At 43.2% G+C, this 67,654-nt stretch overlaps 7 protein-coding genes across 18 annotated transcripts in view; 3 read left to right on the top strand and 4 right to left on the bottom strand.

Moving 5' to 3' along the window:
• Positions 1 to 7,000, bottom strand: part of LOC107391141 (periphilin-1) — a 10,055-nt gene extending 3,055 nt beyond the window's left edge. Inside the window, exons 1-6 of one of the 6 annotated variants that reach the window (XM_015968247.3) lie at positions 6,875 to 7,000; positions 6,703 to 6,788; positions 5,896 to 5,937; positions 5,691 to 5,794; positions 5,365 to 5,585; positions 3,627 to 3,685 (exon numbers count right to left, since the gene is read on the bottom strand). In XM_015968247.3, coding sequence (XP_015823733.3) covers positions 3,627 to 3,685; positions 5,365 to 5,585; positions 5,691 to 5,794; positions 5,896 to 5,937; positions 6,703 to 6,741 — 465 coding nt within the window. In that variant the 5' untranslated portion in view covers positions 6,742 to 6,788; positions 6,875 to 7,000. Of the gene's footprint in view, positions 1 to 3,626; positions 3,686 to 5,364; positions 5,586 to 5,690; positions 5,795 to 5,895; positions 5,938 to 6,702 lie in introns of all 6 variants that reach the window. The other 5 variants (XM_015968252.3, XM_015968248.3, XM_015968246.3 and 2 more) reach the window with 5 other exon arrangements.
• A 5,749-nt stretch (positions 7,001 to 12,749) lies between these two features.
• LOC107391144 (receptor-type tyrosine-protein phosphatase eta) lies at positions 12,750 to 18,732 on the top strand. Of its 4 annotated transcripts, XM_015968255.3 has the most exons (11): positions 12,750 to 12,863; positions 13,135 to 13,237; positions 13,585 to 13,684; positions 13,775 to 13,865; positions 13,956 to 14,032; positions 14,121 to 14,255; positions 17,217 to 17,339; positions 17,412 to 17,569; positions 17,651 to 17,786; positions 18,320 to 18,381; positions 18,465 to 18,732. In XM_015968255.3, the coding sequence occupies exons 2-11, from the start codon at positions 13,233 to 13,235 to the stop codon at positions 18,679 to 18,681; spliced, it is 1,104 nt and encodes a 367-aa protein (XP_015823741.1). In that variant the 5' UTR covers positions 12,750 to 12,863; positions 13,135 to 13,232; the 3' UTR covers positions 18,682 to 18,732. The 4 variants fall into 4 exon arrangements, with proteins under 4 accessions (XP_015823741.1, XP_070401140.1, XP_015823744.1 ...); XM_070545039.1 differs by lacking the exon at positions 12,750 to 12,863 and having other exon boundaries at positions 13,103 to 13,237; XM_015968258.3 differs by lacking the exon at positions 12,750 to 12,863 and having other exon boundaries at positions 13,103 to 13,237; positions 18,249 to 18,381; positions 18,465 to 18,664.
• Positions 18,733 to 19,238: 506 nt separating this feature from the next.
• On the bottom strand, positions 19,239 to 27,480 carry LOC107391145 (transcriptional regulator QRICH1). Of its 3 annotated transcripts, none has more exons than XM_015968259.3 (12): positions 27,300 to 27,480; positions 26,395 to 26,684; positions 26,011 to 26,106; positions 25,768 to 25,908; positions 24,910 to 25,695; positions 24,653 to 24,827; positions 24,383 to 24,537; positions 24,086 to 24,200; positions 23,567 to 23,675; positions 23,335 to 23,483; positions 22,693 to 22,783; positions 19,239 to 20,213 (listed from the first exon to the last, which is right to left on the bottom strand). In XM_015968259.3, the coding sequence occupies exons 2-12, from the start codon at positions 26,647 to 26,649 to the stop codon at positions 20,027 to 20,029; spliced, it is 2,259 nt and encodes a 752-aa protein (XP_015823745.1). In that variant the 5' UTR covers positions 26,650 to 26,684; positions 27,300 to 27,480; the 3' UTR covers positions 19,239 to 20,026. The 3 variants fall into 3 exon arrangements, with proteins under 3 accessions (XP_015823745.1, XP_015823746.1, XP_054602028.1); XM_015968260.3 differs by having other exon boundaries at positions 24,922 to 25,695; XM_054746053.2 differs by having other exon boundaries at positions 20,098 to 20,213; positions 22,669 to 22,783.
• An 893-nt stretch (positions 27,481 to 28,373) lies between these two features.
• Positions 28,374 to 37,130, bottom strand: qars1 (glutaminyl-tRNA synthetase 1). The gene is made up of 23 exons (XM_015968261.3): positions 36,937 to 37,130; positions 36,551 to 36,701; positions 36,339 to 36,448; positions 36,183 to 36,258; positions 36,036 to 36,100; positions 35,896 to 35,949; positions 35,635 to 35,698; positions 35,489 to 35,563; positions 34,859 to 34,944; positions 34,700 to 34,786; positions 34,523 to 34,622; positions 34,372 to 34,450; positions 34,067 to 34,306; positions 33,890 to 33,982; positions 33,667 to 33,804; positions 33,246 to 33,333; positions 33,028 to 33,174; positions 32,350 to 32,451; positions 32,174 to 32,266; positions 29,384 to 29,511; positions 29,241 to 29,307; positions 29,011 to 29,136; positions 28,374 to 28,888 (listed from the first exon to the last, which is right to left on the bottom strand). Exons 1-23 carry the CDS (start codon positions 37,045 to 37,047, stop codon positions 28,838 to 28,840), a joined length of 2,331 nt encoding a protein of 776 aa, XP_015823747.3. The 5' UTR covers positions 37,048 to 37,130; the 3' UTR covers positions 28,374 to 28,837.
• Positions 37,131 to 37,412: 282 nt separating this feature from the next.
• On the top strand, positions 37,413 to 40,347 carry ogg1 (8-oxoguanine DNA glycosylase). The gene is made up of 7 exons (XM_015968262.3): positions 37,413 to 37,764; positions 37,848 to 38,194; positions 38,273 to 38,452; positions 39,271 to 39,449; positions 39,556 to 39,703; positions 39,783 to 39,832; positions 39,905 to 40,347. The coding sequence occupies exons 1-7, from the start codon at positions 37,643 to 37,645 to the stop codon at positions 40,151 to 40,153; spliced, it is 1,275 nt and encodes a 424-aa protein (XP_015823748.3). The 5' UTR covers positions 37,413 to 37,642; the 3' UTR covers positions 40,154 to 40,347.
• Positions 40,348 to 46,563: 6,216 nt separating this feature from the next.
• Positions 46,564 to 64,331, top strand: LOC107391149 (proline-rich transmembrane protein 3). Of its 2 annotated transcripts, XM_054746067.2 has the most exons (5): positions 46,781 to 53,078; positions 53,220 to 53,292; positions 54,678 to 55,525; positions 55,605 to 55,892; positions 59,153 to 64,331. In XM_054746067.2, exons 3-5 carry the CDS (start codon positions 54,712 to 54,714, stop codon positions 61,147 to 61,149), a joined length of 3,099 nt encoding a protein of 1,032 aa, XP_054602042.2. In that variant the 5' UTR covers positions 46,781 to 53,078; positions 53,220 to 53,292; positions 54,678 to 54,711; the 3' UTR covers positions 61,150 to 64,331. The 2 variants fall into 2 exon arrangements, with proteins under 2 accessions (XP_015823749.3, XP_054602042.2); XM_015968263.3 differs by lacking the exons at positions 46,781 to 53,078; positions 53,220 to 53,292 and adding an exon at positions 46,564 to 46,774.
• LOC107391151 (cytosolic sulfotransferase 2) overlaps positions 61,407 to 67,654 on the bottom strand; it is a 10,869-nt gene continuing 4,621 nt past the window's right edge. The window contains exons 2-8 of the mRNA XM_054746069.2: positions 65,777 to 65,915; positions 65,547 to 65,675; positions 65,372 to 65,472; positions 65,000 to 65,126; positions 64,816 to 64,913; positions 64,571 to 64,745; positions 61,407 to 64,494 (exon numbers count right to left, since the gene is read on the bottom strand). Coding sequence (XP_054602044.2) covers positions 64,382 to 64,494; positions 64,571 to 64,745; positions 64,816 to 64,913; positions 65,000 to 65,126; positions 65,372 to 65,472; positions 65,547 to 65,675; positions 65,777 to 65,915 — 882 coding nt within the window. The 3' untranslated portion in view covers positions 61,407 to 64,381. The remainder of the gene's footprint in view (positions 64,495 to 64,570; positions 64,746 to 64,815; positions 64,914 to 64,999; positions 65,127 to 65,371; positions 65,473 to 65,546; positions 65,676 to 65,776; positions 65,916 to 67,654) is intronic.

Here is a 67,654-nt window from a genome sequence, read left to right as displayed (position 1 = left end):
ACCAACAAAGGCATCAGGTGATCAGACTCAGACAATAATCAGCATGAGTGGCCAAATCGGTGATCAAACAAACTTATATTTTCTCAGTCTATTTCCACCCTGTACCTATAAATATCCAATATTCTTTCTGATCCATGAATTCACCATGGCAATGTCATGTTCCCAAGCCGAGGTGAGTCACGCCCTCTCCAAACTAACCGTTATTGAGCTGATTTCCCACAAGTGAGGAGCGGAGGGGGCTGCAGCTGCATAAGATTCCCAATCAGGAACTCAGGTATACAAGGAGGATGGAGACACCTCACTACGCCGGATGATTGCTCCAGTTTAGGTAGCCCCAGCCACTCGTACTTGTTATTCGCTTTTGACTCGCTTTTAGATTACTCGGATTTTTGAACTCGGACTATATTTGGATTACGCTTTTTGGATTACCCTCACGTCTGGTGTTGTTGCCTCCTTTCAGAATCTCCACACACCTGCCTCGCCCTTGCCGTTTGAACTCTGGATTCATACACCACATCCCATCCTCCTCCGTTGTTCCTGTCTGGTCCCTCTCTGCTACCTCACCCATCCCGGATCGCTCACCCTCTGCCCAGCGCTCACCTCGGCTTCCCCGCCTCCCTCGTTCACCCCAAGCGCTACATGGACAAGAGCTGTACCGCTCACTCCCCACAGGACTTCCCTGTGCTATTTTTGTTCCCGTTTTCCAATAAAGAACTTTTCTTTTACTCTACCAGCTCGTCGAGTTTGATTCTACACGTCTTGGGTTAGACACTTACCTCGAGTCATGACAGGCAAAGCACTAATTCACACTAGCAGCAACATATTGTCATATATAATGGCATCTCTAAAAAAAACACCTCCACAATAAAGCATCCGACTCTCGATTACTGATGGCCTAGATGGAATCTAAACCGTTACTGAAGCTAAATTGACTGTCTAGCAACGCTCTACTGGAACCTCGCAGCCCTGGCCAGTATTGTGGCACTAACAACCACACCACTTTCAAACTAGGGCTGAAGCATTCTGGAAAGTAATCTAATCGCGATTTTTTTTTCTTCACTATTGCAATTGCAATTTAATTCATGATTATTTTCTCAATGGGCTTTTCTCATATTTTTCAAATAACTTAAGCAAAAAAATTATGTAGCCTGTACAGAATATAAACAAGTTTATTTATCTATATATCATACCGTAAATCCTCTAATACAGGGCCGGGCCTGTATTTGACTCAAGCTCATCAAGCTCCAGGCCTTTATTGGAAGGAGGACCTGAATTAGAGGCAGGCCTCAATTTCTATTTGAGCAAAATGAACTAATGGTTCGCTGGAGTTTTCGACAATTAAAATTGCGCCCACATTTTCAAAGTTAAACACATTTCTTTTAACAACGGTAGTTTCTGCTTCAGCCCTCTCCCCCCTCCCCCTGCGCAGCGGCCGCAAACTCACTGATGCGCCTGCAGCCTCTCGAAGTTCCTGCTGCTCTAAACATTAAGATAATTATTTTATTTTCTGTTCCTCACTTCTGATTACCTTCAGTGGTGTTTGTTGCAACCACCAGGTACAAAAACTAACTTGTTTTTGTTTGACTATTTTTCTGTCCTGCCTGTTTATTATATTCCTCGCAATCCTAAAGAGAAACTGCTACCTGGGTTCATATATATTCACCTTATGAGTTACCTTTGAACTGCAGTTCTAAAAGATCTGCCGACCGCAAAAACAGCGGAGTGCTCGCCGGCCACATCAGTTAGGTGCGTCACAAAGGACAAAACAGGTGATGCGCCCCGCTCCACAGCAGCGAAACGCATCAGGCACAAATAAAAGAATAAAAGACAGAAAACATAAAAGGAAATGAGCCGACATGAACGATCGCGTGTTAAATTAGTTTTTGAGGTGGCGACACCTGATTTGATAATGTTACTGTGGCCGTGCTCAGGACGCAGATGTCTGGAGCACGTCAACAATCAGAGCTTTGCATGCGCAAGCTGGTTAGGGTTAGGATGGGGGTGAGGGGAATGTTAAATTGCAAGAGGGTAAACGTCACAATTTGGTTAAATGTCCGTTTTACGGCGGGTGTCAGTGCCGACGCTCTGGCACAGCACGTTGCCCCCCCCCCCCCCCCCCCCCCCCCCCCCCCGAGCAAAGGAGCTTGTCACCTGCTGACAGCAGGCTGCTGTCTTTTCCGTGGACTGCATCTTGCTGGTCATTATCACGTGACAGCGACTAGTCGATGACAGGCATAAAAAGTCACCATAAAGCGGTGAAGTCGACTAGTGACTAGTTCATACAACCTCTGCTACTGCAGCAGCACCAGTGTTCTGCAGCATAATCAGCACATTCTCTTTGAACTTGATATCAAATTTTCGCCTCCTCTTCGTCTCCGCACGGTAAAAGTTACCCTCGCGGTCTACCACTGGCAAATCAAAAGTGAGAAGGATGACACAACCGCCCCCCTGTGGTACTTGCTTGTTACCACATTCCACCCGGCCACAATAAAAAACCAGCCATTATTCACCTCCGCCGACTCCGACACCGGCCAAAATATGATAACCGGCAGTTAATTAAATACAGGCTAATATTAGAGGATTCACGGTATCTACAATTTTATTGTCTACATAACCATAAACACTCACAAGTAAAGACACAATTTTGTATTTGATGGTGCAATGCTTTGCAGCCAGGAGCACATCCCTTGAAGGAGCATCAGCAACACCTATGAAAATGTATTTGCAGGAAACAAGGGGGTCTCGTTTATCGAAGTATTTTGTGTTTCGAGTTTTTGACATCTATCCATGCAGAGCTTCCATAGTTCAGTTACATCCATAGCTGCTAGCCAAAACTCAGTGGAGTTAAAAGTCTCTTACTGTTTTCTGGCGTTACTAAAATATTTGTCTGTACTTATTTGATTGATGGCAGTTTTAAGCTTTTAATTAGACTCCAAATGTAATCGTTTGGCATGTTCCTAATTCACAATTTGTAAGAATGTTATCAGCAATATTAGCATTAGCATCCCTATGGGTTTTTCCATGTATATTAACATTGTGCTGCCAGTCAAATCGCAGGCTTTTCGATTAAAAAATCGCCTTTTGTCACATTGCAATTTAATTGCATATGCAATTAATCGTTCAGCCCTAGTAAGTCACTTAAATCACCTTTCTTCCCCATCCTGAAGCTCGGGCTGAACTGCAGCAGATAGTCTTGACCATGTCTACATTCCTAACTGCACTGAGTTGCCACCATGTGATTGGCTGATTAGTAATATGTGTTAGCGAGCTGGACAGGTGTACCCAATAAAGTGGCCAGTGTGTGTGTGTGTGTGTGTGTGTGTATATATATATATATATATATATATATATATATATATATATATATATATATATATATATATATATATATATACACACACACACACATTCTAACAGACTTCTAGATACGTTTCCATTCAATTTTTGTCGATCTGGCACCAGTAATCTTCCCTGATATTGTGATCTTTTTACTGGGAAGTGATATCTTAAAGTTTTCTGCTGTTAAAAAGAATGACTCAGTTACCATTGTGTCATCACACTGACACTAATACTAAAAGGTTGTATTTTAATTTTCCTCATGAAATAAGTGCAGATCGTGAACTTACGGTGAATTGAATGTCCGTGTCTCTAATGGAACTGGACCTGGGTGGGACAGCTCTGGACGCTGGAAGACAAACAGAACATTGGGTCACCACAGCAGACCAGTGTGTGCTCTATTGTATACCAACTTACTGACCCATATCAGAAAGTCTTTATTCTCAGGTATCATGGGTCATTTACTTTTGCTACAGTCTGAGGTCAACACAAGTTGTGTCACATTTGCCTCCTGAGCAGTTTCAGACTGCAGCGCTCCCATGCAAAAGCTATATCTCTGTTATGGTTCGTTATGTGCTGCGGTAAGTCTCTCCCTCTCTTCATCTTTCACACTCTCATATACACACAAATCAGCGATGAGTCACCATCATCGCACCATCACTCAGGCACACAAAAAACCTGTTCCACTCTCACACATACACAAACACACACCTCCACAGTGCTGCAGTGTGCGCACAAATAAAAGTGATGTGTGCAAGGATGGAGATGGAGATTTTTCAGCCACACACACACACACACACACACACACACAGCAGAATAAAATCGGATACAAAGACTTCTAGTAAAAATCAGAGTCACAACTATGAAAACAAAGCCGATTTCTGCTGTGTACTTGTGAACTGTTCCCACTGAAAGATGATGAAGAAAATCCTAATTATAAACCCACCTACAGCTAATAATATCACAGTTCTGTTGAGGACACACGCTGGCAGGACAGCAAACAGCTGACTGAAGACACAATCCTTACGTTGTGTGCTGGAAAAGCTTACTCATGATGAACATTGTGTAACAGCAGCTTGTTGCTGCAAGATGGAAACTACCTACCAACCAACAGGCACCACCATAAGCAACTGCCCTCCAAATGTTTGTGAAGCAAACACGAGTGTTAAAGCCTGGACTTGACTGTACCACCACCTAGTGGTGACTGAGCTAAATGCAACAGAGCAACATAAATCCGATGGGTTTCTAGTGTCTTTTTACGGCTTTTACTTGGATTTGTGTCCTTTTTTTTATTCTTTTACATAAAATAGCTGAGCTGTGCTTAAAAATTGGTCTCCCAAAAGGTTTTGTGGCGAAACATATAGTCTTACACATTATATCCACATACAAACAAGTGGTTAATTTATGAGGGATTATGTAACAATATTAATGTGAAAACCCCAGAAAAATGCAGGACTTGAACTGTGTTTGTTGCTGCAAAATAAAGATAAACATAAACAGTTATTTAACTTTTTTTATATTTTAGGTATTTTTAATTATAAGGGTTTTAAGCCTGTGTGTATCTGCACGCCCGGCACAATAATTACAGTGTGTTTGTCTCGTTACAAAGGATTAGAATAACAGGAATTGTGCTGTCTGGATTAGCTGACCTTCGGTTTTCCTCCATAGTCTTACGATGCTAAACGGCAAAACGGGATTATTAGTTTGGGAGATAAAAGCAAACATTATGTATACATTCACTGTAATGAAGTCAATAACACACATTTTTATTTTTCTGTAAAACTCTGAAACCAGCCTCATGTGGAAAATTCATGATGACATGAGACCAATCACATAAAACTTCCAAAGTGGAAAACATCATAAAAGTCAAACTTATATTTCATCAGAGATCTGAGTTCAAATGTTAGTGAAGGTCACATGATCACATTTTATTTCAAGTAATTGTTTTTTCTCCTAATCTTACCTCCAGCATAATAAACCACATAAAAAATTATAACATTATGAATATTTAAATTTGTTTAAACTCACCGTTTGGTTTAGAGGGCGAACTTCCTTCACTGCTCTCTCTCTGCGCTGACCGCTCCCTTTCTCTCTCTTCCTCCTTCTGCCTCCCCTTCTCCTTCGGGGTAATGTGGTGAGTTTTAATTGGGAGGTAATTTCTACGAGGGATGTGAGTTTGGGGCTTCGGCTGCTGGTGCCTCTGGCTGCTGAATCCAGCTCTGTGGATGAAATGATCATCTCTTGGAAACCTGCATCACCATCATCATGAAAATGGAAGACATTTAGGTCACTTCACCTAAATATAAATGAGTGAAAACAGAATTATAGCCAAATTATTAACCCGTCAATCTAACCGAGGCTTGTAGGCTTGTCCTACAGACTTTGGTTTATGAGATCTGGACAACCAGGCCCTGGGCCTAGATGGACTTCGCACTCTTCTGATAGCCCTATGGTCCACCTGTAAAAACAAATAAAACACTTCACACATTAAAAAAAAAGCGGGATAAATCTCTAACACCGCTAAAATAAAAAGTCCTTTTAGGTAATGACAGGATGTACCTTTTTGGTAAACATGCTGCTATCAGTGGGCCTCTTGTCAACCTGTCAGGCAGCGTTTTACGATATTATTAAAGCTGAAACAACTGGGTCACATATTACAACATTCTACAGCTTTCTGCTTTAGTCAAGGTACTTAGTTATCAGCCTTGCATTTCAGGTAAATAAACAAGGTAAATAACCATTTAAACATAAGGGAATCAACATACTTGCAGATGAAAGAATTACACTTTAAAGGGACTTTACGGAGTTTTGAATTTTTATGCTGGTGATTGCCCCCTCAGGCCAAAAGCGGAAAAATGTGCGCAACTTTAAATTGACAAAGGACCTTGCTTACGCACATTTTGGACATGGAGAGCACCTGCTGTGTTGCTGCTGAGAAGGATAAAATTATGAAATCCTGCAGCATTATCACTTGTACTGTACAAGTGATAATGCTGCAGGATTTCATGTTATCCTTCTCAGCAGCAGCACTGCAGGTGCTGCTCTCCATAGTCAATTTAAAGTTGCGCACATTTTTCTGCTAAGTTCTCTTTCATAAATCCCAAAGTTTGCGTGGAAAGTTGCTTACGCAGTTTTCCGACCCCGTTTTGTGCGTAAGCAAGCTTGATAAATGAGGCCCCAAGGGGGTAAGTGAAAAATAATTATGTTTGTGTGTAGTTAGATAAAAGTCGATTTTAATGACGAGATTATCGTTTGTTGCTCAAATGACCGACAGTAAAAGCAGGTTTGGTTAAGTTTGCTACACTTTTATGGTGTGCACGTGACACACTCAGGCAATGACTTAAGTTTAATTTGTGTCATATTTACATTGACTTCCTGGCTTTCTGCTGCTCGTATGTGGTCCATATCTGCCCGTTGCTGAATCTTTATAAGTCCTTTTACTTTTGCTCCAACTCAACAGAACAGGAAGAAAAGCCTCGCGTTAATCCCGTCCATCCATCTGTAAAGTGAAACTACCTTTTCCTCACGCGCACCTCACCTGGCGTTCGATACGCGTCAGCTCACGAGCTGCTGGAAAGCTTTATTTTCTAGTTATGTACTTGTTGTTACTAGTGGCTAAAAGTGTAAAGCATCATCCGGGGTTTACCACGCAGCAAAATAACCCGACGTGCCTCACTTCCTATTCCTCCATCTGCCCAATCAGGTTCCAGCTGCATTGATAATAAACGAAAGGAGAGTTTCCCCACAGGTGTGCACTGTGACCAATGCTGTCGCACCTGATCCTGTCTTTATTATTATTGTTTAATAATAATAATAATAATAATAATAATAATTATTATTATTATTATTATTATTATTATTATTATTATTATTTTGAACATTTAGAATTTGAGTTTTAAAAGCACCCTATTTCCTGAAGGTTGCTTAACTGTAGTGTGTTGTTTTTTATCGCGGTAGCACATTCGTGTGTCATGACGTAGAAAAGGATTATTAAAAACAAATTAGCTTCTAGTGTAATCTATAAAAATTAAATGTCTAGTTCTATTCTTTGAAAGAATAAACTACATGATAAAAAAATCAAAATGTGGGGGTTTAAATTTAGCTCTTTAGGCTACTCAAAACCTAGTATTATTAGTACTGATGATGTCATACACATACAAAGACCTGGGCCTTTTATAAAACTGGGGTTTGTGTATCAATAAATGCCTAACATTCATTGATCCTGTTGACTTTTATTATATTTCAAACTAAAATTAGATTCAGAAAAAATGTATCCCATCAGGGATGCACAATATATCAGCATCAATATCTGTATCAGCCCAAAAATTTCATATGGCTGCATCACTACTGTCTTTACCAAATCTTGAAAATAAAACGATGTGAGACATCACAAGATCTCAGGCAATCTATAAGTGCACCAAGTGTAAATGACGCAGCTACTGTATGTAAAACTAACTGGTCATGGCCATTATGAGGTGGTTTATTTCTTAAAGGAGACAGATTGTGATAATTTACAACTTGGAGAGAACGGTTAGGCACAATATGATAAAATATTATCATCGACACTGTTGAGATGTCATTTTATCTTAATTATGAGATGTTTTTCTCAGTCTGTTTCAGTGAAGCTCCGCCCATGCCCGCTCGGGAGTCTGAAGCACGCCTGCAACAGCGTCATAGGCAAACCAACTGCTGTATTGGAGTTGGTAGTGCAGTAGTTAAAGCATCTGCATGTCATCTTGTTTTGCCATGCCCTGATCCCAGAAGTCGGCAGTAATTATTTTAGCCACTTAAAACAGATTTCATTTTGTTAAATATTTTACTCTAACCACTAGGCTGTTCCAAAACATTAGTCACCTAAGACACACCCTGTGCTGGCCATTATATGGATCATTGTGGATGTCACACCCTGTCCTGTTTCCCTGTTTGGTTCAGCCTTGTGTCTCGTTAATTACTCCCACCTGCCTCTCGTTTTCCCAATCACCTAAGCTCCCAGTCCTCCTGTATTTAAACCCCTTCTGTTCTGTGTCTTGTGTCGGTTCATTGTTTTGTTGTCCTGCGTGTTCATTATTAAATCCTTGTTTTAAATATACCTGACTGCCTGCCTGCCTGCCTGCCTCCTTCCTCACCTGCGTTTGGATCCTGCCTCCGCTCCACTCACCAGCACACGTGTGACAGAATGAACCGACCCAAACCCGGAGAAGGATCCAGCAGGGAGGTTATTCCCTGGGAGTTCCTGCTGCAGTTTCTCTCCGCGGACCGTCGGCCGGCGTCTTCTCCTCCTTCTGCTTCGCCTCGCTGAAGACGCCTTCGCCGACCCTCGGCCGCCGCGTTCCTCCCTGTCCTCCCGGAACTGGAGGCGAGTTTGGACCGGGAGCCGCTGCCAGATCGCTCCAGTTTCGTGGGCACGAGCCTGGCGGTCTGTTCCCCCGGAGTTTGTCCGCGGCGTGGAGAAGAACGCCGAGCTCCACCGCAGCCCTGTGTCCCGGGACGGAGCTGCGGACTCGCCGCTGCCCCTGCCCGACGCAGCGCTTTGGACCCGCCCCCGGCCAGGTCAGCAGTCCCGTCACCGGTCCGATCGGCACCCCCGTCGTCTGCAGGTGGAGGAGCAGCACCCGCAGCCCAGCTAATAGAGCTTCAGGCGGAGCTTGGCCGGATCCGCAAGCTCGTCAGCCTCAAGGAGGCCCACCTGGACACTCTAGCTTCCTCGTCTCAGAGCCAGAAGAGCAAGCCCGAGGTCCACCCAGCAGAGCTCGCCGGTCTCCGGGCTGAGCTGGCACGGCTCCATCAGACCCTCAGTTTTAATCAGCTCCAGCTGGATGGTGTGTCCTCCCTGCTCACACAGTTTTCAGCACCACCGGTTCTCTCACGTCCAGTTCCAGCAGTGGTCCCAGAGGTCGCACCGCATCCAGTCCAGCTTGTCCAGGCAGCTCCTCCCGCAGCGGCTCTGCCTCCGGCTCAGAAGCTGACGGAACCGGCCCAGAAGCTGATGGTAACGGCCCAGAAGCTGACAGATCTGGCCCAGAAGCAGACTGTACCGGCCCATAAGCTGACGGATCGGGCCCAGAAGCAGAGGGTACCGGCCCGGAAGCAGACGGTACCGGATCCGGTCCAAAAGTCGGTGGTCCAAAAGTCGGCGGTCCAGAAGTCGAGGGTCCAGAAGTCGAAGGACCAGAAGCCGACTCCCCCGGACCAGAAGCCGACTCCCCCAGACCAGAAGCTGACACCCCCGGACCAGAAGCAGATGGTTCCGGTTCCGGTCCAAAAGTCGGCGTTCCAAAAGTCGACGGTCCAGAAGTCGACGGACCAGAAGCCGACTCCCCCGGACCAGAAGCCGACTCCCCCGGGCCAGAAGCCGACTCCCCCGGACCAGAAGCAGATGCCCCCAGACCAGAAGCAGACGCCCCCCGGACCAGAAGCAGACGGTTCCTTTTCCGGTCCAGAGGCCGGCGGTCCAGAGGTCGACGGTCCAGAAATCGAAGGACCAGAAGTCGATGCCCCTGGACCAGAAGTCGATGGTGGTCGACGCCCGGTCCTGTCCCGTGGTCGACACCCCCTCCAGTTCTGAAGTCAACACCTCCTCGTGTTCTGAAGTCGACACCCCCTCGTGTTCTGAAGTCGACACCCCCTCGTGTTCTGAAGTCGACACCTCCTCGTGTTCTGAAGTCGACGTCTCTTCTGAAGTCTCCTCTGGAGTTGACGTCTCCTCTGAAGTCGACGTGTCTGAAGTCGTTGTCTCCTCTGAAGTCGTTGTCTCCTCTGAAGTCGTCTCTGAAGTCGTCGTCTCTGAAGTCGTTGTCTCCTCTGAATTCGTCGTCTCCTCTGAAGTCGTCTCGTCTGAAGTCGCCTTATCCACTCTAGAGGTCGACGCTCTCTCCACTCTAGAGGTCAACACTCTCTCCACTCTAGAGGTCGACGCTCTCTCCACTCTAGAGGTCGACGCTCTCTCCACTCTAGAGGTCGACGCTCTCTCCACTCTAGAGGTCGACGCTGTCTCCACTCTAGAGGTCGCGCTCTCTCCACTCTAGGGGTCGACGCTCTCTCCACTCTAGGGGTCGACGCTCTCTCCACTCTAGGGGTCGACGCTCTCTCCACTCCAGAGGTCAACGCTCCCTCTGGTCCGACGTCCCCACCGTCTCCGGTTCCATTGGTGGTTCTGAAGGTCCCTCCGTTCCAGCCCGTCCAAGGGACTATGTCCCCGGCCCAGCCTGCAAAGCTCCTCTGCCGCAGGCGCCGGCCTCCAAGGGCCCGTCGCCTCCTCATCTGCCACAGGCGCCAGCCCCCAAGGGCCCGTCGCCTCCTCTTCTGCCGCAGGCGCCGGTCCCCAAGAGCCCGTCGTCTCCTCCTCTGTCCCAGGCGCAGGCCCCCGGACTCTGCTGGTCCCTGCCGCCTCTCCATCGGTTCCTCTGGGCCCTCCCTCCGTGTCCCCCTCCTCCCGCCCTGCTCCTTGTTCCTGTGGGCGTCTGGGATCTGCCCTTTTTGGGGGGAGGGTACTGTCACACCCTGTCCTGTTTCCCTGTTTGGTTCAGCCTTGTGTCTCGTTAATTACTCCCACCTGCCTCTCGTTTTCCCAATCACCTTAGCTCCCGGTCCTCCTGTATTTAAACACCCTTCTGTTCTGTGTCTTGTGTCGGTTCATTGTTTCGTTGTCCTGCATGTTCATTATTAAATCCTTGTTTTAAATATACCTGACTGCCTGCCTGCCTCCTTCCTCACCTGCATTTGGATCCTGTCTCCGCTCCACTCACCAGCACACGTGTGACAGTGGACACATCTGTCTGTCTGTCTATCTGTCTGTCTATCACAAAGAACTTTTTCTGAGGTAATTACAGAGCGATACACCTTCCTGGATCACTTAACAGTCGCCTCTGAGATGATTCATTTCCCATCATCCGAGGTGACAAGTGCTTCTTTGGCACCCACCTTGGAGCTCTTAAACGCACGCAGATGGGATGTGGCGCTGCAGCTATAGACCACTCAGCAGAGAACTCCACTCCTGTAATCATTCTTTTGAAATCTTATGAGTTCAATTCAATTCAAGTTTATTTATATAGCACCAAATCACGACAAGAGTTGTCTCAAGGCACTTCACATAATAAACATTCCAATACAGTCATGCCCTCAGAAGCCATTTTCTCTCCTGTAACAACAACATTTGTGGTTTTATTACAGTTTTTCTCCGTTGGTTTGGCTCATTTCTTGAAACAGAAATTACATTCTCAAAATAACATGGACAAATGTTCACAACAGAATGGCATTTCTCATTCATTTTATCAAATGGCAAATGCCTTAGTACATGTCTCAATTGTCTCAGTGCATCTTTGCAAATGATTAAGTACATGTAGCCCACAGTTATACAGTTAGCCCACATTTAGCACATTTTCCAAATGAATAGATCTTGTAGATCTAAACTGATTAGTTGATTCTCAGTCTAATGATCATTCTCTCCAAAACATGTCAGCATGATTTCACTGTATAAGTTCTCACCTGCACAACTGTCTGTTCAATTGTCAGAATTGCTCAAACATGATACCATGAATACCAAATATGAATTTCTTTGAATATTTGATACATTGATGACAGTCATTGACAGTCAGGTGAAACTAGATTAACGAACGGGGAGTGTCACACACACAGGTGTTTTCCATCATCGTGTGCTGCCAAACACAGAAATATAGAGCTTGACCAGCGCCAGTCCGATCTCTGAACATGGATAGACAAGGCCAAGCAAATGGACAAGGGGAAGTTCTTCCTCAAGGAAGAGGAGGAAGAAAGTGTACAATTTCTTTTTACACATGTATGAAACTTTCTTTGCGTGTGAATAAAAAATGGTTATGATTTCTTTGGTAGTGTGAGTGCAATCTGTGATGTCAAACCTTGGAGGCTACTCTTTTCGGTTGTATATTGTTGGTCCTCTGCCATAGTGACAAAACATCTAAACATTTTGTATGGCAGTACTCACACAATGCCAAAGGGCCGATGCATTTTTGGGGACACTGACTGTTCAGATTAGAAAGGAATGTAGTTTTGACACATGAGTGGACTGTTTTAGGAGAGATATGAGCTTTTGCAGGTAAACCATGTTGTTGTGATCAACCATCCAGGTTTATTTAGACAAAAGCACCAAGAATGATGAGAATGTCCGAACTGTGTCGAGAAATGAGCCAAACCAATGGAGAAAAACTGTAGAGAAGCTTTTTGGCTGCATCGTATTTACATTGTCCTCCAAGAGTGGCTGTTTGAAGAATCAGCACACACCTGCGTTGACTTCCTAGAACTCAGAACATTTTGTTATAAAGCAAAACATGAGTCAGTGTGACCAGAGTACTTAAGCTCATCATGTGGTTACATCCCTCCCCCTGAAGTTTCTCCACCCACCGTCTCCGCCCATCCTTGTTCTTTGTACCTGGGAACAGCACGGGGAGTCCTATAAATCCATGGCAGCTTTTAAGATGACAGCCCACTCCTGACATCTTACTCCTCAACCCATGGCGGACTAAAGATCACCCATCCAAGGCCTCTTATTTGAGGTAAACCTGAAACATATCCAACACCAAAGCTGGTCTGTCTTGTTGACGTTAGCGAACCTGTCCAAACGGGTTCTGTAGCTTGTTAGGTCAGTATGTGGTTCGAATTGTTCTCTGTCAGTGTTGGCCTTTGTTTCTTGTGAAAACCTTTTTACTAAAGAGACAGCAAGAGGAGTGTCACCTTTTTGATACACAACAGCTGTTCTATCAGACAAGATGATATAGATTTTTCACCATGATAAGGAAAGAGGTTAATAACTCCAGAACTTGTCAGTTCTCACTCTTTAGTTTTAACGTAACACAGAGGATTTGTCTTACAAACGGCAAATAACACCAGCTTTTTCAACTCCATGACCGTCTACAATAACAGACATGAGGTAAGGATGATAAATGAGATTATTTCAAGTTTTTTCCAAATGTTCTGTCAATTAAAGAAATTCAGAATAACCTTCTGCCTGCTTTATACGCCTGGTATTCAATCCTACACTTATTAGAATTCTTTAAAACTAACATATAAGTACTTATAGTCCTGCTTTGCTTTCTACTATAAACCTGGAGCTCTTGAGGGACTTTTATGCAAAAAGGAACTCGTAGTTAAAGATTGTCACCTGCTCATTGTTTTGTGTGTGAGATTATTTTTATTTCACTAATGATTTCCAACTCTTGCGCTTCCAGTTGTTAAGATGAATGTTATAATGAGAATCAATGTGTTATTATTATACAGGATGGAAACTTTCTCCAGAGCGCAGCTTCTTCAGGAGTTGAACTGGCAGTGCAACAAACTGGCTGCTAAAGACAACAGAGGATTTAAACAGGAGTTTGAGGTGAATCCTTTGAGGATAAACGGAACTTGAATCCGTTTTATGATCATGGAAATTGTTCTCATGAGAATTTTTGTCGCTGACATTTTTCAGGAGATGAACGATGTTGGGAAAGACTTCCCTGTGAGGGCAGGACGTTTGGAAGCCAACAGGGACAAAAACAGATACCCTTTAGTTTTGCCGTGTAAGTTTCACACTTTTTGTGTTTCATCTGTTGACAAATGAAGGTGGTTTGATGCTTCAGGCTCTAATTTATTTCCCTATCTGATTATAGATGATCACAGTCGGGTGAGGCTGTCTATCCAAAACCTAAATCCAAATTCTGACTACATTAATGCAAATTTTGTGCCTGTAAGAAATCTCACCTGCCGTCTTATTCATATTATTTATATGACTCCAATGTGGTGCTTGAGGTTTGTCTATGTTTGTGTGGACTCAGGGAGGAGGATCAGAAAGAGACTTCATCTGCACCCAGGGTCCTTTGTTCAACACCATAAATGACTTCTGGAGGATGGTGTGGGAGCAAAATGTCAGGATAATCGTCATGGTGACATCTTTGAGATACAAGAACACAGTAAGAGGCTTTACATGGTCAAGGATGGATTTTGGGACCCTATTGTTGCTCGTAACCACTCTTTGGTCTGCTCGACTTTAAAAACTGATAAGATTAGATTTCCACAGAGAAGAAGTTTTAGTAGGAATCCAAAACAACACTGGGGGCTTTGGTCCGTCAGGGAAGGAGGCTAGGTCTGATGAAGTCCTCAGTTACTGCATCACTTCAGAAATAAATACTGTTGTTGCTTGGCTCAGTCCACCCTCAGTCCTCCTTCCCATAAAACTGTACCTGTGTTAACAAGATGTGGTGAGGTTGTGTAGAAGATCAGAGGTTGTATAGAAGATCCGAGGTTGTGTAGAAGATCCAAGGTTGTGTATAAGATCTGAGGTTGTGTAGAAGATCAGAGGTTGTGTAGAAGATCAGAGGTTGTGTAGCTCAGAGGTTGTGTAGAAGATCAGAGGTTGTGTAGAAGATCAGAGGTTGTGTAGCAGATCAGAGATTGTTTAGATCAGAGGTTGTGTAGCAGATCAGAGGTTGTGTAGAAGATCAGAGGTTGTGTAGCAGATCAGAGATTGTTTAGATCAGAGGTTGTGTAGAAGATCAGAGGTTGTGTAGAAGATCAGAGGTTGTGTAGAAGATCAGAGGTTGTGTAGCAGATCAGAGGTTGTGTAGAAGATCAGAGGTTATGTAGAAGATCAGAGGTTGTGTAGCAGATCAGAGATTGTTTAGATCAGAGGTTGTGTATAAGATCGGAGGTTGTGTATAAGATCAGAGGTTGTGTAGAAGATCAGAGGTTGTGTAGCAGATCAGAGATTAAGATCAGAGGTTGTGTAGCAGATCAGAGGTTGTGTAGCAGATCAGAGGTTGTGTAGAAGATCAGAGGTTGTGTAGCAGATCAGAGATTGTTTAGATCAGAGGTTGTGTATAAGATCAGAGGTTGTGTATAAGATCAGAGGTTGTGTAGCAGATCAGAGATTGTTAAGATCAGAGGTTGTGTGGAAGATCAGAGATTGTGTAGAAGATCAGAGGTTGTGTAGAAGATCAGAGGTTGTGTAGAAGATCAGAGATTGTGTAGAAGATCAGAGGTTGTGTAGAAGATCAGAGGTTGTGTAGAAGATCAGAGGTTGTGTTGCAGATCAGAGATTGTTAAGATCAGAGGTTGTGTAGAAGATCAGAGGTTGTTTAGATCAGAGGTAGTGTAGAAGATAATAATAATGCATTGAACTTATATAGCGCTTTTCTAGACACCCAAAGACGCTTTCACACACTCTCACATTCACACACTGCTAGTGATGGTAAGCTACTTGTAGCCAAAGCCGCCCTGGGGAGGTCTGACAGAGGCGAGGCTGCCATTTGGCGCCGTCGGCCCCTCTGACCACCACTAACACAGGCAAGTTGGGTGAAGTGTCTTGCCCAAGGACACAACAGCAGGATACCCCTGGCAGGAGCTGGAATCGAACTCATGACCCTCCGATCATGAGTCAACCTGCTCTACCACCTGAGCTACTGCTGCCCATAATATCAGAGGTAGTGTAGAAGATCAGAGGTTGTGTAGAAGATCAGAGGTTGTTTAGATCAGAGGTTGTATAGATCTGAGGTTGTGTAGAAGATCAGAGGTTGTGTAGCAAACCAGAGGTTGTGTAGCAAATCAGAGGTTGTGTAGCAGATCAGAGGTAGTGTAGAAGATCAGAGGTTGTGTAGAAGATCAGAGGTTGTTTAGATCAGAGGTAGTGTAGAAGATCAGAGGTTGTTTAGATCAGAGGTAGTGTAGAAGATCAGAGGTTGTGTAGAAGATCAGAGGTTGTTTAGATCAGAGGTTGTTTAGATCAGAGGTAGTGTAGAAGATCAGAGGTTGTGTAGAAGATCAGAGGTTGTGTAGATCAGAGGTTGTTTAGATCAGAGGTAGTGTAGAAGATCAGAGGTTGTGTAGAAGATCAGAGGTTGTGTAGAAGATCAGAGGTTGTGTAGATCAGAGGTTGTTTAGATCAGAGGTTGTTTAGATCAGAGGTAGTGTAGAAGATCAGAGGTTGTGTAGAAGATCAGAGGTTGTTTAGATCAGAGGTAGTGTAGAAGATCAGAGGTTGTGTAGATCAGAGGTTGTTTAGATCAGAGGTAGTGTAGAAGATCAGAGGTTGTGTAGAAGATCAGAGGTTGTGTAGAAGATCAGGGTTGTGTAGATCAGAGGTTGTTTAGATCAGAGGTAGTGTAGAAGATCAGAGGTTGTGTAGAAGATCAGAGGTTGTTTAGATCAGAGGTAGTGTAGAAGATCAGAGGTTGTGTAGAAGATCAGAGGTTGTGTAGATCAGAGGTTGTGTAGAAGATCAGAGGTTGTGTAGATCAGAGGTTGTTTAGATCAGAGGTAGTGTAGAGGTTGTTTAGATCAGAGGTAGTGTAGAAGATCAGAGGTTGTGTAGAAGATCAGAGGTTGTGTATAAGATCAGAGGTTGTGTAGAAGATCAGAGGTTGTGTAGATCAGAGGTTGTTTAGATCAGAGGTAGTGTAGAAGATCAGAGGTTGTGTAGAAGATCAGAGGTTGTTTAGCTCAGAGGTTGTTTAGATCAGAGGTAGTGTAGAAGATCAGAGGTTGTGTAGAAGATCAGAGGTTGTTTAGATCAGAGGTTGTGTAGCAAATCAGAGGTTGTGTAGAAGATCAGAGGTTGTGTAGAAGATCATAAAATGTGCCAAGCAAAACACAACTCGTTAATTTTGTGTAAATCTAAAAGAAATTATAAAAATCATGAGCTGGTTAAGTGGCCTTTACTAAAAAATGTTTATGTAAAACGTAATACAAATAATTTATTATAAATGAAACCTGAAAAAAACTGTTCAAACCAAGCATTTGCATTACAGGCCGATGATGATTAAATTACAAACTTAGAGATAATTCATTAATGAGTTTAATCTTTTTCTGAGCCACAATAAAATTCCGATCTGGCTTCCATCACTACAGCAGCTGAACACTGCCCATGCTTGTTGCAGGTTCTGTGTGATAGGTACTGGCCCGTGGAAGAGGGAACAGAGTATTATGGCCTGATCCAGGTGACAACAGTGACCTGCAAACAAGGTCCTGATTATTTAATCACAACCATCAACCTGCGACAGGTGAGTGAGCAGCCCCATGGTCACACTTTTTGTTCTTTAACGTCTCCTCATAAATAAGTGTGTGTGTTTCAGAGGGACAGCCCAACAGACAGGATCATCACACACTACTACTACCCGTCCTGGCCAGACCAGGGTGTCCCAAACGTCCCTTCTCTCTGCGCGTTTACAGAGTGCGTGCGGCAACATCTGGAGGCCGTTCCCCATCTGGGGCCAGCTGTGGTGCACTGCAGGTGTGACGTTACACCCAAACCGTCTCCGCTCTGTGAAACCCACGAGTTTTCCCTCTAATAAAGTCGTCTTTTGTTATTCAGCGCAGGTATTGGTCGGTCGGGGACATTTGTGACTTTGCTGTGGATGATGCAGCTGTGTGTCAGGGGGATCCAGCCTGGGATTAAAGCTGCTGTCAAGGACATGAGGCAGCACCGAATGTGGATGGTCCAAACGCTGGTAAGTCAGCACCACCACCTGCTCTGGCACAAAACAGCCAGGATAAAATAAGAACATGCATTTTAGATCCGGCATGTCCAAAGTACAACCAAGGGGCCATTCTCAGGCCCTAATGATATTTCTAGAAAGATAGAATTCTGTCTCTCCAACATTCTGTTGATGTAAAATGACTTTATAACATGTTAATATTTCTACCAATGGACCAACTTTGAATGCTGTTTTAGAAAAAAAAATCACTAAATAATTCCTGCATTTTTTAAAGTGAAAACTAAATCATTTTTGTCCCTGGAGCACTAACTTGGCCATTTTGGTCCTCGTCTGGACCATCGACATATATACGGTCTTGACAGACATTTCTTATCCTTGATAACAGTGACAATTCACTTTAATATCTTGCTTTTGTATTTAAAAAAAAGTGCAGCATTTCATTTAAAATGCAGATTTTCCTCCATCTTTCATGAGTTTTCAGCTGGGATCTTCATTGTTGACTTGACATTACACATGCAAAGTAATCTCATCCCCTGCTCACTCAGGAGCAGTATGTGTTTATTTATCGATGTCTGGTACACTGGCTCGCTGGAGGACGGTCAGAAAGGTAAGAATGTAGAAGAAAGCTCTCTCTGAAGACAGGCAGCAGAGCTTGAAAACATCAACAAGGCGTTTCCTCTTTTTCTGCAGGCGACAGATCCAGGCAGCCGGCCCAAACACCAGCCAGTACAGTAAGAATCGACCACAGAGCTCCCTAGCGAAGGACCATTCAGGGAGGAGGAGACGACACCGCAATCAACAGAAACCTCCACCAGACCCACCACAGAACACCACGCTGCAGATTTTTAACCCTGGGAACCTACTGAGGAGGTTAATACCCTCCTTATCGCAAACAAATCAGAAATAAGGAAAACAATCCAGTGAATGAACCTATATATATATATATATATATATATATATATATATATATATATATATATATATATATATGAGGACAAGCAAGACACCAGATTGAAAATGGATGAACTGAAACATTGTGATTCCCTCATCCGGCTCCTCCCGTGGTGTCAAAAGACTGCAGAAACAATGTGTTTACAGTAAGAGGAACAGAAAACTAAAAGGCAGATCAACGCTTTACCCAGACACAGCAGTTGGTGTATCTAGAAGGAAAGAAATGAGGAAATAACCTTCATCACCTGGTGAAACCGGTTATTCTGCTAATCAAAACGATTCATTAGAAAACGAACCGTTGGCATGCAGTGACGCACTTTCCACTCCGAGGCAAACTATTTTTTAATACCACAGATTTTTTTGTGTGTTCTGTTTAACTTCCACTACTGATAAAAGTGCTGTTGTGAGATGACTTTAATTCTGATTTCTTCCCATCATGTGTGCGTCACTTAAGAATCACAGCATGCACACCCAGGATGCATGAGGAGTAACGACAGAGGCAGAGGCGTGGTGTACTGGCTGTACAAAAGAGGTCATGTTTCAAAAACACACAGGCACTGCCGTTCTCCTGAGATGACTGACAGCCATCACAGGAGCTACAAGTAATTTACATTATACAACATGAAGAGCCGACCCTCTTTTAAAGAGTCTTTTCTCAGTCTCGTAGTACAGTAGAGGTGTATGAAGACCCTTCAATGGAGTCAGTGTTACGGATGTCCTGCCAGACCTCCGAAATGTGGCAAGAGCTAAAGGCTGCAGACGACTGGGGTAAACAACCTCATCTCACTGATTCAGAACTGACGAGTCGACTCTTTGCAGGCGAGAGTAAAATATCTGGAAAGAAAATTCATACAGCTTGGAAATGTGTTTGTGAGCCTTTGATTGGCTGCTCGGTACTGTTCCAATACCATGAAGGTTTGCACTGGGAGAATTTGAAAATGCACAGAAAAGCAGTGTAGCACAGCTCCCCCATGAAAATATTATAGATGACGTCTTAAGGAACAGAACGAGGACCGATGAGGCAAACCAACTGTTAAAATAACAATTAAATTAGAGTACAGGTCCACTAAAACATAAAAGGGTCGGACATCCTTTGGCCAAAAACATAACCGATGAACTGCTAATCATTCTCTGTTGTGATTTTATGTACAATCTTGTGTAAAATAGACCAAACACACAATGAATATAAACATATACACGCCACCCCAAAAGCGCAACGAAGGGGTGAGAATAAAAAAATGACTCAAAGGTTGGATGAAGTAAGAAAGAATCCAGTCTGTTTGAAGTCTCTTCAGGTCCAGCTAATGCACGGTCTCCAGGAGGTTAAAGGCTTCCTGGATCTCACGGACAACGAGGATGCGGGTAAGCATCTGCTCCAGCTGCTCTTTAGGTATTGGCTGAGTGGAGTACCAAATGGGGCTGTTTGGCGCCACCACGGGCTCAGGAGTCAGGTAGAAGGTGTCATTGCGACCTTTAGCACTCTGTGGGCTGAAAGAAACACACAGAACGGTGTGTGAGAATATTCTCAGGATGTACTTAATAATTAAATGTCAAATATTTGCGTCTGCCCACACGATCTGTTAGAAATGGGTTTCCTGTGGCAGCAGAGAGAGAAATGAGAGTTTGAAGTTACACACAAACATCCTTTTAACCACAGCAGAGTCAATTATCACTCTGACACGAACAATTAATGGTGATAACGTTGGGAAAAAGAGTCATTCAAACAACCTTGTGGCCACTCATAATACTCTTTCAAAAATCTATCTAAATAATTTTGCAATTAGCAAGGGCGAAAACATCAAATACAGCATTTAGAGCAAAGTAAATCAAATCATCAAAGTACTTTTCGTTTCTATTCATTTAAATCATGACTTTGGGACTGATTTAACTTAATCTGCATGTCCCATGTAGAATCACGCGCATCTTTATGTGTATTAGGGGTGTGACGGTACGCTAACATCGTATTCAGTTCGGTTCAGGTGTTTTAAAGAGCTCTGTTCGATTCATTTTTGGTATATTATTAATATGTTTATTTAATATCTGACGCGGCTCCTATAGTGAGCAGAACCAGGAGTCATCACAGGCTGCTGATCTAGCATGATGTCTAACTATTTCACAGGTTTTTTGATCAGCTATGAGTGTCACTGTCCTACGGACAAGAGTTGTGTTTGACTGTTGATGCTCTGTGTTTTTATTTCTGCAGCGAGCCTTAAAAACTCACCGCCCAGAGTTGCTTCTTTAAGACTCGTATTAAACAACGACCTTACTCCGCACCGCATTTTTCGTTGTCGGATAAAACCTTACATCAATTGTCACAGGCAAAAGTTCAGCAGAGCGTTTGTTTACATTGTTGCCGCTGTATGCCTGCAGTGTGAGAGAAGGGAGGGAGGGGCGACTCGACGCTCTGTTCAGCGTCTCTACGGGCTCCACAGTAGCAGCGACAGCCAGCTGGTTTGATCCGCTCTTGAAAGAGTTGATAGGATTTTGCAGATCACATTTTTTAAACAGAGATCGAGCGCGTGAAGCCATCATGCGTCACTCAATAGAGCGCCTGTGCAGAAACTCGCCTTGACGCTTTTATCGGCTGCACTTAAATCACGCAAATAAAAATTCACTATTTAGCGGAAAAAATAAACCGAAACAGTACACAAGTGGACCGAACCGAACAGGCCGAACCAAAACGGTTCAACACCCACCCGTGAACCGTTACACCCCTAATGTGAATCCCACATTTTTCTGCTCTTCCTGTGTTTTTTAGCCCTGATTTTTTTATTTGTATTGCTGAAAATTCTTTGGTGTTTCCTATAGTATTTTACATTTTTTTCACCTAATTAAGATATTAGTGATGCAAACGTTTAGCAGACACCAGACTCCACAGAAGTAACTTCCCTACTAGGGATGTAAGAAAATATCGATATGGCAATATATCGTGATATTTTTTCCAGCAATATTATATCAATATTCAAAAGCTGTGTATCGGAAATATTGATATGGCAATATATCATGATATTTTTTTACTGTGATTGTTACATCGATAGTCAAAAGCTGTGTATCTAATTTTTGAAAGAATTTACATGCAAACATTTGTGTATTTTCTTTTCGTTTTCTGCAATTCAATCGCCACCCGCTAGTTGGCAGCAGTGTGCAACGGGTTTGGTTTCCACCATTGAAATGTAAATCCCTCCATCATAGTTCAGACACCTCATGTTAAACATGTTACGCATCAGTTTGGACTGTTTATTGAACATTCTTACAATAAATTCAGTAAAAAAAAATTGCTTGTAAGGTCTGACTGAATGTATCGCAATATATCGTATCGTCTCCCCTGTATCGTGATATGTATCGTATCGCCAGAATTTCAACAATACACATCCCTGTTCCCTACGCTCTCATTATTGCTTAAATAACAAGTAATGAAGTCACCTTTTGCAGAAGAGCACAGGAGAAAAATCCTACATTATCCATGTTTTTGTCAGTTGCTAAGCAACAGTGTTCTCACATTTAAGCACTTCAGCAGAGTGCAACATGTACTCCTCTCATGTCAATTACTTAAACTCCGTTTTATTCAGAGACAGCAGCTCCTCTTTGGAGACACTGAAATCTTGACAGAAAGAATTATAATCTGAGGGCAACAGAAGTTCAAAACATACAAAAATAAAATGTTATATCTCCATTTGTGGGGAATTTATATCTTTATGACAAACACTGTTTTTGAAAAGCATATAAATATAGTTATCAGGGAAGCGGGACTATGATAGTTTATTATTCTTTCCACCTATTTACAAAAGGGGAAAAAAGTTAAACATGCTTTTGTGTTTAGAGTCCCTGAAATTCTGTTTACCTTTGTTTTTAACCTGGGAAAAAAAATCTAAGTTTAGCTTGCTTTCTTTGCCGGATTACTGTAACCAGTGATGTATCTTAGTCATTAAAAGCCATAAAATACCTAAAAACTTTTGTTGTTTTTTACCATTTGAAGAGGTAGAAATCATAGAGCTTGATCGGGCAGCGCAGAGGGTTCTCTGGGTCTTCCATTTGTTCCGAGTACATGTCATCGGTCACTGAACAAAACAAGTCAGTGTTATTAGGTCATTATGGTGTGGTGAAGAAAATCTCAGCTTCTCATTAGTAATGATAGTTACTGATACTTTCTCGACTTCAGCCGAGGTTTAAAGTGAAACATCACAAACTGCTGACTGGTCAGAGAGAATTAACACTTGTTGGTGAGATCAGCGGCACGTCTGCAGTGACGCACACGCACACACAGACCCACTTCATTGTAATAAGTCACCCAAAAGTCTGTCACAAACTTTACAACACGAACCACGACTGCTGTGTCTGAGCACATGGGGAGTGTGACTAATGAACACACGGGCTTGTTTGGTAAACTTTACAGAGCCTTCGTTTCTCTACTCTCCGCTGACCGGAGCTGAGCTCGGTAGCAGTCCATGATTACTACTGATCCCAAAAGACACTACGATTGTTACAAATGTATTCAGTACAGTAGCCACTCTGTGATTTTACACACTACTATACTGGATGTCACTTGGGATGAGAGCATCTTGTATCGTACAACACAAAAAAGCCTCATTAGCTGCATGCATGCTCTCACCTTTCTGTCCTATAAACCTCTCTGTGGACTTCAGGTACCGGATGCTGGTGCTCTTGTCTTTAGGATTATTGGGACTCTTCCTGGTGTGCCTCAACACCTTTGAAAAGGCCACTTTTAGATGCTGTTCCACTGATTTCAGGTGGAAATACCTATTTAGAAAAATGCAAAGAGTTCAGAAAGTGCATTCAGATGAGAGCAGGCCTGCCTTGTGCAATGGAGCTGCATGACTCACTTAGTGTTGAAAAACATGAGTGTTGTGAGCAGGGTTGATGGAGAATGAGCCCCCAACTGTTTACATTCCCACAGCATCTCCTCAGTCACATGACTAGGGATAATGTAACCTGGTGGGAGAGGTAAAGCATGTGGTCCATAAAGCATACATGACAGGAAAACGAATTTTAGATTTTCCTTTTACAGTTCCATAGCGTTGCACAGAAAAATGTAGGTTATCTTAAATACATCTGCACTGAAAATACATCTGATGTCATGTTTGTATTGAAGCTGCAATCCCTATTAGTCTAACTTTTCTTTGAGTGTTTGAGCTTTACTCAAAGCGGCTGATCAAACTCTGAAGTGTTCGTGTCACACAGAAAACAAAAACACTGCCAACAGAGAATCAAATCAAAACAAAACCAATTGAAAACCATCCCAACTGCACCTTACCTAAAATAGATCTTAGCCTAGACTATACCAATATTTAACTCTGATACAGGTAGTCTGAGACTTCTTTGAGAAAAGCCTTCAGTCGCACCTAGCGGATGAACAGAAGGCCTCCAAGGCTCCAAGATTTGGTGCAGACTCTGAGCAAAGCGACTGTAGTACTGATCTGAGAAAATGTCATCAACGCGGCCATTATCAAACAGATACTGCAGGAACAAAAGATAGAAGAAGAGATGCAGCTCATTAGTGTCAAACATATGATGAAGGATGGACAAAGACTAGGACCACTAGGATAAAAGCTACAAGCCTGACGAAAAGTAATATAAATGTAGTTTTACACAATGACTGTTTGGTGGAGTGTCTGTGTGTCAGCATGTGAGAAACTCACTTTTTGTATGCACAGAAATACATAGTAAAGAACATCAGCCTCATATGTCTCCCCTTCAAGTCCCCGAGCTTCTGTTGTCATTAAAGACAGACCCATGGAGAGCTCAGCAACCGCAGATGATACCAAGTCCTCCTGGAAACGAAGAGCCTGACGTCCTAAAACAAATAAAACACATAATTACAATGTCAGGTAAAAGCTAAACTGTGCAATGCAAATACCTTCATAATAATTATTCTTTTCACTTTTCTATAAACACGCATGTTGACTTACGGCCTATAGGAGCCAGTTTATTCTTGTCCAATTTGTCCAACTCTGCGTTTTTCCTCTGAGCCCAGAGCTGCCACACGTCCAGCCCCTCCTCAGGCTTCACAGTGGTCGGCAGCAGAAGCTCCTGAACGTGCACCTGCTGCTGGCCCTGATCTTCCTCTGCTACAACCGTCTGACCCTGCACAGACACAAAACAGCATTCACTCACTTAGCCTGATAACACAAACAAAACACGTACAGGATAGAAATGAAAAACACACCTGTGTTATTACCTGTAGCTGCTGTGCGTCCTGGCCTGGAAGCCCCTGTGTGTGCAGAACCTGCTGCTGTGGGTCCCAAATAAGAGACTGTGTGGTATTGGGGTAGCCCTGCACAGCCACAGGGATGTGGATATTTCCATTCATCAGCTGAGCAGGAAAAAGCGTGTTAGCAGCCAGTGTGTGCACCACCTCTTCCTGGCCGCCCATTCCTCCAGCGCTCGTTATGCTGGAGACAGCCTGCACTGTCTGACTTTGACTCGCAGGGATTTTCAACTTGTCATTTTCAACTGTGACTTGTGCTTGCATTGTGGCTGCCGTAGTGTTTGTCCCCGCCACCTGCACTGTCCCATAAGCCTCCTGGGGGATGGCAATATGTGTGACCTGCTCATGGCTTCCAGACCCAGCAGGAGCAGAATACACAGGAATGGTCCAGGTCTCACCAGTGGGACTGGTGATCGTACCAGTAGCACTGTACAGGTGGGAACTGTCCACAGTGAGGAGGTCCGGCCGCAAGGACACATAACTTTGCTGCTGCCCCTGTCCCTGAGGGATAGCCAGGACTGTGGCTACCTGCTGACCAGGCAGGGCGTATGACACAGTGATGGGCATGTCCACTTTACGCTTTTTGGCAGGCTGGAGGACACCTGCTCCTTGAGATGTGGCAACCGTGGCTTCCACTACTCTTCTCTCCGCACCATCCTGCTGCTGAGTAGGGGAGAGGGCCCCCACTGTCTGGATCTGGATCTGATGTCCTCCTGCAACAGCTGCCACCAACTGGGCTTGCAGCTAAAACATATAGGCATCATTTAATACATTTATATTCTACTGCAGCATTGCATTGTGGTGTTGAATTCGCACCTGCTGCTGCTGCTCCTCCGTCAGCTCCCCAGGCTGAATCAGCTGTGCAGTCGTCACACCTTGTAGCTGCTGATGGGAGCCAGCTGGCACTTGCAGAACTTGACCTAACATCTGACCTTGTTGCTGGCCTTGAATCTGGACCTGAAAAGGATGATCACAGACCAACCAACATTGGGTTAGTAAATGATTTATCACGTGTAAGGACATATTTAGTTACCACAGAGAAACAATAGAATTACAGACCTGCACAATCTGTTGTTCTGTACTCTGATGCACAGACTGCTGCTGGGATGCAGCTTCCTGTATCTGTAGCTGCTGCGGCTGGACCTGGACCTGAACCTGCAGAAGACAGCAGCAGCAGCAGTCAGAGATCTTCATTTTAGGGTTCGAGTTATTTAAAAGTATTATTTGGAACTATTTTTCGAATAGTAGTTATCAACAGTCAAACTGAGCTTTAAATGGCACAGATCCACTCTGGAATTAGTATTTTAAATTTGCATGTATCATTGTTTTGTTTTCCACACAAATTATATATGAAACTATTAGCTACCAAATTTAAAAAGGGCCTGTGTTTATATTAATTTCTGCATGTTCATGTTGAAACCCCGCCACACTATGCTGATTTACCGGACACGCCAGCTCCAACAGCGACCCCGCCACCTCTGTGCTGTCTGTGTAGATGCAATTGGCTTCTTGTTGGTAAACCATGGTGGTAGTGGTGGTTGTAGCGTCTCCACTTTGTTGGCTAAACTCCTGCAGGGCATCAGGACCTTTGCTGGCTAACGACTCCAGAAACTCCTTCATTCGATGCTGTGGGATGCTGCGAGCTTTCTGCCTCACCAGCTCCTCATAGGAGCTTGTGCCATCCATGGAGTTGTTCATTGCTGCAGAAAGTGCCCTCCTCTGCGAGATGGAGCCTGGTGGGGGGAAAATAGATTAAATAAACCTCACGTGTTTAAAAGGAGCTGTGAGCAAAACCCAATTAGCTATCCAGGTAAAAACGAACCACTAAAGACAAACTTTAAGTAAAGGAGCATTAACATATGCTGACATCAATCTGACCAACAGCTCACTGATGACAGACAGATGGAAATACGAAAGGGTTAATTCTAGCCGAGTGTAAACGAGATTGGGACAAAAGCGCGGTCACTTTCCAAATGTGATGCAGCAGCTGAAGTTGCGACAAAACAGCTGCATGATCAAACAAGACAGCTAATGACAACCGTTATATTACATGCATGCTGTGTGATCAAACATCAGCTAATCAAACAGCTGATTACACAACAGGCTCGGCTAGCCGTGTAAACGGCTAACTAGCCGCGTGTCGTTTCGAAAACAAAACAAATCGCATTGTTTGGGCAAGACAAGTTGCATGCTATATGATGACAACATTTTGGTTCCGTTGCGGGCAACACCTGTGCTATACACGAAAAGCCTTAAAGGGACCCTGTTGTGTTGGCAACGATACACACAACATTATTTTCTAATTTCCCTATAGCTAACATGCTAACATTAGCAAGCGCGTTGACTACCTCTCTTCTTAACAGGCCAAGGTTTGAGTCACCCTCACGCGCTTCTTTTCCAATAAGCAGAAAAATGGTGCTGTTGATGTTTTCGGTTGCTAAAGGGCTTTGTTTCTCCGTGATTTCCTCAGACGCTTAGCTTTAGTATTTCGTTTTCTATACCAACAGTATGTCGATGGGCGCCATCTTACAACAGCACCCTCAAACCAATAAGCGACCGATTTGTAAACTCAGACGTGCTCTCGCGGTATTTCCCAAACTTATTACCGCGATAACTAGTTCTCGAATGTAGCCAGTTAAAGGCGACTCACGGTAGTTGAGCAGCAGGCGAGATGGAGTAGATGTCAGTCTACCTTAAAACGCATTTATGTCGGGAAACGCTCTTTAGTAGTTCATTGACGTCTGAAACTTTTAAGGTAGTCCTGAAGAGATATGCCGAAGATTGAAGTGGCGATCAGAAACTTTAAGCAGTTGAGGGTTAAATCCTTAAATCCCACGCATGACAGTTGCATGGCATGAACCCACATGCATTTCAAGAAAATATTGTTGTTCCTGTAAGTGTGGCACTACTGTTCAACCCCCTAGCTGCAGTTTCCAGTTGACTTTAATGAATGAGGGGTGTTGATGCTCTCCAGTGGTGACAAGCTGTAACTACACTCTGAGAGAATATTTTAGCCTCCATATCTAAATAAAGCTTTAAAATTCCTAATCTTTGTTTTTATTCTTTTGGGAATATATATCTTAAGGAACAAGAAGAAGCAAGCACTGCATTTATACAATAGTTAACCACAAGCCTGTATGTAGGTTTTATACACAAGTGTATATTACTGATGCCAAATCAGCTTTAAAATCCTGTTTGAGTTTTGCACAAATTGGCAACCCTGGTTTTGGATCAAATGAAAATATTTAGTGTTACATTTCTTATTGCACACAAATGTAACTGGGGGGATTATATTTAATTCATACATTTTCATTGCTAGTTTTAAATGTATACTTCATTGTTCAATATTATTTAGCAGCATCTGTTCTTGCGACATTAAATTCAAAAATGTATTTTGGTAACTCCAAATAACTTCAACAGCACATTTTTAAACAGAATTGTTTATTTGATGAGTCAAAAACACTGGGTGGGTTGGCATCACCTTAAACAAGTCAAATATGGCCTTTGAGAGCATCCCTTATGTAAAAACCAGCAGAGAGGAAATAATACAAATCCATTACCAATCCTTATCTGATCAAAGCTGCTTAAATATCGAATAGAAAAGTGCCTTTGCACTGCAACAGAAACATAATAAAATAAGATTTACGAGGACACTGACTGGTAAAATGCTGAAGATGGATTCAAGCATCTGTGTTTGCTGAAGTTCCATGTTAAAACAATCTATGGTTCTGAAAAGTTGCAGGTGATTATAAAGGCATATAATATGTCTAGATCACAGTCCCAGTGGTCTGTCCTTGCTGATTTTCCACAATAAGTAATTCAAACTATTTCATCATGTATGTGAAGGCTCTTGGGAGGCAGGAAGTGCAGCTTGTTACTGTGCCACTCAGATCTTCCCTGGGTCCTCTTTGAGTGTGACTGTTCTGTTGAAGACGAGCTGCAATGAAAGAAGATATTGCAGTTATAACTGGTTCATGTGCATGTGTGTAACTGCATCAATACAATCTTGAAACATTTCAGACAGCAAACTGTAATTCAAGTGTTTAAATGTTTATATACCTTGCTGGAAGTGCTGTCAGGATCCAGGGAGAAGTAGCCAACTCTCTCAAACTGGAATTTGTCGAGAACTTTGGCTCCTTTGACTGAGGTGTCCACTAAGGCACTGCTGACCACCTGCAGGGAATTCTAAACAGCAAAACCAAAAAGAAGAAACAAAGGAGAGGAAATGAATCAGATGCTAAACTAACTAAAACATCTCAGAAACCAAACGTGAATTCACAGGAACTCACAGGGTTGATGTCACTGAGGAAGCCATTGGGCACTTCGGATGGATCCTCTGGATGCTTGTGCAGGAAGCTACAAAGAAAGCAAGACGTTTCATTAGAGTGTGTTTCAGACTCAGAGGGTTAGTCATCAGGTCTTCGGGACTTACAGTCTGTCATAGAGACGAACTTCACACACCAGCGGCTGGCTGACCCAGTGGATGAAGGCCTTTGGTTTCTCTGCAGTCTCAGATCTGCAGCAAGTCACTTCCAGTTCCACAACTTTACCCTGAGAGTCCTGACAAACACAGAAAAAGAAACATTTTCAGAGCAGGGCATGTGAGTGTGGACCAAGCCCCCACAATGCGGCTCAAAAATTGAGTCAAATCCGGAAGTACCAAAAATTGCAGTTCCACCCTCATCCACTGGGGGCTGGTGTCAGAAGCGAGCAAATCCTCATTGACTCCCATGTTAAAAATACCAATTTCACAGCAGAAATAAACATGTTTACAGCCTGGTACCAAAACATGTTTTTGGTTTAAATGATCTAGTTTACACTCATGACAACTCTGAGGGGGGTGAATTTTTTTCTCACTCTTCTGTTTAAGTGTATTAAAAGCCTAAAATTCTGTATAATTAATGAGCATCCGACCCACGTGACCACAGAGCTAGCACCGTGGAAAGGCCTCGGTCTGGCCTGGAAACTGTTCCGGGATTTTGAGTCTCTGTATTTGTGTATTCTTGTTTGGATATTTTTTGTGCAATTGTTGGACAAAATGACTTGCTGTGGCATTAATTGCACTAATAGAGCATCCAAGGAGTCTCCACTTCATTTTTTTCTGTAAGTAAAATTATATTTATGTATTTTAGGCCACTGCCGAGCTGAGCTTAGATTTTAACATGTACTGTTTAACCATGATATTTAAATGTAATAGGGCAGCTCTGCGCATCTCAGATCGCAGCGGCGCTTGTCTGCTGTGCGGCTGCCGGCTTGTGGAGCTCTCGGAGACCTCTGTGTTCCACCCGGTTTTACCCAGCGGTCAGCCCGGCGTATCTCTGACTCAGAAGCTCTGGTGTTGTGCACAGTTAACTCCGGTTGTAGCTAGGTTGCTACCTCCGTTAGCTTAGCTCCCACCTCCGCATTAGCTTTGGGTTAGCTTCAGGATAGCTTGTAGCTTGTTCGACCGGGTGTCGTCAGTTGATCCCAGCCTTACAGCCCCACCCTCAGCTCCTCCTCTCTTCCCTTTTGTGGAATTGTCTGGGCTTGACGGAACCTGTGACATGGTCAAAATGGCGGTGGTGGCCACCTCCCATTTAGCTTCAAAGATGTATTATTGGATCCTATGGAAACTCATTGTCCAATATTTATATGTCGATGGTGTGGACATGCAGCAGAGAGGAAGAGGAAAACTCAAATACTTGGGTGTTGTATTATCAGATGGGGTTTGGAGATTGTTATTTTGGGGTTTTCTCTAATAATCTTGAAAGAAAAAACAAAACAGGTAAATACATTACAAGTTTTTTCTAACAACATAACAACCCGAGGCACCATCTTGTCAGGGCATTCAAATTCTAACCAGAGTTATTGTGATAAATGTTATTTTCAGCTAAATGGAGGCCGTTTCCTGTGATTACCTTATCTTATTCAAAGTTTTTATTTTTCCCAAAACTTTTTTTCCTTGTAAATTTTACTTTGAGAGGCGCTATATAAAAAAAATACATCATTTTTCTTCTTCTTTCACTATTTTGACTAAAATGCCCCGAAATACAAATAACTATGATTAATAATAAACATGCAAAAGGTGGATGACACATCAGTCTTTTGTTGTTCAGTAGTATAAAACAGCATTAATGTTACATTTAGAAACCAGAGACTGCTCTCCAAGGACATGAGGCTACGTGAGGTACCACTTATTCACCCACACATTAGGAATCAAATAGCTAATTATTAATATTACAGGATTTTCAATATTTAAACATGCAACAGCAGAGTAAAACCCACAGGAATAAATAAGAATAGCCATGAAAACCAATTAGATTTTTCTTATTTAGCAACATTTTTTACAGCACCAAGGAATTACATGTCTACCAAATCTGACCACTAGGGGCCGGTTGTTTTGTAGGAGCTTCACCTTCGGTAAATTCCTTTGTCATGGTCGAGATTAATAATTAATAATCCAGATAAATGATGTGGCATCATAATGCAACAAGCTTGTATTATTGCACACGGTGATCCTCATAAACAACCTTTGTATTTGCCTTTGACTGACCGACTGGGTATCCTAACCAAATCCTAATCTCCGGAGCTTCTGGTTGAACCGGTTGTCACTGGCTAAAGCATGAAGGCATGCCACAAAATTAATAAATAATAATAATAATAATAATAATAATAATAATAATGCAGCAACTGCTATCGTTAAGTAAAAACACTTAATTTCTCTTACATTCATACTAGGGATGCAACGATACCACTTTTTACCAAACCAATACGATACCGATACTTGGATCTGAGTACTCGCCAATACAGATTACCGATACAGATACTTCTACCACACAAAAAAATGCAATGAATTGGAATACAGGTTTTATTTTCTTCTGTTTTCAATAGGAAAAGACTGTGAGGTAGATAAAAAGTAGTATAAGTGATAACTAAACTAAAATATTAGGTGAACAGAAATGACAAGTTACAGTGAAGTCACTTTCAAGCAACTGCATTGGTATCAGTTACTGGTATCTGTTAACTTTTACCGATACCGATACCAGTATCGTATCGGTGCATCCCTAATTCATACATGAGCTCATTTGGACTTGGACATCAATGTATGTAATTAAATCAAGCAACAAAGACAAATCAAGGGATTCACCAAACAAAAGGAGGTTTTTAAAAACAATAAGAAATGGATGAAACCTCTAAAACTGTTATTTTACTGTTAGAGGCTACATGAGCCAAGAGCTCTTACCTTGATGACCTTCTGAACTGAGATGACATACCCAGCATGCCTCAGGCCTACAGGCTGTTCTGGAGTCAGCCTCTTGTAGCCTTTCTCCATCACCTGAGAAGCCACAGCAGATGATCATTTAAAAACGTGTGCAAGTGAAAGATTTGCATTCTGGGTGATTTTATTTTTCCTCAAACCTCTCTGAAGTCACTCTGCTCAATGAAGATCGTGCGTGTAAACGGAACTGTGTGGCTGCCCTTCGCCTCGTTGGCGGGAAAGTTAGGCACTCGAACATCTGACTAGGATTAGAAGACGAAGGACGTGATTTAAAGACAGTGAACATAATGTAAGTTTAAAGAGACAATGTGTAGTTGTTACCATTCATTTCTGGAAATATCCATCAAAATGTTGTTGAAATTGAATGAATTGATGCCCAGTTGTTGAAAAATATTGGCGGCTTTGTAAAATATAACCATAGGAATCAGGTCTAAAATACATGTCTAAGTCTCTGGGCGACGCCATATTAGATGCCATGTTTCCTTCTACGGGAGCCCATGAGGGCAAAATGCATTTACTGATTTTTAACAAACGATTACAAAACTTTCGTCATTCTTAAATGTTTGTTGTTGTTTTACAAATTTACCTCTTCTCTTGTTGCCAGTGATGAAAGGGAGTCTGATGTGCTTTTTAGTTTGCTAAAGTTAGCACTCCCCTGGGCTTTTTGACCCTAATGGGCATCCGTTGGTAAGATAGTACTTCAACACAAAAATACTGCTTGCTTGCAACAATTTAGGTATCTACTGCACTCTATTGCCAGGAAAAATACACACAGTCACTTTAATGTAGTGTCTCTGTTTGTACTGGATGGTACGAACCTCTGAGCTCTCAGGGAGGTTGGTTATGGTGACTCTGAGGGGCTCCAGCACAGCCATGACTCGAGGAGCGGTGTCATTCAGCACATCCCTCACACAGGACTCCAGCAGGTGAGGTTCTGTCGTCGTCTGGGAAACGGTGACTCCCACCTGCAAGGGAGGTGGCATGATTTCAAACAGCAGCTTCGCTTTAGACTCCGTGTCCTCTCCCTGCTGCATACCCGAGCACAGAAGTTATTGATGGCCTCTGGGGGGAAACCTCTTCTCCTCAAAGCAGTCAAAGTGAAGAGTCTGGGATCATCCCAATCCCTGCAAACAAACATAAAAACCAGCAGTAGATGTGAAGATAACAATCTACATGGGAAGTGCGTGGTTTGAAGTTAATTACAACATGATAGATGTTTTTTATTTAAAACTTAAATTATTTCAGACGTTTTGTTAAAAACATCCAAATCAAAACAACCCATTTCCCTGAAATTTTAAACATTGCATCCATATAATAACATGTTTAATTTACAGCCACGTTTGGAATTGCAGGTTTCTGTGCATAACAGAATAATTTGACACTGACTCGGGCATTCATCATAAAAATAGAATTAATTAAAAAAAAACAGAGAGGGTGATAATAAAAGCCTTATTTACCTGACAACACCAGTCTCAACTAGTTTGATGATTTTCCTCTTGGATACAACCGTGTAAGTGAGGTTCAAGCGTCCATATTCCCACTGAACAGGGCAGTAGAGGTCCAGAGCGTTACACAGCCAGTAATACGACGAACGTCTGAAAGATCGTAACCAGAACAACATAAATACACAAACGTCATACAGCAGCTGAACTGCAGCTGTTACACAGATGCTGTTGCTACCTAGCTTGAAACTCTTTGGTGCACAGTGAATGTGTGATGTTTTCAATAGAGTCACACAGACAGTGGGTGTAGTCGTAGGTGGGGTAGATGCACCTATTAAAAGTGACATCAGACAGGAAAGCGTTGAGAGACAAATAAAACGCTTAAATCAGAATACAACCACTCAGGCTTTCCTACCATTCATCTCCTGTCCGATGATGAGCCGTGTATTTGATGCGATACGCCACAGGATCCATCTTCCCATCCTCCATGACCATCTTCATCCTCAGAGTGACCTCTCCCTCAGCGAACACGCCCTTCTTCATCCTCTCAAACAGCACCAGCGACTCTTCGACGGGTCGGTCTCTCCATGGCGATGCGGGAACATTGTGGCCTTTCAGCTCTTCGCCCTTCTGGTGGCACACATAGGCGTGACCCCTGAAGGCAAACCAAAGTAAGGAAAAGGAGCCGGCCAACAAGCATCCACCTCCACGCCCACTCACCTGCGGATGAGATCCACAGCAAGGTCGTAGAGCTGCTGAAAGTAGTCCGAAGCATGCGTGACGTCGTAAGGTGTGTAGCCTGTAGACCAACGGCTGCACTGATAAGGAGCTGGGCTTTATGCCACATCAGATGAAAGCTCATTAAACTCACCTAGCCACTCCACCATGTCTTTGATGGCAGTGAAGTACTTTTCCTCCTCTTTCTCAGGATTGGTGTCATCATACCGTAAGTAACATATTCCACCATTTGCCTGTAGAAAATGTCAATTTGAGAAAAGCACAGAGCAGCGGAAGACTGGACAGCTTTTACTGAATCAAAGACTCGTACCTTTGCATAACCAAAGTTGAAGTTGATGGCCTTGGCATGTCCAATGTGAAGGATCCCATTGGGCTCTGGTGGAAAACGGGTACGGATCTAAAGCCGTTTAAACACACATTAAAACCAGGGAAAGAGAACACTTTCCAGATAAAGGTCTGAAGTCGATACCTGACCACCGGTGACCTCCAAGTGCTTCTTAAGCAGGTCCATTGTGCTCGGTGTGACAACATAACCCTCCGTCTTGTAATTTTCTCCTGAATCATAAAGGATGAAAAGATGAAAAGCGAAACTAAAAGTTGAAATTATTTTGACTCAGGCTTGTCTGGTTAACGGTATTTGTATTGTGCCCCGACATGCTGGATAAAAACACAACAGCGCTAACGTCCCACTGCGACTACGATGCACGGCGATGACAACCTCGGTGTTTGTATACGGACAGAGGCAGCTCTCTTTATAGACAGTAAAAACACCATCAGCCATAAGTGTAACCCAGTTAGTCTGGATCAGGGGGTCAAATCTACTTCTAACTTATTTCAATTCAAACGGGTTTAAAAGCCACTGCCTTGTGCATCAGAATCACTGTTTTCCCATCTCAGAATATTTTTCAGAAAAGGAGACTGAAAGTGATGATGTCACATCATCTATTAGGATCGTTCACTTTGCTATATAGAGGATTCTCTCTATGTGATGTCAACAGGGGGAAAGGACATACAGATCTACTAATAATATAGAAAGCAGGACTAATGCATTAAATCACATTTAAAAAACCACTTTATTCAAGAGTTTGTCTCTTCTCACCTGGTTTGTGAAACTTCAGTGCTTCTCCTCTGAGCTGCTCCATCAGAGACCTCCCCTCTCCTGAGATGACATCCCCTTAGCAACCAATAAACAGTTTTAGTGACAGTTATTAAGAGTTGAATTAAAACTACTTTTCTGCTGCTCACCATTCGCTGTGACCTCCTCTTTCTTTGGCTTGGTGTCGTTCTCTGTGACTTTTGCCTTTTGTGGCTGAAAACATTAAAAAAAACATGTTTAAAACAAACACCTTCAAACTTCGCACACGAGTCTCTATAAAAAAATCACCACATTCACACATCAGATACTTATCCTGGGTTTTTGATTATCGTTTGGCTTTTTTATTTTAGAATATAAAGCGGCCTCCAGAATTGCGGGTCATTCGTTTAAAATGAAAATTGCCATCTTACCTTGGCTTTCTTCTCCAGATCTGCTTCTGTTTTGGGACCTAAAAGGTGCAGAACCTTTCAAACCAAAACCACAGAGTTAGTAAAACCGAAACTGGTTACAAGCAGTCCCTTACAATACACTCTTCCTCCTTCAATCATACCTGCATGTCCACCTCGTTTTTGATCACCTTCCCATCAGCCCACTTAAGGGCTGAACGTGCTTCTCCTGCAAAAGACGCAACGTGCAAATTTCCCCTATTGCGTTAGGCTGTAATGGCTGCAATAACCAAACCAACTTCAGCTCATACCCATTAGCAGCCCCATGTTGAAGCGATATCTTTCCTTTAACAGTTGCTCCTTGTGCTTCCTGATTATAGACTCTACCTGCATGACATTCCACAGTCACCAAACACACCGCAGCCGGTCAACATATGCATTTGGTCAGCGGGAGATCCTGCACTTACTGCATCCTCAATCTGCTCTGGGGTTATGACGACGCCCACACCACATGCTTCATCAAACTCCTTCTGACTGATGGGATCTTGGGGGTGACTCTTCACAAAGTCCAAAGCAGCTGCAAGCAAAAGGTCAGAAGAAGCAGACAAGCAAAGTTAAACAATACAATATCAGTGGCCATATGCTGGGTTGTAGGCTTGTTAAAATAGACAGAAATTACCTGCAAGTTGCAACTCTGTGCAAAGTTTTCGCTGGGCAATGCAGTCTGACAGAAATGCCAAGCGTTTGTAGTCTTTAAGGCGAGATGCCAAACTATACAGCATTGTCCCCATGGCTTTGTCCACTCCTGATGCTTCATTAGCACGTTGAGCCTATTAAAACACACAAAGAGACTGAATTTGTTTTGTCTGTTTAAATCTGTGTAACGGGCTGTGATAAAGATTCATTACAGAGAAAACTGAAATGTTCAGCAAACACATTTGAAAGAGAAAATAATTAAATGAAAGGAAAATAAAGGTGTTTGTTAATAGTGAAAGTGAAAGTCTTCAATTATAAAAAGTAGGTAGAAACAGCTAACAGGAACAGCTGTCCTGGTGGTAATCCCACCTGGGTAATTGCGTCCTTCAGGGCAGAACTCAACGCTTCATTCTTTAGAGTTTCTTTCGCCTTCTGCTCGCTGAGACCAATTGAAGTAAAAAGTGTCAAAGTGTCCGCCATTACTCCGCCGGTAAGTCAGTCAGAACAGCACAGTAACCGCACACGAGCTGTCCTCCCAGAGAAAGAGCGAGGAGCGATTTCCTGTACATTACAGTGAAAATGTGAGGGACATGACTATCAGCCAATAGGAAACTAGAAGCTTGGACGTTTTGACCAATAGAAAGAGAGATTGGTTATAAATTACCGCCTACTTAAAACCTGAGAACCAATCAGGAGTTTGTTGACATCAGCAAGAACAAGGGAGGGCCTACCGGAGTCAGCTCAATGTTGCATCAGATCGGTATAAATCAGTATTTTTTATTAGTTAGTTAAAATTTAGATAAATCACTTTTTATTTAGAAATGATAACAATCATTTTAGACGCAATCATTTTTCTTTATAAATTATTTTATTAAAACTAATATTTTTAACGCTGTGTAAGGTCTTTGTTGTCCCACACTTAAAGATAACTCGTTATTTTCGTCTCAATTTATCTTGAGTTTTACTGGATTTAACGAGGATGCGTTTAAAGTAATCGAATAATTGGTTGTCAGTAGGTAAAGGCATATGGTTCAAGGTCTGCTTTAACATCTAAAAAGACTTCCTGGAAGTTTGCATGAAAACAAAAATGACAAAACATGCCGTTTTGTCTTCCGGAGCAAAAATGTGGAGATCTTTGGCTTGTGCAAAATCAGAGCTACGCCTGGATCTTACACTTGCCTGTGGGCAGACTTTCCGGTAGGGTTATCAGATAAATACAACCTTTTAACATCTCATCTAATGTGTTCCCGTTTTGTATTAACACTAAACTCATTTCTTAGCTGGAAAGAATCTGCAGAAGGACACTGGACAGGAGTGATGGGAGGTCGAGTATGGACTCTGACCCAAACAGAGGACACTCTTTGGTACTATGTCTACGCAAACCCAGATACACAGAATGGACGTGGTGTCTCTCTCCTGGACAAAAAGCGATCTGAGAAGAGATCTGTAGATTCACGGATGAAGAATGAAGAGGAGCCACATGTAGTTACTGACCAGCAGGAGGGTGAGGTGGAAGCAGAGATGATGCTGAAAGACTTCCTTCAGCTTCACGTGAAGCTGGGAGATCTGTACAGGAAGTGGGGAGCAGCAGATCCCCACTTCAAGGAGATTGCAGACATCTTCAAAGGTTAGTGTATACAATACAATACAATACAATACATGAACATATACATACACATAAAATCTTTTTGATTTATTCTTCCAGGTGTGAGAATATTGCGCCAGGACCCTACAGAATGCCTTTTTTCCTTTATTTGCACTTCCAACAACCACATCTCTCGTATCCAGGGCATGGTGGAGAGATTGTGTCAGGCTCTGGGTGCACCGCTGTGCCAGCTGGACCAAACCGCTTACTATGACTTCCCTACCCTGTCTGCACTTGCAGGTGCAACACACCTTTTCCCAGACTTTTTTTTTATAATCTCGCCAACAACTTTACTGTTCATCTTCCAATTTATGAGGTCCTCTGACAGCTGCAAATGTACTTTTTATCTCTTTACCAACTTCATATTTTATCTTATTCCTTCTGCAGAAAAAAAAGAAAGGGTTGTGTTTTGTTACACACAAATTTGCTGTGCTTATTTTTTATAGAATGCATTGACCCTCATGTTTGCGTATTTTAATCCTTCCAGTGTTTCCTCTGTGGAGCTTTCTGCCTCGGGACCGGTGGTCGGTGGCGGCGGCTGGGGCGCTCCTAGGGTAGTACGCAGGTAGTGGTGGGGGTTGCTACCCTCCCTCCCAGGGCGCCCTGGATTGGTGTCTTGGCTGCTACCGTCGATCTGCTGCTGTCGAGGCAGATGGCTCCCTTGATGGCGTGTCTTTCCTTACCTGTCCAATCTGAGCTCAGCCTTGTGTTTACTGTGGTCTTTTAATGTGTTACCTGTGTGTGTGTGTGTGTGTGTGTGTGTGTGTGTGTGTGTGTGTGTGTATGTGTGTGTGTGTGTGTGTGTGTGTGTGTGTGTGTGTGTGTGTGTGTGTGTGTGCTGAGGTGAAACTATCACAATTGTTTTAAGTGTGGGAAAGGGAGGGAATGTGGGTTATATGTGTCTGATAAGCACTTTGTGTTGCATCATATGCATGAAGAGTGCTCTATAAATAAAGTTTGATTTTATTTGATGCAGCTAAATGTTGTTTTTAACGGGATTGTTGACTGAATTTTAAAGAGAGTATTTCTTACTGAATGTCTGTTGCTGTAACCTGCAGACAGCAGTGTAGAGGCATGCCTCAGGGATCTCGGCTTTGGCTACAGGGCTCGGTTCCTTCAGCAAAGTGCAAAGCAGATTTTGGACACTCATGGGCTCCAGTGGCTTGAAAGCTTACGAAGACTCCCATATGTTGAAGCCCGTGATGCTCTTCGAACTCTTCCTGGTGTTGGCACCAAGGTGCAGCAGGAAAATGGCTCCTTGCATTAAAAGGAAAAACTAAACACAGTATGGAAATAAATAGTAATGCAGCAACATTCACTCAAGGTTTTGTGTCATCTTGTAGGTGGCAGATTGTGTGTGTTTGATGTCCCTGAATAAGTCGGAAGCTGTACCCGTGGACACACACGTGTGGCAGATTGCTAAGCGGGACTATAAGTACACTACTGATAGTGGACAGAAGAGCCTCACCGAAAAGATTCACAGAGATATCGGTTAGTCTTCACACACTTTTGTATTACTAAGAGCCTTTTCTCGGTCACCAATCCAACAACTAATTCCTTTTTTACACAGGAGATTTTTTTCGTAAGCTATGGGGACCGTACGCTGGCTGGGCTCACTCCGTAAGTTAAGGTTCTGTGAGTTTCTCCCACTCAGTTTGTCCCCTTTTACAGCTGACTGTCTCTTTGTTTCAGGTTTTATTCTGTGCTGACCTCAAGAAGTTCCAAAACCTGAAAGAACCGGCACGTGTGAAACAGCCAAAGGCAGAGAAAGAAAGTGGTAAAAAGAGCAAGACAACTAAAACAAAGAGAGAGTTTGATGGAAAAGGAGAGGACACGAAAATTAAGTCAGAGAGTCAGAAAAGGGCCAAGGCGTGTGTCAAGAGACAAAAAAGCTTCAGATCACACAAGATCACACACTTCTCTGATTCAACTTTTAACTGAAAATCCAATGAAATGAATGAATGTTTATTGTAGAAAACTGGACACAAAACAGTTTGTTGTTGCAAGGATGTTTCTACAGAATTAAATGTGTCTGTTTTGTCGAAATTAAGAGTTCACAACTGTATTCACAATTTTTAATTTATGCCTTTAGTACTTCGTCTTTACTGTATGGTTAATAAAACTGTCAAAATCAATTCTGTTTAAAGTGAGAGTGTCTTTTTCCTGGTGGTAGGGGGAAGTAGATACCTAAATCTACATTATATTTTTGTTGGAGTGAGTCCTTACCAACGGATGCCCTTTAGGGTCAAAAAGCCTACTTGTTCTATCTTGCACGTTTTGCAAAATGTAGCCTCCAGGGGGCAGCAGAGGTATAAAATCGCTTTCTAACGGAGGGCCATTTGCGCCTCTGTGAGTGTGTGTGTGTGTGTGTGTGTGTGTGTGTGTGAGTGAGTGTGTGTGTGTGTGTGTGTGTGTGTGTGTGTGTGTGTGTGTGTGTGTGTGTGTGGCATCCAAGTGTACAGTGGTAGTGGTTATGAGGTGCTAAAGCTGTGGACTCCAGAGGATGCCCTGCATCTGAACAGGTCCAGTGTGCTGGATCATAAAACAGTTTAACTGATGTTGAACGTCAAAGTGTGTTCATCTGTAGGCCCTGGTCGACTGTGTCAGCTGATCTTTTTATAGCAGCTATCTGCTGTCAGTGCTCTGGGCTGCTGTGACTGTCTCTGGACAACATGACCACATGTCTCCTGAGGTGTTTGACACACTGCCGTCCCTTTAAGGAATGACCGAGCGAGATGTTGCTTTGTTTTGAATACATTCAGAGGACTGTTGTCCCCAAACGTGGCTGCAGCACACAAAGCCATCAAACCCTAATGTGAGGAATATTTCCTGATGTTTGCTCAAGCGTGTGTGTGTGTGTGTGTGTGTGTGTGTGTGTGTGTGTGTGTGTGTGTGTGTGTGTGTGTGTATGTGTGTGTGTGCGTGCGCACGTTACATCCATAGGAGTGTTTTATTTGTGGAACAGAGTGCAGCCATGTGAGCTAATGAGTATGTGAGTCAGGCTTCATTCCCATTCCAGTTGAGCTGAACGGAAGCAGGGACCCAGCTTCAGGGCAGAGTCAAGGTGGAGAAGAAAAGCAGGATCCAAAAATAGAGAATTAGAAAATAAATTAAGAAACAAAAGAGGACAGCGGATAGGTCAATAGGAGGCAGGGATGGGAATATTTGTTATCAAACAAAGATGAGTAGAAAAACCAGCCTTCGTGTTATGTAAGAGATGGGTCTCAGCTTGTTTTAAACCCTGGGGGTTGTTCAGAAAGGACATCTCAATTGGCCAGTTTTCTCTACTCGAACAACACCATGGCTTCCAACAGGGAGGTGCCATGTTTGGGGCTTCTGCAAAAGTAAAGGACAACCCCCGTTTCCAGAAGCTGATGGTAGCTTGGATGAAGTAGTTCTGTAGGAAAGACCTCCGATTTCTTTAAATGTGGGTACAAAAAAAAACCTTCTCACAAAGACAACTGAACTTTGTCAATGTTGGGCTGGTGTGGAGAATGTCAGTACAAGTTTTATTTTAGTAGTGCAAACACTTCTTACAAATGTGATTATGTTGAATTCACATCCAACACCAACAAGCCAAACTAAACAAACATTACATTTGCAAAGAAATTTCATTTTGGAGTTAAACATTTTTCAGAGTGTTTTTCTGATTAAACGGGGAAATAATTATTCCGTACTTAAATTTTGGCTAACATTTAAAAAGAGCTCTCCCTTAGAGATAGGGTGAGAAGCTTGGTCATCCGGGAGGGGCTCGGAGTAGATTGGCTGCTCCTCCACATTCAGACGAGCCAGTTGAGGTGGCTCGGTTCAGCGGCGTGTCCAGATCTTTTAAAATGGGGTGGCCCAGGTGAGGCACAACTTTATGCATGTGTGGCACCAATTGTTATGCTTTTTTTTTAAACCCCAAGCCTTTTCTGGACAATGAAAAGCCTATTTAAAGATAAATTAGTGTGTTGGCACCTGGGGTGGCCAATCAGATTTCAAGGGTGGCATGTGCTACCCCAGGCCACTCCCTAGACACACCCCTGGCTCGGGTATCTAGTTAGGATGCCTCCCTGGTGAAGTTTTATGGGCACGTCCAACCAGGAAGAGACCTAAAGGAAGATCCTGGACATCTTGGAGGGGCTATGTTTATCAGCTGGCGAGGGAACACCTTCTTCCCCAGAAGAGCTGGCCCAAGTGGCTGAGGAGGTGGAAGTCTGGGCCTCCCTGCTCAGGCTGCTGCCCCTGCGGCCTGACCCCAGATAAGCTGACAGAAATGAATGGATGCATTTATAAAGAGTTTTTTATTTTCTTTCCCATCTTTACGTTGATTAATGCTAACATTCCTCAGTAATGACAGAAACTGGGATTCAATAGTATTTTATGGAATTTTTAAGATGGACAAAACTTAGAGTGGTGCCAGTCCACCTTAGAAGTGGTGAAACTAAATACTCACGAGGCAGCTGAGATAGAGTCTGATGGATGGGGAGGCAGTACACTCTCAAAAGTCTGTCATTGGGGCTCCGGAGATGGACGCGTTCTTCCATTAGATGAAAGGAAGCCACAAAAGAATGAGACTTGGAGCAAAGAGCTGGTAAGAATCATAGATCTCAAGCTTTTCTGGCTCAAGAGTGTGTGGATAGAAATTTACATAGCTGTTCCTAATAGAAAAAGGTTTATTTTGTTAAGAAATATAATACTTTCCACCATCTCAGAGTATCCCTCCTTTTAACCAATGATTATGGTTCAGACCAAAGAAGACAAAGCTCCATCTGTAACAAGGGTCCGATTTCAGAGCTGCTGCGTTGAACTGTTAGGGGCCTCCAAGGCTCTCAAACCAAGAAATCAGGGGCCAATGGGTGTTTCTGAAACACAATACAATAAAATAAAATGATTATTAGTTGTAAATGAAGAGATGAGAAAAAACATCATAAGAAGAAACATAACCTGGCATTAAATAAATACTGAAATACCAAAATCTGATGATGAACTAATTGTAAACGTAACCAAAACTCCAATAAAATCATTTAAAACAAACAATGTGGAAGGATGCAATACAAATAAGCACAAAACAGGTGTAAAATGATCAAAATAAGATAATTTTAAGAATAAAGTGCAAAAATGAAGAAAAAAATACAGCAAATGAGTCAAAATAAGCCCTAAATTAGTCACATGGTCCGCATAGAGGTGTAAAATGGACAGATTATCCCCATAATTCAGTAAAATGTGACTAAATGATAAAAAAAGAGAGAAAATAACACAAGCAGATATGAAATGGTAACAAAGATGGCTTTTGGGAAATTGCAGAGTGAGATCAAATTGAAAATCAGACACTAATTGACCTAAATTCTTGATAGGGAAAGTGTTGTTTTCTACAAGACTGTTGTTTCCTAATCTACTCATCCAAGCTCCAAAAGGTAGTCAGCAGCACCACGACTGATGTGGTCCCTTTCTGTCTGCAAAACCCTTTGTTCATACCCTGAAAATGTAAAAACAACACCATTCCTGCACGGAGCAGATTTGTTTCTAACATGTTTTCATTTATTTCAGTGATAACATGTGAGCCCAACAATGCTCCAAGTACCCCATGAACCACTTCTGAAGCACTTAACTGCCCTCCAGAGTCCTGTTTGAAATTCAGATTAGAGCGCACTTGTGCAGGAGGAGCGACACATCAGTGCAAGTTTAAAATACGCCTCCATGATCATGGAGAAAATAAAACAAACAAACAGACAGTAAAGGTCAGGGTGCTGCAGGCTGGCTGTGTGGCCTTCAAACGGGCTGGGAAGATAAAACAGGAAATACACAGTCTCACTAAGCGGAAAGACTGATAATTAAAATATTTTTGTGAATGAGACAAAATCAGCTGGCCAACAAACAGCTACAACAATTTTCTAAAATACATGGCACCTGTTACATGAGAATCTGCTACATATGTAGGGTGTTATCCAACATTAGTCATAATCTATGTGATTACCGTCCAAAAGAGTTCCTACTCCACCTGTTCAAAGCCTCCAGTGTCTCCTGCTGCCTCAGTAGTAATTTAATGGCCTTAAGACAATCCTCTGAGCCTCGTGGGTTATTTTAGGACTCAGGCCTGTCGTCCAGACAATTTCACGAAAGTGACAAACACGCAGAGAGCTGAGGGCCAGGCAGCAGACCTGCTTGGGAGGCAGCTCACGGTTTACACCTGCGACTTTTTGTCCCCTTGTTTGGGCTGAATAAGGACAGATCTGGAGCCTCAGCAGCGTGTCCAAACAAGTAAATGTTGTGTTACTGTAAAAACAGCCAGACAATCAGGCGGGACATCAGGGAGAGGCACTCAACCAAGTTACAGAGTGAGGAAACGCCATCAGGCAGGGTAACGTCAAGTTGGGGTGTAGTGCAGTAAAGTAAGTTTTATGGTTTCATGCACAAGCAGTCTGGTTTTTGTTCTTGTAGAAATGTTGAAGCATCTTTCTAAAATGTTTTAAGTCATTTTCTGTTATAATTCCAACAAACACCTCAGGATCTGTTTTTAATTCTGCAGTCTGCGTTGTGTTCTTAGTTCAATCCCCATCTCCATGAAGTTACCTGAACAGGTAAAGTATGGCAAGCCCATTTATCATTTAATAACTAGCCATGCTCTTCAAACCACATCATCATCACTGATCACTCAGCGTGTGACTTTGTGTGAATGACTGTTGTGTTGTGAACAGCCTTGGGGGGTAGTGGAGCTCTAGAAGGCCACTTTACTTGTTTTTGGGGTCGTGCAGAGCTGGTGCCAAACTCCAGCAGTCACCATGCAAGAGGCAGGGGGACACTTCTGGACAGGTCTCCAGTCCATCACAGATCCACAAATGGGCAAAAACCAGTCACACACTCACACCTGTGGGCATGTTATTCACCATAAATCTGTCACACATACTTTTAGCCCATGGGGGGGAAACTGAAGTAAAGATCCGTGCATGCATGGGGAGAAGATACTAACTTCATCAGAGCATTACCGGCTTCAAAAAGGCTGCAGGTGGGATTCAAACTGGTGACCTTCTCACTGCAAGGCAGCAGTGCTACCAGCTGGTCCACCAGAACACAACTCATACTTTCAATTTCACATAAATTATTTCAGATTAAATTACGTAATCTCTGGAACATTGTAGTAAAACTGCAGTAAGGACTAGGAATAACCAGTATTTATATTTAAACAATAAGCTATTTGACCCGTTGATGCAAAATGGTCACTACTGTGGACAGGTACTCAAAATTGTTATTTATTTAATTTTTTGCTATTAAGCACAGCTTTTGAAGACTTTAATTGCATTTGAGCCCCTCCTCCATTTGGACATCAGTAAGTCAAGCCAACATATTTCATGTTCAGAATGCACGCTGTCCACCGAGGTGGACATGTAATAAATTATTTGTAAATTATTAAATGTTACAAAAAATATTTGTTGAAATTTGTTTCATTCACACCTAAAGATGAATGAAAAAAATGTTTAAAAAACCATGGTTGAAGATTTCATAATTAATGCATCAAAGGGTTAATTTCAGACATGTAATAACAATGTAATTAAAGATTTTCAAGAAGATATTTATTAGATCTATTAAAGATTTGATGGAGATGGTACAATGGCACAAGAGTTGGACCATTGGATTCAGGTTTAATTTTCAGTAATGGGGTTGTTATCACAACAGAAAGATTTGTTGCTCCACCTACTTTCCAACCCTCATGTATGGCCATGACTTTTGGATTGTGACCAAAAGAACATGCCTCTGAAATAAGCGTAGCCGAGCTCAGTAGGCAACAGGAGCTCTTTCATCTAGGGGAGCTGGGAGCAGAGCTGCTGCTCCTCCACATCAAAATTAGCCAAATGAGGCGGTAACTTCAGACCTGCTTGTAGATTGCCTCCCTGTGGAGGTTTTCCTGCTTGTCCCATAGGAGCAGGGAGAGATGCAGATCTCAGTGGAGGGGTCACCGTTTACATCTGACAAATACGAACTTAAAAAATCAGACACGTTTCTCTTACCCCGAAAGTCAGGTGATGAGGTAGATTTTGTTTAACTATCTGAAATGTTGGGTAATTCTGGATATCTGTGCCATAAACTCTGCAAATACATGTAAACACTATTACAGTATTATATTTGGAGTACAACTTTTATTAGTAATCGTGCTATTCTTGATACATTTTATTTATTTTCAATTTTATTAAGAAAGTTGTTTAGACTAAGAGGGATAATGATGTAAGTCTCAGTGGAGACTGGACTGATTGTGTGGTACAACGGTGTGCCATATCGGTGTGCCATATATGCTGCGTATCTGCATGTTGTTGCGTAACAAACGTGCCAGGCTGTAGGTAGGTAGGCATTTGTGTTCATCCACTTGAGGAAAAGGCCGAGAGGGAGGGGAGTGATGAGGAGGACGGAGGGGGCGGATACCACCTCACCAGCCCATGGTTTTGGAGACTGGCAGCGGGACAGAACGCTTCTGCTGAGGATTGGTTTCACCTCACCGCCGAACCCGGACCCGTTTCCGCCTCTCTCTGGTTCTTGGAATAACGTGTCCTGGTGTCCTGCTGCTACGGATGGAAAAGCGCCCCTCGGGTAGGTTTCTAGTAGCTGACCGCTGCCTGGCCGCTGCTATGCGGCGCCTCGTTGCGCAGTGATCCTCACTGCCTCCACCTGAGCTGCCGCACCGTCGCTTCAGGTTTACGCGCGGCTGTCGCGCCTTTAGACCGGTTGCTGCACAGCAAACCGTCCGGTTAGCAAAGTCACAGGGAAATAACCGTAAAAACCATAAAAGGATGCAGAGGCAAAGGGCAGTTTAGAAATAATTCACCCGGTTGCCCTGCTGCAAAGTCAGCTTGTTACTGCAGGGTTAGATTATTAATCCTAACCCCAACAGACAACAGCAGCAAAGTTTAGGGACCCATTTAGCTAATTATTAGGAGGCTGATAATATGATCCTATTTTTCTGGGAATTGATGACATTTGGCATTTATTAACTGACTTCAGGCTTAATAAGAGCTAACCGCATTTTATAGACATTTGGTTTCCAACCATCTAAAACACGGACAAAGGGTTAATGTGATTTGATGGCTCAGCAACAAGTGGATCTGTGTGTGTGTGTGTGTGTGTGTGTGTGTGTGTGTGTGTGTGTGTGTGTGTGTGTGTGTGTGTGTGTGTGTGTGTGTGTGTGTGTGTGTGTGTGAAGTAAGGCTCATTTTAAAGAAAGAAACGTTTAGATTACCCCTTTTATTAGGGAATTTAAATTAATAAAGCAAAGGAGGAAGTAAAAAGCCACATCAACGTGCCTTTCTAAGTGCTCAGACATGCTTCGTGATGTAGTAAAAACCCTGGCAGATGACTTTTATTCCTGAAGAAAGCCAACACACTCCAGTTCACTGATAAGATAAGTGTCCTGCTCGACTTAAAAGCAGTAAAAGTAAGATTTTCCAAGTGTTTTTTGACATTTTGATGAAGACGTTAAGAAAGTGTAATAGGGGAGACCAAAAATGAGTCGTGACTGCATGCTTTGTATTGTCTTTTCTGCATAAAAAGAGTTTTACTTCTGGGTAAAGTCATTTAATCTGACCGGACCATCAGGAAATACGTTTAATGAGACATCAGATGATGCAGAATAAAAAATGTAAATCTCACATTAGACATAAAACATAACATCTATTTATTTGTGATGCACACAGCTGCAAAAGCCCCGCTAACAATCTAAGCTAGGGTACTTACACATTTGCCTTGAGGTCCCTTTAACAGATAACACTTCATTCACAAACAACTTGCTTGCAAACCTCAACACACTTTTATTGCCTCCATCTGGAACATCGTGAGAGTGTTGGGTTGAAGTGGAGTTGTGGTCAGATCGCCGCAGCCGGCTCTGTTTATGACTTGTGATGTCTGTGATTCACTTTCCTCAGCGTGTTTTGTGGCCCGACGGTGTTTATTTGGCAGTTTTAATAAGTCAACAGTGCTCACTGTCATTCAGGGTGTGTTTTCTGGATACGTGTGTGTGTTGGTTAAAACATCAGAGCCCACACACTGGCATGCAAACCTTCTGCTGAACTTTCTCCTTATTTGCTCTTATTTTTATCAGTCTGGTTTTTGTTGTGTCTGTGCTTCTACGGTCGCAGTGACGTCAGATCGCCTTGCTGCTACAGTTACCTTCTGGCTTCGATGTGGTTTGGGGTTTTAAGTCGGATCAGAGGCAACAGTGATAGATGCTGGAGCCTCCTCAGACAGCATGACCTCGCTGTGTGGTCTGTTGCAGGAGTTTTGACTCTCCCGATCCCTCCTACGCAGCACAGAAAGGCACCTTTAACAACCTAAACCAAACCAGCAGTCGGAGACTAGTTGAAATATTAGATGACTTCAGCTGAAAAGCATTCTGGAGAACCTATTTTGCAGGTTAAGGCCGCAAAAATGTTCCAGAAAGGATGTGAAATGTCGTTTTAACAGAGTGGTAAATAACCAGCTCAGCGATGATGGTGTTTGCATCCACGTGATCTTTTTTTCAAGGTGTGGAATTTTGTAACGGTCAAACCAGCAGCCTCCTGCATCTCTCACATACCAGCACAACCACACTTACTCTTTTCTTCCGTTCCTACCCTCTTTCTCATGTGCCCACACACTCACTTAATGCTCCCACCTCTCTGGGCCCAAGACACCGTACAGACACGTTACACATCTACACGGCCAGCTGAGGGGCGAGGACTTAAACGTCTCACAGCACAGAGAGCCTCAGTAAATCTGATAAATGTTTTCCAGCTAAATCTTTGGAACTGCTCTGACTTTTTCTTGGGTTTGTTTCTACTGCTTCAGCAGAATCATTCTCACTGCGTCTTTGTTCTAATCTTGTTCATGAGTCAGCGTTTTCTCTGCTCTTTTGTCTTTCTGTTTCCCATCATCGATAAACTCCTCAGATAACAACTTTTCTGGTTATAAGTGTTAACATCTGTTTATGGAAAGCCAGCTGCATGCTGACAGGATTTGGTGCTCACTCATGGTCTTGGATCTCTCACCATCCTCAATTCCTCACATGGATGAAGATTAAAGCCGTGCCAGTTAATTTTTCTGCCTCATTAATGATTGCTCAGTCACAGCAGCGCAATCTCAGTAACTATTATTTAAATGTGTATTATAGCCATTTTCATTGTTCCCAGGTGTAAATTGAGCAGGAAAGTGCAATTTACTTGTTATTGCACTTCTAATAAATGGCAATAAGAAATCCACTAATTTTTAATTAGGGCTGCACAATATTAGGAAAGCCTGCAATGTGCGATTACAGTGATTAATGTTGCGATGACGATATGACTTGCAGTAAATAAAAAATAAATTAACTCGAGAACAAAAAAAATCAAAAACAAACTAATAAAAAAATTTACTAAAAATTATCATAAAAAATAGGAAAAGCAAAAATTGTGATCAAAAGATGTGAGGAAAGGGAAAAAGAAAAAGAAAAGGCATCCAGTGGATCCTGGAAAAGCAGAATCGTCGTAAAGAGCAGAACGACGCTAACTCAGGTGTTTGCTAGCCATCCAAATAAGGCCAAGGGGGCGGGCATCTAACCTACAAGAACCCACCCAATTGGCCAAATAGGTGAAGAGCTCTATTTGATTTGTCAAAAACATCATGCTTCTGTTTGATTGACCAAATGCATTATATATAGGAAACATCTGAGCTGAGCGTTCACTGCTGTTATTTCTTTTCTTTGCGATATGCGTATTGCGCATGCCGATATCGCCATGACGATACATTGCGATGTATTGTGCAGCCCTAGATTTTTTTTCTGTAGTAAAAATTTGATTTTATATCTAAATATGTTATATACTGTTGACAATAAAAAATATAAATATTCCTTAGAATAAAGACAGAATTAATTACAGTAACTATAAATTAGAAGTTGTGTCGTGATATTTTTGATGAATGTCTGTGTGACAGAAACGTTTTGGTCTTTGCAGAAATTCTCAGAATAAAAGCAAGCCTGCAGGGACATGTGTCCATTAGATGTGTCTTTGTTAAAAAGACAAATGATCCTCTGTGTAGACAGAAATATTCAACTGAGATGTTGCTGTCAGACTGTCTGGGATCGTATGGAAAGAGCACAAACCTCCTAAGAAAGAGGGAGATTCTCCTCAAAAGGGGCTGCACCCCCTCCCCAGCTTTCTATGGAAAGTTTGAAGATTAACTCATCATATGAACACATGAGAGCAGACATGACTTCACTGCTGCAACGATTAGCTGATTAGCAACAGCTGCTATAGTACTTAGTCATGTGGTTATATAACGAGCAGGTCCATACGGTGAGCCAGGAGTTTATAGTAATCTTCAGATTGCTGCAGGATATTTATTACCCATGAGTATGTTCTGCTTTGAACAAGCACATATTGCGTAAGAGAGCGAGTGACGACATCTAAACGTGAGCAAGAGAAAAACAGCGTGATGTGTCCCCCGGTCCCCCCAGGGTCCGACGATGACAAAAATAGTCTGACCGTGCGCCCATCTGCCTTCCTCCACTGGGAGCCATATTGTGTGTGTTTGTGTGTGTGTGTGTGTTTTAGTTTCTGTTTAGTGATCACAGATGTGCCAGGGTTGACAGAAGGGAGACTGTTTAAAACATCAAATGAACCGATAAATCTGATCTTGTCTTTGATGTCGTGTGCTCTGCTGATTTATTCAGATTTTATTGCTTTACATGTTTTGTACATTTATCTTTCTCAGTTGACAAAAAAAAGACGTTTTGATGAACCTTGCTGTTATTTTAGCTGCTGGGTGATGAGATGAGATTATTTCTGAAAAGCAGGGAAGTCACTGAGACTAATTTGGTCAAATGCCTTTTAAAACTCAGTAATCTTTACTAAGTGCAAACATCTGAATCCATCTGAAATCCATAGATTATCATAGAGTAAAATTTACTAAATTCTTTTAACCCTTTTTTAGTGTTTTTGTGTAAAAATTGTAACAGTCACTGTCTTGCCTGCTGCCTTCTGATAGGTTTGATGATAATGTGTGATCCTGGTACCGCTCTGACTTGCTGGCATTAACAGTTCATCTCCAACAACTGTAATTAAACAGAATACATTTTTGTTTTTAAATTTCTGATTCACCTACAAATCCGTTATTGTTAGTAAAGGCGCATCGCAGGCCAAGGGACTGCTAATTTTGGACTGATTCTGATTTTGGAATCCGTCTCAGGTCTTTTTCTCTGGACTGATGAGGTAATGACTGATGCACGAGCAGCCAAGATGAACCTTCAAACAGAAACGTGCTTCCAAACTGCCAGAAGAAATCCTGTCAGCTTGTTTAGAGCTGGCAGGTGAACATTAAAGCATATGTTTTCAAACCAGTTCATCCACCAACGTGGTCTCCTGACTAGGGGTTGCATGACTTAATTTTTTTTAAAGTCGACAGTCAAGTAATGAAAATCGAGTCGACTTCGACTAGTCGTTGATGACGTCATACACCTGAAGCGGGGGGGGGGGAGGGTCGGTTGGTTCGCTGGAGTTTTTGACAATTAAAACTGCGCCCACATTTTCAAAGTTAAACACATTTCTTTTAACAACGGTAGTTTCTGCTTCAGCCCTCTCCCCCCTCCCTCTGCGCAGCGGCCGCAAACTCACTGATGCGCCTGCAGCCTCTCGGAGTTCCTGCTGCTCTAAACATTAAAATAATAATTTCATTTTCTGTTCCTCACTTCTGATTACCTTCAGTGGTGTCTGTTTGTTGCAACCAGCAGGTACAAAAACTAACTTGTTTTTATTTGACTATTTTTCTGTCCTGCCTGTTTATTATCTTCCTGCATCTCCTCTCAGTCCTAAAGAGAAACTGCTACCTGGGTTCATATATATTCACCTCATGAGTTACCTTTGAACTGCAGTTCTAAAAGATCTACCGACCGCAAAAACAGCGGAGTGCGAGCTGCTCGCCGGCCGCAGTGCGTCACCGGAGGACAAAACAGATGATGCGCCCCGCTCCACAGCAGCGAGGTGCATCAGGCAAAAGTAAAAGACAGAAAACATAAAAGGAAATGAGCCGACATGAACGATCGCGTTACATTTGTTTTTGAGTGGCGACACCTGATTTGATAATGTTATTGTGGCCGTGCTCAGGACGCAGATGTCTGGAGCGCGTCAACAATCAGAGCTTTGCATTAGCAAGCTGGTTAAGATTAGGATGGGGGTGAGTGGAAGGTTAAATTGCAAGAGGGAAAAGGTCACAATTTGGTTAAATGTCCGTTTTACGACGGGTGTCAGTAACGACGCTCTGGCACAGCGCGTCGCCTCCGCCTCGATCCAGACGCGCAGGGGCTCCTCACCTGCTGTCTTTTCCGAGGACTGCATCTTGTCATTATCACGTGACAGCGACTAGTCGACGACAGGCATAAAAAGTCACTACAGAGCAGTGAGGTCGACTAGTCGACTAGTTCATACAACCCCTACTCCTGACCTTGCTTTTTTTTTTCTTAGATATTCTTCTGTCACGTTGTAAGGATTTATACCCCCCACCATGTTCTAATTTTGCAGCCTTCACTACTTTTCTCACTCTTCACTCTCATCCCTCGTCTCACACACCCCCACTCCCGCTGCCAGCTTCATCACTTCATGCCTCCTTCAGCATTTGCTCTTTTCCATCTCTGCTAGGCCTTTCTCATATCTCCGATTTCTAAATGATGACATTATTATCACACAGCTGTGGGGCTATTACGGATAACGTTAGTAGAACAGAAAGAAAAGGGGAGGGGATTGGCTTGTTCAACCAGGGGAGGTAGCTGAGAGAGGAGAGTACATAAACACTGAGGTTAGTGCTAGTGGTGGAAAGTGAGATAAACAGTCAAGCTTTTCTCTTCGCTTGTGTGTAGCTGTGCCAAAACATCTTCCAAACGAAAGATTTATATTTTGTGAGTATTCAAATCAGCTTTCAGATAGCATTTCAGTGTGTGTGTGTGTGTGTGTGTGTGTGTGTGTGTGTGTGTGTGTGTGTGTGTGATCATTAGCTCACACACACTTTCCATACACTCACACAAATGGCTCCTGTTCAGCAGCACAAACTGCACATCCGGACCGGTGTGAAACTGCAGCAGCCTCTCTGAGACCTCATCATCGTGACTTTAGGTGAGTCACACACAGCAGAAACAATTCTCCCATGAGCACCGATTTCTTTTTCTCCGGTTTCTCTGCTTTTGTTTGTTGTTGCATGATTTGTTCCCAGAGGTTATCTCCTGCTGTGAGTCATAGGTAGAGATAGCGTGAACAGGGGCGTTTTATGCAACTTAGGAAGTTTGGACAAACGACTAGCAGCTGTTTGGTTAGGTGACTTCTGGAAGGGGCTGGGGGGGGGGGTTCTACATGTCATCTGGCTCTCTGACACATTCGATTTGGGCTTCTGGCATCCGTGACTTCAAAAAGGAAGCAAAGAATAAAGACATCACATCTTTTGCAGGAAATAAAACCTTATAGAAAAGTTCTTATAGAGTTTTAGATGGTTTAAGTTCCCACCAGTGAAACCATCTTCAACTCCTTTCTGATTTGGCCTGCTTGTTTTTATTGTGCAATCACCTTTCTTTCTCACAGACCCGGGTCTTGCCTTTGTCTTTATGACGGTGTGTGTAGCATTGTGAAACCATATACCTTACCGCACCCTGTCAGTGTGTTGGTGTCGGGCTGCAGAAGCTAACCGGGACTGTTTGAATTAGAAATAAGCAGAAATATTTGATGATTTACACAACTTCAGGACACCTAGCGAGCCACAGGCAACATTTAAGATGTGTATGAGAGTAATACTGAGCTAAAATAACATAACTGAGTCGTGCAGGTCAAGAAAAAAATGTCTTAAAATAGTTTAGAGTTGTTAGTTACTGAAAAAGGAAAAAAAGGTTTTCTGCCTAAAAGAAAGAAAGAAAGAAAGAAAAAAAGAAGAAAGAAAGAAAACGATCTTTTAGCGCCTCAAGACAAAAATCACGAGGCGCTTCACAAACAAAAAAAACTATTTTAAGTATGAAAAAGATAAAAAAATTATAATTAAAAATATGTTTTAAATGAAAAATATTTAAATATTGTGATTAAAAAATAATAATGTAAGGAAAGGGAAAGAGGAAAATCAATGGATCCTGGGAAAGGCAGAATAAGAACAGAATAAGGAGAGGATGGTGATGAAGGTCACGCTAAGCCAGCCTGAACAAGTGAGTCTTCAGCTGCTTTTTAAAGGAGACCACTGAGTCCACTGATCAGGCTAAGGGGGAGGGAGGTCCAGAGTCTGGGGGCCACAGCAGCAAATGATCTGTCACCTCTGGTGTTGCACAACCAGTAGGCTTTGGTCACTGGACCTCAGGGACCTGCTGGGGGTGTAGGGACTGAGAAGATCAATTGAGATCTTTTTTAAATGTGTCCCAGATTGTACAGATAATTCTGTAGATCATCTTCTGTAAAGAACCCTTCTACACAAGTTCGGTTTTGAATCAGTGCATCACAGATCTGATTTTGTCCTGTTTGTTTTCCAGTGGGACGATGGTGTGATGAACAGACTCAGACTTCATGAGGGACCACTCGCCTCACATCACTGCTCGGCAGAACATGGCTCCCACGTCCCTCATCTTTCTGGCCACGTCCTTCTCCCTCCTCCATGTCTCTGATGCCCAGACCATCATTGGCTCCTCCCCATCCTTTCCAGCTCTGGACCTACCTGCTGGTTCTTCACCCACGAAGCAGACGGTTCGATTTTGGCCCTCTCTGCCTCCTAGAGGACGCAGCGATGTGCCCATCAGAGTAACAATTCTGGAGAGACTATCACATGTGAATTCAGTAGAACAAGAGGAAAGGATGAACCTCCCAATGACAGAGTTCAATCCCTCTCTTATTTCTGTTCTGTCGACACAGAATCCCAGCAGAGGGCAAATTGTAACCCAACCGTCTGCCTCCAGACCCAGGACTGACATGGCTAGTTTAGCTGTCAGGAGGGCTTTAACAAAGGGACAAGCTGCTAAAAGAGGTCAAACTCCACCTTTACCTACCTTTCCCTCTGTTGCTGACCCTGTAGATGATGAACCAGTGACAGCTGGGAGTCCAGAGGACAGTGATTCACAAGGGTTTGGATCCGGTGGAACTCCAACAGCGACATTTCTGAGGGATGACTCTGACCTTATGCCAAAAGCTGGTGGTGAAATGGCACAATACCAGCCCCAGGCTCAGACCATGACATCCAAAGTTAGTGATGTAAAACGCCCATCACATGAAGACCAGACTGTGGCGACAGCGACCAGTTCAACCAGAGCAACCTCCACTACACCACAGCCTGAGAAAAGAGCCACTCTGCCCTCTGTGATAACGCAGCAAACCTCAAAGACTTTGGGTGAGAAAGCTTCACGGTAATAAAGAGTTTAGGTCCGAGGGTCGCAACACAAATATTAACTTTCTCGTGTTTTCTTTAGGTTATCAGGAAGAAAACTCCCTTGATGACAAAGTTCCACCAAAGCAGGACTCCGCCGCCGTGACATCGTCCAACTCTGACGCCTCTACTGATAAACAGTCACAGATGGCGGGACAACTTGTTACGGGCCGAAGCCAGACCAGTTTGCTTCTAAACACTTCACCACACACATCTACGACTGTTGTTCTAAGCACAGCACGCACGGCTGATCAAACAACAACGCTCAGCAGCAAAACCACACAGACAGGAACAGGTTCAGCTAGCACGACCATCCCGTCGACAAGGAGAGGTAAGAAACACCACTTTTAGGCATTTTGGACCTAATTATTTATACAGCTGGGGCTTTTCACTGGAGGGTTTGGAAGAAAAAGGCTTCAGAGGAGGGAAAAGGTAGAGTTGCTTTTCCATGGAAAATGGGGCTGAATTCCTGAAGCGTAGACCCGACGAGCGCGACAACAGTGTTAGCACGAGATGAGAGGAAAGGTTAAAGAAGGAGCGGGTCGAGTTACAGGAGGGCTAAGAGGACAGGAGGGGAACCGTCAGAAAAGGAGACAGCTGGGAGTGTCGATGAGACAGTGGGTGGTAAAAGGTGGCAGAAAGGCACATGAGGAGGGATTGGGATGGGAACGAAAACCAGATGAAGTGAGGAGAGACCGAGTATGGTATATAGTGATCACAGAGGCCATCTTTATTTCATATCAACGTAAAAACCAGACTTATTTATAGCTCGTTTAAAAGAAGCCTGACTTCCACCATAACCAGGTTTTTACGGGCGACTTTCGCTCGGTTTAAAGTTTGATTTATCAAAGCTGAATTCAGTGGCTCCATTAAAACGGGTCTGCTTCACACACTGGAGCAGCTGGAGCAGTCGAACACCAGTCAGACCCACTTTCAGCCGCTCGGCCCATATGTCCGTGTTCCCTGACCGTATGCTTACATGGGATGTAATTTCCCACTAACAACATGATGCTAATAAACACGTCAGAGAGCTGAACTCACACAGAAACTGTTAATCCATCTTTTAAGCTCTGCTGTTCTCTAGGGATGCTGTCTCCGAACGTCCAGGTCTCGGGTTTATTCTAAACGTGGTCATGGACTCATCTTTCAGACTTCCCAAATGTCATTTGACTAAGCTGATGTAATTAAGATAACGGAAAACATTTTTTGAGTTTGCTTAGCCGTGCCGGTGGAAACGATTCTCGCACTGGCTCAAGAACATCACACGACGACAAACCAAAGAACAGTAATCTGGTGTTTTCATCACCTCTAAAGTTTCTTAAACTCTCCTTTAAAATCTAGCATAGTTTGTTTCTGGTTTGGGCTAATGCTGCTTCATTCGTCTTGGCATAAAGAGAAAAAAGAAAACACAAGGGTTGGGCTGGCCTAAGTCTGCCCAGCTGTGTAACATGATCAGCACATCTGGAATGTGTCTGGATTCTGGTCCTGCTGGGGGAAAATCGTCTGAAAGGAGGAAGTAAAACCTTTATGTAAATAAAGAAGTGTGTCTGTGATCTTTATGCAATGTGTGTGTGTGTGTGTGTGTGTGTGTGTGTGTGTGTGTGTGGTAGGAACAGTGTGAGGGAACCAGGGAGTGAGGTGTGTGGGAGCAAAGCATTAATCAGTGTGTCAGTTTTATGGGTGTCTTCTGCTGGGATTGTTAGATCTTATCATACCAGCAGGCATTTGCTTTGTTTGTTTACTATTTCCTCTCTGGTATTAACGGTCAGATTTATTTTCTGTTTGAAAATGGTAAACGGCCTGAATTTGTTCTACAACCCCCCAAGGCGCTTCACAACACAGTCACTCATCCACCCATTCACACACACACATTCACACAGAGGCGAGGCCTGCTGAACATTGGAGCCACCGGTCCCTCCGACCACCACCAGCTGGCTATGCAGGTTTAGTGTCTTGCCCAAGGACACAACAGCAGCATTCTTTGGTCAGAGACGGGATCAAACCTGCAACTTTCCAATTACTGGACAACGGTTCCACCTCCTGAGCTGCTGCTGTCCCTGCTGAAAACATTTAGTAAACATTGATGACCGTTATTTAAAAAATGTTTGAGCCTTATGTGTTCGTAAGATTTTTTCCTCTGTGAATTAAATGTTTCAGGTTGACACATTTTAAAATAAAATTTAAAAAAAACGGTTAAATACAAACTAGTTTCAAACAAGGATTTCGTTATTAAAATGAAAATGACATCCAGACCAAACTGGCCCTGTGTAGAGAAAGTTATCAGCCCCATTGTTAAATCATGAATTATCTGTGATAAACTACAGCATTGTTTGAAAAGCTGTGTTGACACCAGATCTGGTTTCCACCAGTCCTGCAAAATTGGAAATCCCTTCTGACATGAAGTAGGCAAAAAGATCTCAAAAAGCAAAACACCAAGACCTGTTCTCAAGGAGAACAACAGAAGCAACACAGCGACAAAGTGTGTGTCCTGAGAAAAAGGACATTATACATTCAAACACGGTGGTGGCAGTGTGATGGTCTGGGACTGTTCTCTTCCAGAAAATCATCAGTTCAGCCCCAAAAACACAATCCAGCTGAGACTCAATAGCTTGACCTTAAACTCATACAGGGTTTTTTACAGAGCTGTTGCGTCCTCGCCTTACAAACCCCATCAGTGATGAATGTGGTTTTGGTGCTGAAGATTAGGCATTCCCCTTAAAACAAACCAAAGTTTGAATGATCACTAATAAAGCGCTCACTGTGATTTGTCCTGTTTGAGGGTGTTTTGTCCCATGATTTAGTTTTAAATTGTACAAGTCTGTGGGTTAATAAGCTTTCCTGGTTCATGGATGTACCGTGACACTGCACTGTGTTGCGTAGCAAAGATGTTCTTATTAATTATATAATCCAATTAGGTCATGGCGTCAGTCCGTGGCTGTTCAGCTGAATCACCGCTTCAGTCAGATGTTTTTATTAATATAACAAGAATTGCGACCACCTTGATATGGTGATTTTTGAGTTTTTACATTGTGTGTTTGGTACATTTGAGCAGTGCTAATTAATTACAAAAATAAACCGTTTATGATTTAGGTTTATTTTAACATCAGACGTTGAGCCCCCAAATTCCTTGGTTTCCGGAGATATCACTACTCTTTCCTAGAACAGACAGTTGATACAGATTTGATATTTCTAATTATGTCTGATTTATTATCCATGTCCTCCTGAGACCCTTTATGAGGACATTTAGTTTTGTTCTGCTTAGGCCTGTTTTTATTATTTGGGAAGTCTTCATTTAAATATTTTAAAATGTCAAAAAATGTTTTTAATTTAAATTTGTAATTCCTAAATGCTTAAAAAAAGTGTTTTTTTAAATAATTGTTATGTCTCACTAATCTAAATTAGCAAGAGGAAACAAAGAACATTCAACCTAAACCAAACAAAAGCTCAGATCACAGGAAGGAAGGGAAACTTTAATGGTTGCACTCTGCCCTCTAGTGGCTGTTCTTGGCATCAAACACTCTTCTATATGCTGGTTTTTCTCACACTAATTCCAGTATTCATAAACTAAACTGTCGGTGTTTTCTTTTTCAGGAGCCTCTTCTGCGCCCCCTACTGGCGTCATTCCTGTTATCCGATCCAGATTCAGCCCAACGTTCCAGGCTGATAAGAACCACTCTATTCCTCTGGGACATCCTCGTCAAGCTCCCTATTCCACTTTTATTCCTCATGCCTCCCCCAGTGCCAGTCCCTCCAACAATGGCACTTTTATTTATTGGGGCGATTTGAGCCACACGCTAGCATTAGCCTGGGAACTGCATGTGTATGGCTCAGCAAGCCTGTTCCTCCTCCTGTTTGCCGGAGCTGCTCTCGGCCTCGTGCTGTCTCCTGGCACAGACTGTCCTCATCGAGGAGCTCTGGCCCTTGCCAATGCGCTTCTGTTTCTAATTGGAGGCCTTAGATCTGCTCTCTTTTTTATCGACCCTTATGGATCACGGAGAATCCTCCCTCGTCCTGCTGTCACAGCCCTCTACAACCTGCCTCTGCCCCTGCTGGTGTGGACACAGGCGGCCCTGGCTCTGCTTGCACTGAGAGCTGCTGGAGTCAGCGTGTTACCGTCCACGCTGGAGCAGCCTCCTCTGGTGGCAGTGCTGACTGTGTTACAGTGTACCCTGCTGCTGGCTGCTGATCTGCTGTCCCCAGCTCTGTCTCCTGTGGTGCCCATTACCCTACAGGTCCTGTCCTTATGCTGGGGTTTGGCTCTCTGTTTGGGCTTCCTCTGCTATGTGTTTCCACGTATACGCTACCCTCCTGTCCCCCATCATGGTGACCCTGAAGAGGCTACAAGGAAGGCTTGGATTGGAAAGCAGAAAGGAGTGGTTCTAGGAAGGGTGCTGGCTGCTTGTGCAGTTCTTGGAGCTTTGTGCTGTGGGTTACACGTCCACGCTTGCTTGTGGCTCTATGGACTGTTGGGGGATTGGACACGCTTCAACTGGGGATGGTGGCTTGTGCACTTCTGGGCCCGGCTCCTGGAACTGGCCTGGGGGCTCTCTCTCCTTTTTCTGGGTTCCTGTCTTCTCTGGAGGTCTGGTGGGTGCAAAAGGAGCGAAGAAGGAGGACAGGATGGCAGAGCAGCAGGTGAACTCTCCTCCCCAGGACAATCTGGTGGCTCCGCTCAAAGACATACATGCTGGTCCAAGATAGTCCAGAGTCTGCGGGGGAAGCCCTGCAGAAAGTCTGACAGTAACGGTGTAGGAGGAGGAGCAGGCGAGATGCCGAACAACTGGGCCGGTCAGGAGCGTTCTGGAGCTGATATCAGCAAGAGTCTGATCAGGAACCAGGACTATGAACAGAACAGTGCCCAACCTCGCTGCGTCAAGGACAGCAACCATGCCAGGAACCACAGGGGCCACTCTGCAGAGCGAGGCATGTCTGATGACTCCACAAGCTCCCTGCTGAGGCTGCAGACCTTGGGTCAACCCCCTCAGCGCTCCGTTAGTGGCAGTCTGGACCAGGACAAGGACACATCTCTGTCTCTCTATGAGTTTGATCTGCGTCCCCCCTCCCCCATTGACTTGACCCGCAGCATTGACGAGGCTCTGCACAGAGAACATTTGTTAGGAGGTGGGAGTCTCTTTCATCCTTTAAATCAAGCCTCGCCTTCTCCTTCTCCTGGCTCCGGGATCAGCCAGGCCTCCTGGATCCGTAGGAACAGTGACCCTCAGCTGCTGTCTGATAGCAGCGAAGCCCCTACAGAGTCCTCCATGCCACTGGGGGGCAGCATTCTCAGCAGTGTACCCAGCAGACAGGTGACTGCTCCCCCCACACCCTCCCACCAGGGCCACAGGTGGGCTGGGAATGGCATAATAACTGTCCCCTCGTCAGTATCCTGCCCAGTGTCACTTCGTCCATCCAGAACATCAACAGGAAATCTGGGGGAGGACGGAGTGGATGACACACGACCGTTTTTCACCCCAGACTCGGAGAGGGTACGAGGTAGAGCTGGCAGGCCGGCAGGGTCGCGCAGTTACCTGGAGGTCAGTCGTCATGACGATTCTGCTAGCATGAGCAGTGAAATAATCAACCTCTAAACCAAACCCTGACCTTTTAAGACGGACAACTGCACTTCACACACTTTCATGTAAAGACTTCTGCAATGAGATACCGTAATCTGCTGTCTGAAACGATATTTCTGTAATGGGAACATGGAAATAATCTGGGTAATTAGTCTTAAACTTATCATCTAGTTGCATTTTATCTTGTTAGAGGAAGCTTTAAACTGGTTTTGACTCTTTACTCTTGCAGCAAAACTGGGAATTAAGCACAAATAAGCAACAGGGCACATTCATTCCGTCTCTTACTTATTATTAAAATCATCTATTTCACACATCATATTGGTATAACATCAGGTTATCAGGTTAACCCTAACCCATACTCCCATGTCTTCAGAAAGGCTAGTTAGCAGATCTGTGATGGTGATGAGATCTTTTCCTCCGATGATGAACTCCCTGTAATGTGACCAAGTGTGTTTGGTCCAATATCTCATGTTTAAAAGTATTTGTCAGCATTTTATGGGTTGTGAATTCATCTTAGTTTGTTCTGTTTGCATTGGTGATGTAAATATGTGCCATATGTAACACAGTTGTTTTCATAGCATTGTTACCATAGTGACTAATCTGCAGATTACAGTACGTCTAAACTCGCGTCCTGCTTGTTTGGTTTGCTTTGTGCGTGAAAGCCGATTACACAGAGATGCAGACAGTAAACACAGAACAGCTCGTGCTATCCAGGCGCATGCTCGCGTGTGAAAATGCTACAGAGGATCTTATCAGTTGGTAAAATTATTAGGCTCAATCATGAGCTGTTAGCTTAATGCATTTTGTTAGGTAAACATGATGCAAACATGGCTTCTGGAATCCAAAAACGATGTCTCTGGTTGCATTTTTTTGCAGAATCTGAATCAGAATAGTGTCTAGTTGAAGAGTTCGGTATTTAAGTGCTACACGGATTAGTAGGGCTGCAAAAAACATGGCTGCTTGACATCAACTCAGTAACAGCACTTCCCTATAATCCAGACTCAAGTATTTTACTGTATTTTAAACTTACAATGTCTGCTTAAAAAGAAAAGCAATGTAAATATTATTTTTAATGTTGATGAATAAAGCTGTATTTGGACCTTAGTCGTAGTTACTGTGAAGGACAATCTGAAGCAGTATTGCTGAAGGCACAAGCTAGCTTCGCTAAGACTATGAGGATGTAAATTCTTGTTTACTCAGTTTGAAGCTGAAAATCACTCTGAAAAGTAACTGCCTGAAAAATGTTAGTGCATGTTGGGAAATGAATTTGTTTCCAATCATTTTTAATTTTAGATGGTCTGGAACCTGAAATTTAAACAGTCTCAAAAACATTTGTTGGATTTGTATTCAAGCGTGTAGTTTCCTGGCTCTAGGGGGCAGCACATACATTTCAGGGTAGTTTTACACCATATCGCTGTGACTGTCGCTAGTTGCATTACGGTAAACATTGTTACCTGTGGAGGAGAAAGCGTGCGACCCCAGCGTAACTCCTCAGACTTTGATGGTCCTTCAGTTAATCACCTCTGTCAGTGTGCCCCAGGGCCCCATCAGTGTGTGAATGTGTGTGTGAGTGGATGAATGATACACTGTAGAGTAAAGCGCTTTGGAGTCCTCGGACTCTGTAAGGAGCTATACAAGTGCGGGCCATCGAGAGAGTGCAATGCCAATTGTAGATTTTTGGCGTTGTGCTTTTTGGATCTGCTCAGAGTCCTGCGCCTGCCAAAATATGTTGCATCTCTTTTACCATTCTCTTCTTTCATGTGTTTTTGGGAAGAGTTTAGCTGTTTTGTTGTTAAATTTGTGTTTTTTGCTTCCTAAATATTTTTTGAACGTGGTTACGTAACTTCTGTACGTCCAATGCATTCTCACAACCGAAGCGGCTAAAACTGACTAAGCGTGACCAAGCGTTTGTTTCCGACGCCCACAGTAAAATGGAGATTTCACCAAATTGTGACCTTTACCCTCTTGCAATTTAACCTTCCCCTCACCCACATCCTAACCTTAACCCACTTGCACATGCAAAACTTTGTTTCTAGTTGTATCGTCTGTCTCAAACACTGTTAACGAGAAGTTTAGAACGAGAATCTGGGTTAAGGTTAGGATGGGGGTGAGGGGAAGGTTAAATATCAAGAGGTTAGAGGTTGAATGTCAGTGAAATGTCCATTTTCCCACAAGCGTCGTACACCATTGTCACCTCCCGACACGTTGGGAGCCACAACGCGTAGGAAACAAACGCTCGGTCACGCTTTCTCAGTTTTAGCTGCTTCTGGTGTGAGAATGTGTTGGTAAATCATACGTCCAGCCAATCATCTAGCGTCGACAGGTGCAGGACCTTGAGTCAACCAGATGGAAACATAGCGTCCCCCCAAAGATGCTAGAGCCACGCCCCATGTACTTTAGACCCAATTTTTATGGATTTAATGTACAAAGCCACCATTATTTTTTAACAGCTGGACATCATTTTGTTCATTTTCATACTACACGTTGTCTCTTTAAATGTATGCAGTTACCAAGGCTTGATTCACAACTTCAAACTTTTTTTCAGTATTTACAAACTCAGACTTGAGTCTGAATGTTGCTTTGAGCTGTGCAGTTTAGATAATTTGATGTCAGACGGTCGACTGTTTACCGCTGAAAGAGCTGTGAGTTGAAACCTGACCAACATGTTACGTCGAGAACTTTTAGTGATCCAGATTGTGATGGTAATAAAGATAAAGCAGGGTTTTGTTAAATGTATTGTTACATATCTAGATGTTTTCTGTTTCTGCTTTAAGTGTTATTTTTAAATCATAACAAAATCATTGAATAATATAACAAAATACTTATGTTGGTTCATTAAGAAGCCGTTAAAGTCTGTTGTCAGTTGCTTTGTTTGGATTACAGTTATTGTTGGAGACCCTGCAGGACTTCAGCGGTATGAGACGCTTGATCTCTTTAGCTTTAAAGGTAGAGCTTGGCCTTCTGTCGCTGGTTACATTCCAAAGAGCCTGTTTGAGTTACTGCATATTCATCAGCTCATGTTTTCCTACGTTTACCGCCGAGGTTCCTCCAGCGCCCTCAGGGTCGCTCCACAATGCAGCACGTGCCATAGAAAATCCCATGTGTTTGTTTCATCTGTTCATTTTACTTATGGAAGTTTTGTTTGTGTTTTCTGCTGCTTTTGATGTCTGGATTAAAATAAATCTGTTGTACCCTCATCTCTGCTGTGGTTATTTTTAGGTGTTATAAACTGGTATGGGTTAGAGAACTACAGAGCTGTGCGAAAGTGAAGATCGGTGGTTTGCATTTTGCTCTTGTAGTGTTCATTAAACTCTTCATCCTGTTTGGCAGAGAACATATTCCTCCAGTCTCCAACTTTTCCTAGAAAAACACAGAATTATGATTTTTGTACCTTATGCAAATGTTACTATATAAACATTTACTTGATGTGTCTGACCTTTGCGAATGAAAGGGGATATGGTGAAGTCCAAGTACTCATCTGACGAGGCGTTAACCAGCTTGTTGTGTTTCATGTTGTCAAAAAGAACTTTCTCTGTGATTTGTTTCTTCAGCTCAGCAGAGGGAGACTGTCCCAGGAAGGAGCAGAGCCGACTGAGTTCCCGATCAAAATCCTGCCAAAGCAAGTCATCATGAAGTTGGTTTTGTATTTACGACCCCACACTGGCAGACTTCAGCCCCTACCTCAATCAGATCCTCGTAGAACAAATACAAGATATTGGATCTGGCCTTTTTCTCCTCCCACCAGCCTTTCACATGCTCGTACCAGGAACCAAACACCACTGAGAGACGTTCAGAAGATCACGTCATTTGTAATAAAATTAGCTGTGGTGTTAGCAGATATTCCTGCTTTCATTTTGCTGCTCACTTTTTCCTTCCATGAACCTCTGGAAGTAACTGTTCCAGTCTCCAGGCTCCGGCTGGGCCTGATTCATACGGTCAAAGTGAAAGTAGGATACCGCTGTGTCCTTAGGATTGCGAGCCACGTAGATTATCTGCAGCCGGATTGAAAATGCAAAGAAAAACACAGAAAACCCTTCAATGTCCAAAGTTCCAAAATTAATCAAACAGAGCGAAATTGAACTTGGTAAGAAGTGTGTTGGCTATAAATCCTGCTGATAAATATTTCATCAAATATTAGTGGGTTTATATTTGTAAAAGCATGCAGTTAGTGTGACATTCAAGTCCATGAGGAGTGTGGGACCTCCTACAAACATTCCATACTCTACATCCAGCAGACCTTGGTGTTTTGTTTCCAGAAGGAAGGAGGAAGAAACTGGACTGGCAGGTGTGTCTTGATGATGCGTGGACTGCTGGCGAACCGGTTTAGCTCATCGACTCCTGGAAAAGTAAAGCTCCATATTACAAGGAAGTCAAGAACATCACTGGATCTGAAGCCGAACCAACCAACCAACCAGAGGGATACCCCGGCATGTGGATTTCCAGAAACGGCACCCTTTCGAAGAGTGGGACTGAGTATTGACGACCAGGTGAAGTCTGACTAAAATACAGCAGATCCAGGATGTATGAAACCCACGTGTTTCCTTCAAAATAAACAAAATGCCGTAGCTTAAGTCGATGCATTGAAACAACAAGCTATTTCATAGGAGCAGAGTCAGGGTGTGGAATAAAAAATAAAGGCCACCTGCTTTAGGATAACTCGCTATCACAACATCATCTGGTCTCGCTTCAAATTCCTGGATGTTCTTCCAGTTGTCAATGAAGTAATTGGTCATGGAAACACCATGGAAATCAAGCAGAGCAGGTCTAGGTGGCAGATCCATCTTTGAACAAAATAAAGAAATTGAACTAAATTAATTTGGGATTGTGGAATAATATAATGATGACACATCAGGTTTGTTCAACAGCCTTGATACAACTGCAACTGTCCTCAAACCGGTAAACACTCAATTGAGTCATGGGTTCTTTTCTGCAGACAGTTCAGAATGCCCTTCTATCTATCGCAGGGCATCAAAAACTGGGGTAAACTCTTGTTCCTCTCCACAGAAATCTTTAGTAAAAGATTTATATATATATATATATATATATATATATATATATATATATATATATATACATAAAAAAAAAAATATATATATATATAAATATATATATATATATATAGATAGATAGATAGATAGATAGATAGATAGATAGATAGATAGATAGATAGATAGATAGATAGATAGATAGATAGATAGATATTTTTTTTCTTCTCCTGGCACTCACAGAGCACAGACGCTTCTGCTTTGCTCCCTTATCTTTTTTCCCAAGGCTCTTTTGTCCTGTATGCCTACAGAGCGCTTCTCTGCATTTCCTCTGGAAATCCCTATTTTTCAGAAATGGATTTAATTAATTGGTCATTCAACGCGATTGATAAGATTTTTTCTACGATGAGAACGGAGGAGGGGGCTCCCACTTGCCCTCATGGGACACACGCAGCAGGATTTATGCTCAATTCCTGGAAGGAGTGGAAGGTCGTCTGTCTCTCTCAGCTGTCCATTGAGGATGTCGAAGATATGTGGATATTTGGCCTGATGATCACTGGATTTCTTCCGATTGGAGTGGGAGGATATCTGGTTTTCCGAAAAATTGGGAAGACGGGAGCGATTGGAGGGTGACCCGCACCCATGGACAGCACCGTCCGGGCGGAAACCTCACAGACTGGGACGTTACTCGAGGTGAATCGTAAGCTGGACAATGTCTTAGCTGCGTTACCGGTGTTAGTGCGCAAAATGGATGTCATCTCGGAGAGGGTCACCGGACGGTGTGGAGATGATTAATAACCCGAATTGGCTTATATAGTCGGACTCACCTCAACACATAGCATTGGATCTGGAACCCATGACCATAAGAGGGGTTGGACACTCTCATTTGCTGGAGTTGCTCGGGTGAGAGGCAGAGGGCTGGGGTTGGGTTTTTGTTAGCCCCAAGACTCTCCGCCTGTGTGTTGGGGTTTACCCCAGGGGACGAGAGGGTAGCTTCCCTGCGCCTTCGGGTCGGGGAACCGGTCCTGACTGTTGTTTGTGCTTATGGGACAAATATCAGTTCAGAGTACCCACCCTTTTTGTAGTCCCTGGGACGAGTGCTAGATAGTGCTCCATCAGGGGACTCCATTGTCCTGCTGGGGGACTTCAATGCTCACGTGGGCAATGACAGCTTGACCTGGAGGGGTGTGATTGGGAGGAACGGCCCACCTGATCTGAACTCGAGTGGTGTTTTGTTATTGGACTTCTGTGCAAGCCGCAGTTTGGCCATAATGAACACCATGTTCGAACATAAGGATGCCCATCGGTACACTTGGTACCAGGGCAGCCTAGGTTGCAGGTCGATGATAGACTTTGTAGTCGTATCATCTGACCTGCGGCCATGGACGTAATTTTCACTTTAGAAGTGGGGGGGACACGGGGGCTGGGGGGTATCTTTACAGTATGTTCTCATGGGAAGCAGGCTTCAACACAAATGGTTGTTTTCTGCTTGGTCCTAGAGCTCAACCAGTGTCAATTTAATATAGTGTAATATT

Source organism: Nothobranchius furzeri, chromosome 15 (assembly GCF_043380555.1).
Source record: "Nothobranchius furzeri strain GRZ-AD chromosome 15, NfurGRZ-RIMD1, whole genome shotgun sequence".
In the NCBI taxonomy this organism is placed as follows: domain Eukaryota; kingdom Metazoa; phylum Chordata; class Actinopteri; order Cyprinodontiformes; family Nothobranchiidae; genus Nothobranchius; species Nothobranchius furzeri.
This window is presented reverse-complemented; position numbering and strand designations above follow the sequence as displayed.

What these genes read in the sequence shown, in the direction of transcription:
- LOC107391144 (XM_015968255.3), top strand. An exon ending in TTAATGCAAATTTTGTGCCT is followed by an intron (nt 14,033 to 14,120) that starts GTAAGAAATCTC and finishes GTGTGGACTCAG; the next exon opens with GGAGGAGGATCAGAAAGAGA. An exon ending in GCTGGAGGACGGTCAGAAAG is followed by an intron (nt 18,382 to 18,464) that starts GTAAGAATGTAG and finishes CTTTTTCTGCAG; the next exon opens with GCGACAGATCCAGGCAGCCG.
- LOC107391145 (XM_015968259.3), bottom strand. Translation starts at nt 26,649, where the DNA reads ATGAACAACTCCATGGATGGCACAAGCTCCTATGAGGAGCTGGTGAGG. An exon ending in TGTTGGAGCTGGCGTGTCCG is followed by an intron (nt 26,107 to 26,394) that starts GTAAATCAGCAT and finishes TGTCTTCTGCAG; the next exon opens with GTTCAGGTCCAGGTCCAGCC. An exon ending in TAAACTGGCTCCTATAGGCC is followed by an intron (nt 24,538 to 24,652) that starts GTAAGTCAACAT and finishes TATTTGTTTTAG; the next exon opens with GACGTCAGGCTCTTCGTTTC.
- qars1 (XM_015968261.3), bottom strand. Translation starts at nt 37,047, where the DNA reads ATGGCGGACACTTTGACACTTTTTACTTCAATTGGTCTCAGCGAGCAG. An exon ending in ATCTGGAGAAGAAAGCCAAG is followed by an intron (nt 35,699 to 35,895) that starts GTAAGATGGCAA and finishes TAATGTTTTCAG; the next exon opens with CCACAAAAGGCAAAAGTCAC. An exon ending in GCTGTGGATCTCATCCGCAG is followed by an intron (nt 34,307 to 34,371) that starts GTGAGTGGGCGT and finishes GTTTGCCTTCAG; the next exon opens with GGGTCACGCCTATGTGTGCC.
- ogg1 (XM_015968262.3), top strand. Translation starts at nt 37,643, where the DNA reads ATGAAAACAAAAATGACAAAACATGCCGTTTTGTCTTCCGGAGCAAAA. An exon ending in TTCCTGGTGTTGGCACCAAG is followed by an intron (nt 39,450 to 39,555) that starts GTGCAGCAGGAA and finishes GTCATCTTGTAG; the next exon opens with GTGGCAGATTGTGTGTGTTT. An exon ending in ACGCTGGCTGGGCTCACTCC is followed by an intron (nt 39,833 to 39,904) that starts GTAAGTTAAGGT and finishes TCTTTGTTTCAG; the next exon opens with GTTTTATTCTGTGCTGACCT.
- LOC107391149 (XM_015968263.3), top strand. Translation starts at nt 54,712, where the DNA reads ATGAGGGACCACTCGCCTCACATCACTGCTCGGCAGAACATGGCTCCC. An exon ending in GCAAACCTCAAAGACTTTGG is followed by an intron (nt 55,526 to 55,604) that starts GTGAGAAAGCTT and finishes TGTTTTCTTTAG; the next exon opens with GTTATCAGGAAGAAAACTCC. An exon ending in CATCCCGTCGACAAGGAGAG is followed by an intron (nt 55,893 to 59,152) that starts GTAAGAAACACC and finishes TTTCTTTTTCAG; the next exon opens with GAGCCTCTTCTGCGCCCCCT.